Consider the following 72,089-nt stretch of genomic DNA (forward strand, 5'->3'; position numbering starts at 1 on the left):
TAGTGATTGAGATGTATAATACTATAAGGATGTTATGACGCAATTACATACAGGGAACAGTCGAATTGCGTAGTGGAATAGACAGTTTTATTGAGGATGTACTAGTCCCATTTCTCAAAAAAACAAATGAAACAGCTACTATAAGTAACAAAGAAAAAGGAAATCGAAACTGCAGTGGAAAAGGCAATAGTCGCAAACTGCAACAATTTAATAAGAGATTAAATAAGAACAATAGGAGTCATAAGAAACGCTTTTCGTATGTTATATGCCAGAATATGTTCAAGAAATATCCCAAAAAGCTGGCAGATATCGCGGTAAAGGGTGATCTTAACTTACTACAACTACCAAAAACGTCTCCGTCAGGACACGAGATAAAGAATCTCTACGAAGCGCTCTGGGGTACACTTGGTCCAAACCTAGAAATAGAAAATGATAATCAGATTAACGAAATAAGTACCAGTAGAATACTTACCCCGGTTACCCCTGAAGAGGTTCGTACTAAAATAAATAAGATATTACAGAAATCAGCTGCTGGCCTGGACGGTCTGCGAAAGGAACACTTGCAACAAAAAGGATTAGAGGTAGTCTTGGCCATATTATACAATATAATTCTGGTTACAAGTTATTACCCGAAACTATGGAAATTAAATTGCGCGACGTTAATTCCTAAGTATGGGCTGAATTTAGCTAATGTGAAGAATTGGCGCCCAATAATAGTTAGCTCACTACTCAGTCGCATCTTTTCGGCATTAGTGGATATTCGTTTAAGGAAGATCACCGAACAATATATCAGACAGAAAGATTTTACTTCGGAGAATGACTATAAAAGCAATGTTATGCTCTTAAATAAGGCTATTAAATTGTCCAAAGTTCTTGATGGTGGAATAGTATCAATTTTGGATATTTCGGAAACTTTTGACACTATTTCGCATACAGCTATAAAGAGAAGTGTTTGTTCGTCCAGTCGCGGGGAGACGAGTCTCCGTTAGGAGCGTCAACGGGAGTCGTAAATTCCCGTTACGATCGAATGATCGACACCGCGAGCAGGGCGATCCCCTGATTTCAGTTACGACAATAGGGGTGGTTAATTGAAATAACTGTAGTCTCCAGTTATCTATTTTTATTTATTTTGCCACTTTTCACAACACTTGGAACGTATATATAAATATGTTGAGATGGATATCGGTTAACGCGATGAATCCCGATATCGTATGAAATTATTAAACTAGCTTGCCGAATGATTGCAAGAACCGTCGAAGTATGTTGACGCGAAGAATCGAATGTCTCGTTCGCGTGAATTGAAGTACTGCCTCGGTGGCTATAATTGTACTTGAATGACTTGCCGATTGATGAGCAGAGACTTGACTGTCTGCTTGAATGATGAGCAGTGACTTGACTGACTGCTTAATGGAAGAGCAGAGACTTGACTGTCTGCTTGAATGATGAGCAGTGACTTGACTGACTGCTTAATTGTCTTCTTGATAGAAGAGCACCGAGTGACTGATTTCAGAACAGTGACTTGACTGTTTGAGGACCTGTAGAACAGTCCCGAGTGACTGATTGTAGAACAGTGAACTTGACTGTTTGAGGAGTAGAAGAGCCCCGAGTGACTGATTGTAGAACAGTGACTGACCCATCTCGTCTTGTTTAGGAGGAAAGCTCGGTGTGGGTGTACCCTTGCTGAACTAAGGACGCGGATTCGTTGTTCACACCTTTAGGTAGAATAGTGAGGGTAACGATCCGCGATGCCCATTGGTTTTTAGCCAATATTAATACATATAATGCAAGGAGAAAGTCTCCTGCATATTTGGCTCATGGGTGTCCTTGTTCTTGGGAAAAACCCGCCATTTAACGGACACATCTGTTTTTTGGGAAAAACCCGCCATTTAACGGGACACATCTGCTTTCCCCGTAATTAACAAGAGAGTGCAATAAACCTAATGACTGTTCGAATGACCATCCATAAACCGAATAATATTTGTATGAATCGAAAGTAAGTTGAAAAGATTCGGTTTATGGTGGTTCCTTAGGTTACTGCAGGTCAGTTTGATGAGAGATAGGCGTCGGCGGTCAGACCGAAAGGTACGTCGCACTGACCGTCTAGCGCGCCGTAACAAGAAGTATGGCCAAAAAAGGCATCCCTGTCGGAATCTGTGACTTAATAGAAAATATGTACACCGATATTGTGATATATATTAAAGCATCGAATAGACAAGTTGAAATACACGTAAAACATGGCCTTAAACAAGGCGATCTTTTATCGCCATTATTATTCAATTTTTGCATCGGACTACTATCAGAGGATTTACAAAAGAAAACTCTAGGCTTGAAGGTTAATGCCGAAAGTAACAGTAGAATAGAATAAACAGTAGAATAAAAAGTAACTATCTATTTTCTAGCGAAACCACTGGCAAGGAAACGGTTTTCGAAATTTTAGCGGGAGAAGAAGAACCCGTATAGCTTGACTCTAGCCTGGTATCGTAAGGCGACGTGGGAAGCGTAGCATAGGCGGGAGATGGTAACACATCGCCGATAAAATACAATTACTTTCATCATTTATTTACCTACTGGATTCGGCGGAGCACGTGTGCTGGTGTTTCGAATCGCTTGTCATAATACCCTAGAGCCAAGTGTGTCAGAGTGCTGTGCGGCATTTCGGGTCGATTGTCAAAAATACCCCGGATATTTTGCAACAAAAATAGTTGATTAAACATTAAACACGCCTACTCATGAAAAACCGACTAACAGAATTTTTCAGTCCCTCTTGTGGAGCGGGGTGTGCCGCTCTTAGTCGAGAAGATTGTTTTTTGAAACCAATTGAAGTTGATCTGATTGACGCGAGATGAACAGGAAACAGTATTGAAACCTCCATCGTGGATCAGAACTCGGTCCCGTGTTTTAGTCTCCCGCGGATCTCCCTTGCTGCGAGGCCTAGAAAGGTCGATTTGGGTCTCTTCTTATCGTTAAAATATATTTTTTGCATAGCTTACTGTAATCTAATGTATCATATTCTGTATCAAAAATAGATATTAAATAATTTTATACCTTCAGAAGCATGAAACGGAAAGAAAAACATATTCATTGTGTCTTTTTTCTTTTAAATTTCTAATATGCTAAAATAATCATTTTATATTATTCTATCCAGTATTATGTTATTGATGTCGTTCCTATTACTTATTATTTAGACATGTTACAGATAAAATTACTCATAATTTTATATATATTGATAATCATAATTTTGTTAAACAGATATTTAAGTACCTTCTTATTAATATCAAATGTTTTATCATTAATGTTTGATGCTAAGCTGTTAATCCTTGTATTCATATATTTCATGATATTGTTAATAGAATATTAAAATATTTTAGATTTATCATTCTACTTGTGGTATTTTAATTTATCCATAGTTCCTTATTATAGTTTGGCACTTTTACCACTTCTTCATCCTGTGCTACTAGTTACATACATAGTACGAGTAATTCAGAGTGACCGCGAATGTCAGTACGTGTACATAGAATAATGATTAATATATACTAAATATATGCATCGTGTTACTTATTATTTATCATTGGTATCTGCCCATAGTGGAGTTCTACTTTTAGTATTTATAAGTTTCAATTGCATTCTTTATTCGTTTTTCTGTTATTTTCAGCACACGATGTATAAGTGCGATTTATCTTAAATATGAATATCTATTTTGAGTGCGTCAAAACTCATGAGTATGCCATATAAAATGAAAATTTTTAACTTGTGTCAGTACTGCTGCCTATTAGGCTGTATTACAGCTTTGATCCTATTAGCACGAGTTAGATTACTTAACCACATGCATACTAGGTTACTTTTCATATATTATTAGTCTATTACGTTAAATTTCCTTAAGGTATTTGTTAATTAATAAAATTTATCTGGATTTTTAGTTGTATGGGAATTTGCTTGGTAATTTCTGCATATCGTATACACGTAATGAGATAACATAACTTAGAATGCCAGTTATGTAATTTTAACATGTCTTTATATTATCTTCATATTCATTGCTATGTATTTATGTTATAATACTTTATTGCTTTGGTATAGGCCACGTCATGATATGATAATTAAGCAATATAGCCTGTAATTGAATTTACAAGATGACCACCGTTATAAGATTATGTGAGCTTCTATGCAATACATCTCGGACTACTCTGCTAATTTTTTGAGGACATTTATAATTTAGTTTAAACTTATTTCTACCATAATTAAGTAAGTAAGATCTTTTATGTGGTTATTGTACTCGTTATGTTTATGTGTTTAACCGTTGGAGTCCCAAGCAGCGCGATCGCTGTTTAGATTTTGTGTCGGATAGTCCCAGTACATTTGAACGCTACGGACGACTGACGGTATCTCGTATTTCATTGTTATATTCTCAATAATATTTATTGAACAAAACTTGAAATATTTATCAATAGAGTTAAATCAGTGTTTTATGTCAGGATATTTTAAGCATCTGTGTAAAGACTACAAATTTCAAAGAAATTCTGCACAAAATTGCAGTTTAACAGTTTTGCGCCTACCATCATGTGAAATTTGACGTACGCAGCATTCGGTGTCCATAGACTTAAACCAGCTGTTTGTGTCAGAATACTGCAAACATGAATGAAAAGCACCAGATTTACACGAAATTGTGCAAAAAAATTAAATCTAACTGTTCTGCGCGTACATCACTCATAATTTGACTTACGCTGCTTTCGGTGTCAATAGAATTAAAGCAGTGTTTTGTGTGAGGATATCTCAAACACGAGAGAAAAGCAGCGGATTTACCTGAAATTGTACTAAAAATTACATTTAAATGTTCCGCGCGTACATTTCGTTGAATCTGACGTACGTTGCATTCGGTATCAATAGAGTGAAACCAGTTTTTTGTGTTTTGGTCTATCGAGTCAGCAATAATTAGAACGTCATCCAGGTAAACAACAACGTACGAATAGGCAAGGTCGCCCAAGGTCTTTAGAATAGCTCTCTGCAAAACGGACGGACTGAACAAAATTTTTCAATTCAAATGAATGGGGATTTGATGGAACCCACTGGCCATGGCCAGGCTAATAAAGTACCTCGCTTTTTGCAATCTCGCGATTTGATCCGCAATAAGAGGTAGAGGATACCGCAATCCGCGACCGTAATTTTATTTAGTTCTCGAAAATCTACACATAATCTATCTGAGCCATCTTTCTTCTTCACGAGTAACATAGGGTTCGCGAACGGTGAATTACTAGGCCTTCTGATTCTTGTTCTAATTAATTCGCTTATTCTCTCACGTACTATTCTGCGCTCTTCCTCGCTAAATCTATAAGGGCTTCTTTGTACAGTGATGTTTGGGTCAATTAATCGTATTTCTAACTGGCCTGTATTTACGCGAGTACGTAGGAAACCCGTAACGAATGAATCTTTTAATTTTTTGAAAAGAGAAATCAATCGACTTTTATCATTACCATGTACATCAGTGTCAACTTCATTAATATCGATCTCGTTTTCAGCGGTATTATTATCGACATTAATTATTTTGGTTTTACATATAGCGAGGCTATTTTGTGCAATATTAAGTCAAAACCTTGTCTCAAAATTTCACGACTAATCATGATATCATATTTTAAGTAACTGTCAGCGAGAATATGGAAAATTATCTCCAATGTAAAACCATTAATACATACAATGGACAAGATTTGAGACGTACATTTAATGCAAGTGTTTCCTATTCCTCGCATTACTACTACATCAGTCATTCTTTTGCCGGAAAATTTAAAGGCTATGGACTTATTAGTGAACATTCAACTCCAGAATCGAAATAAAATGGGAACGACTCACCTAGATGACTTAATCTACCATTTGGGGCTTGCAATACACAGGAGTCGACTCGCCGTTGCTCAAGAGCATGATTTAAAGCAGAAAATAACGCGCTGTTTTGTAAAGGGTTGTCCTTCATAAGCAGATTAACAGCTGCGCATTCTGCGACTGGATCGGCACCCGCGACTTCTGGGTTAAAACGTGGTACCGACAATTTTTTTGATTCCATACTCGGTTTTTGCGTTAGCGACTGATTTAAGTCACGCATGACGGCATTATGGTCTCATAATGTTATAACCGGCACTGATCCCACTTGTGATATTGGGTCGTCGTTATAGTTAGGATTAGGGTTAGGGGCGTGTAATGAATCTTCACTAGAACTATCCATTTTTGTTATAATATCTAGGTATTATTTATTAGCACAAGTGTAGATATTACGTGATTGACAAATAATCGCGGTGATTAAGCACTAATGACAATGATCTTAGGTTCGATAACGAATCCGCAGTTAACGGGATAGTAAATACACTTTCCTCCAAGGTCTAAGTCTGAATCTCGGTTAAAATAAAAGCGTAAAGTATTAACTGATCGTGGAAAACGTTGTTTTCTCGTTGATGAGATCATACGAGAGAATGTGTTTTCCGTTGAGGTGATGCTGCAGAGGAAAACTATGATGAGGTGTGCCGAAAGTCACGAGATCATAGGATTCGTCGAGGAAAACCTTCGCTCGGAAAGTATGGTAAATGGACGTTACTGTTAATTGGTTAATTTCTGTGTTGGTGGTACTCTATTTCTATGTTGGTGGTAGAGAAAGATGCTAGCCGCCCTTGAGAGAAAGTTACTAGCGTCGTTCGTGAGGGAAGCGTCGTTCGTGAGAACAACAGATTTTCGACCTTCGTTCTTGCTCACGGCATTTCACACCCGCACGTTGACCACGTCTTCTCAAACTGTTTGGTTTATATCGCTTACATTGCTTCCTCTTCTTGCGCTAGAAGAAGACACAAGAAAATGGATGGAGAGAAATAAATACCAACTAAAGAACGAGCGAGAAATAAATTCAGAATGTAAAATCACATACCTTTACAACAGGATCAGATGCCAAAGACGTAGAAGCCTCCGTGTTCATGATTGAAGGAAACCGGAACGCGTATCAAAAAAACGAACGGAAACTGTTATCGTGGAAAGCGAAACCACCCGAATTAATTAAATGCAAGGCAAAATACTGAAAGCGGTAGCCACATGGAAATACTGATCTAAATTCCCGTAATGACAAGTATGAATAATTCAAGGAAAAGCGCAAAGACATGCGTATCTCAATTGGTAATATTCACGATTATAACATTTCACATAACTGGAACGAAGGAAATGCGCACAAGGAGAATAAACGAAGATTGCGAAGCAATCTAGCGCACCTCAATCGATAAACCCTATGATGAGCAGAACAAGCAGAACAATGAAAAACAACACACTATGATCAGTAAATCCACTTCGCACTACCTTCCACAAAACAGTAAATGAAGCTCACGACAAACACACGAATGCTCGAAAGAAGAAAACTTTATTGAAGAGCGCGAAACAACACGTGCTGCACGACCGAGAGTCGGTGGAACAATGAGACAGCCGCTGGCGTGCACCGCTCTGCACGCGCAACCGCCCCACCACGATTCCCCGGCCACGATATTCTGCGCGACAATCAGGCGACATTTTCTCACGTAGTGTCGATGGGAAACTAAGAGATCAAGACGCAGCGTCAATAAGATAGCCGGACAGACGAAACTTCAGCAAAGATACACATACCAGAGGTATCTTGAACGTTCCCACTAGCATCAGCATGGACCTTCCAGAAGCATCGCAGACGAAACTTCAGCAAAAGCGTCAATATGAAGCTGAGAAATTAAGACACGGGGTAAACAGGACAACCAAGCAGACGAAGCAACAGCGAAAGATAAGCGATTACAGTATGCACATCCTGTCACGTACCGTCGATGGGAAACTAAGACTGCAGCGTTGCGATTCCCATGGGAGTAATCTGTCACGTGACAATTATCCCATGGTAGACTTAGATATAAATAAGCGTAGCATCATAGGGCAAGTTTCAGTCCGAAATGTCCAGAATAGTCAGTTAGAAAAATCTAGAATAGTTTCAGTTTGTAAAGTTCAGTTAGAATAGCTCAGAAAAGTCAGAAAAGTTTAGAATAGCTCAGAAAAAGTTCAGTTATTAGTTCAGTAAAGTTCAGTTTCAGTACAATTCAGTTACCAATAATTTATCATTCGTCGCCATGCCGTCAGTCTATTGTCACGTCAAGTGTCTAACATTGTATAAATAAAAGTCAAAAACAGTCTAACTCTTGGAGTTACCATTTGTCAACCGAAAGATTATATCCGTCATTCGGTTAATCAACTGTCAACAACTAATCAACTCTTTTTTTCTTTTTTTTTCGTGGAGGAAACCTTCATAGGCGCCCCGCGCCCTCCGTGGAGAGGGCGCCGGGTAGTGCCGGTTTCGTACTGGCTAAAACCTCCACGGTGGTCATCCCGACGTTTGGTAAAGGTGCCCCGGGTTCTCTTGCGAATTACTACCGGGCGGCACCCCTCGTCGTCTTCTCTCTGTAGGTTGAGAGAGGCATTCTGTCTGAATGGGTCCGCTAGGGGGGCGATTACACCCCCTATGTCACGTCGCTTCTAGGGGGGTGGCGGTGCCGCTCCCCTGCGGCGTATATAGTCTCTTCGTCGCGGCGCTCTCACTGGATCGCGCGTTTTCACCCTGTTTCTCTCCGCTCGCTCCTTCGCCAGCATCACTTGCTCGCAGTAGGTGCGGACGGTGGTGCATTCCTGACGCCCTCTGAGCATGGCCTCAACGACCGCCTCGGGGGCTACACTCTCGCCGATGTCGAGCAGTAAGACACGCCGCGAATCCGCCCACGCCGCATAAAAATCCAACGTGTGCTGCGCCGTGTCCCCCTCTTCCTCGCAGTGGTGACAGATGGAGGTTATCTCCCGTTGAATCCTTAGCAGGTACTCGCCGAATATTCCGAGGCCGGTGAGTATCTGTGTCATCCTGAAGGTTAGCGGGATCCCGCCTTTGTCCCTCCAGGTCTCCTAGTTGGGAAGCACGGCGCGAACGGCCCGGTGTGGCCGCGCAGCGTCCTCTTCGACCAGCTGAGAGCGCCATCGCTCCCAGATCTGCAGTTATGCCTCTTCTAGGATGTTCGGTGCCGACCAGCAGTCGGGCGGCGGCGTCGTCGCACGCCCGTCCAAGCGCAGGGCCCTCTGATGTTCGTACACCTGTCGGAGTGCGGTGGCCTGCAGCTCGTAAGGGGGGGGGGACGCGGCTAGCACTGTCGCCGATGCGTAAGACACGGTCCTGTATCCCCTCGCTATGCGGATGACGGTCGTCCTCTGTAACCTCCTCAGCAAGACCAGGCTGCGGCAGCTCGCCATCAGGTCTTCGGCCCATATGGGAGCCCCGTAGAGGACTCGGGACCGGACCACTCCCTCGTAGAGTCGGCGAACGCCCACTTCTGCTCCGCCGATGTTCCGTAATGGGCCGCATAATGCGTTGGCTGCGGCAGTCACCTTTGGGACCAGGAGCTTGAAATGTGGATCGAATGTCCATTGGCTGTTGATGGTGAGGCCCAGGTATCTCATCTGGCGTCTCACCGGTACCTCTTCCCGTTGATGGTGAAGGCCAACCCAGAAGGAGGGGTTCTTTTGCGGCGGTGGTCGTAGAACCACATGGCCTCTGATTTGGCAGGCGACACGCTCAGGCCGAGCCTCTGGATGGCGCGTACCGTGCATGCTACGGCGTCGTCCATGCCGTTGATGGTCTGACAACTAATCAACTGTCAACAACTAATCAACTTTCAACAACTAATTAACTAGTTAGTCTTAACTGAAATTTAGTTAGTTACAAAGTTGTCATTCTTAATTGCACTAACTGTCAAATCCAAACATGTTTATAAAGTGCGACCTACCGACCATTGTTTATTCACATCTGTAAATAATTAAGGATGCAAGAGAAATAAGTGCGGGAAGATAAAAAAAGACAGTAATTTAAGCTATTTAACGTTAAGCAAGGTGCTGTGGGTCAAAATAATACAATGTCAAAATATTTAACAGTACAAAGATAGCAATTTAAATTAAAATCCAAACTAAGATTAAGTTTAAAAACAGTTAAGAATCTAAAAAACCTTTGGAAAGACAATGTCTCATCGGGAAAAAGTTCGTTGTCATCGCATTAAATATCAACATCAAGCGTAAATACAAATGAAAGTTCGAAATTAAAAAGAAGCGTTCCGAATTAAATAGTAATATTATGTAATTATTAAAAGGTAAAATTCAATGTTAGTGATTAATACAACATTGTACTGATTAGTAAACACATACCTACGTATCATGTTGTGGAACAATTTGGAAATAATGACGGAAGGTCCATATTTGTTGATGAGTCGCTTATGGCTGCATACCTAGAAAACTAATTAATAAATCAATCATTAGTTGTACGGAATAATTAGTAGCATGATAATTATATCACATAAATGATAGAAGATGTGTACATTGCATAAAACAAAGAGATCGATGAATAGAATTAAGTTAGTAACCAAATAAATTAATAGTAGGAAATAATTATTATAATTGTCGACCATTATTTATTCCCAGCTGTAAATAATAAATGGTCCAGGAGTAATAAGTGTGGGAAGATAAAAAAAGACAGTAATTTAAGCTATTTAACGTTAAGCAAGGTGCTGTGGGTCAAAATAATACAATGTCAAACTATTTAACAGTAGAAAGATAGCAATTTAAATTAAAATCCAAACTAAGATTAAGTTTGAAAACAGTTAAGAATCTAAAAAAACCTTTGGAAAGACAATGTCTCATCAGGAAAAGTTCGTTGTCATCGCATTAAATATCAACATCAAGCGTAAATGCAAATGAAAGTTCGAAATTAAAAAGAAGCTTTCCGAATTAAATAGTAATATTATGTAATTATTAAAAGTTAAAATTCAATGTTAGTGACTAATACAACATTGTGCTGATTAGTAAACACATACGTACGTATCATGCTGTAAAATAATTTGGAAATAATGACAGAAGGTCCATATTTGTTCATGAGTCGTTTATGGCTGCATACCTAGAAAACTAATTAATAAATCAATCATTAGTTGTACGGAATAATTAGCAGCATGATAATTATATCATATAAATGATAGAAGATGTGTACATTGCATAAAATAAAGAGATCGATGAATAGAATTAAGTTGGTAACCAAATAAATTAATAATAGGAAACAATTATTATAATTGTCGACCATTATTTATTCACATCTGTAAATAATTAAGGGTGCAAGAGAAATAAGTGTGGGAAGATAAAAAAAGGCATTAATTTAAGCTATTTAACGTTAAGCAAGGTTCTGTGGGTCAAAATAATACAATGTCAAACTATTTAACAGTACAAAGATAGCAATTTAAATTGAAATCCAAACTCAGATTAAGTTTAAAAACAGTTAAGAAACTAAAAAAAACCTTTGGAAAGACAATGTCTCATCAGAAAATTCGTTGTCATCGCATTAAATATCAACATCAAGCCTAAATACAAATGAAAGTTTGAAATTGAAAAGAAGCTTTCCGAATTAAATAATAATATTATGTAATTATTAAAAGTTAAAATTCAATGTTAGTGATTAATACAACATTGTACTGATTAGTAAACACATACGTACGTATCATGTTGGAAAACAATTTGGAAATAGTGACGGAAGGTCCATATTTGTTGATGAGTCGTTTGTGGCTGCATAGCTAGAAAATTAATTAATTGTCAGTTGTCATAAGGTCATAAAATGGTAATGGAATGGCGCTGTGTTCTGAACGTCCTGCAGGACCACAGCTATCGATACTATAGTAAGGTAGTGTCCTAGGCCCGGAAGATAATAACAAGATAGTCACCTGTAACTGGCGCCTGTCATGTAAACTTGAGACTTAGATGATAACAACAAAAAGGTTGAGCCGTAACACAACTATTAACTTTATTTTTAGCAAACTTTATTATGAATTCAATAATCAAAATTGAATGTGCATTGAATTGATACGTATAAATCACAGTTCATTCCAACAACTTTATATAGAACCTAGTTACACTGGTGCGTATGTATAAATTAAGTATGCGATTGGTCTAAGGGTAGAAACTCGGTAAAGAGATATTGACTATTCTAAAGATAGAGAATAAGTAAGTTTAGTGACGATGTTGTGGCAGAGGAAAGCTAGTGATTGGTGTGTCTAAAGACACAAGGTAAGCTGATTCGTTGAGCACAATTTTGGTTAGGAAAGTGAGGGCGATAGACATTGCTTTTGATTGGGTAATAAAAAGGTTGGTGGAGTTGGTAACGGAAGATACCAAACGTGAGAAAAACCAAGTTCCCCGTATCTTCCCGTGGTAAACAATAAATGTAAGGGACACTTGAAATAAAAGATCCTTGTTTGGTCTGAAGGACCTTAACTATGAAAATACCCAGATTTATGGTGGGTTCCTAAAACTATTGAGAGTTCCCAGTGAGTATGTATAGACATCCAGCTGCCATCTTGCCCGCAGTATGTGGTCTGGTCTCTGATGTGGATTGAGATGTGGTTTATGTCACACGCCTGGCGACAACCCCTTCAGAGGGCACAAACCCTTACTCTGTTGGATTCGTACAATAAATTTTACCATGATATTTAATATACCATAATATTTACCATAATTTTACCAGAATATTTAATTATACTTACGAAACGTTCGAACTATGACGCGAGGAAATCGCCGGTGATCTGTTCATTTCGTCATTTCTTGTGTCTCCTACGTGACACAGTCAGAGTCGCCCGGTGTATCACATTCTATTTCGCTGTTCATAGTAGCTTTGTTATTATTTTTTTCGATAAGGCTGCTCGCCAAACCTAACGTAATTTTTAAGGGTGAACGGGTCAGTTTCCTCTCTCATCCTCTTCTTTAGGTATGATAATATTTTGCCCCCTTTTATCTTAATGTCCGACTTTATTTTCGATTTAATATTCCCTCTCGTTCCCCTTATTGGGTTCCCATTCTCTTCACCAGTGTCATTATCACTTCGTCATCTATTTTTCAAGTCGCCATTTCCGATCGAGAGGGTACCTTGGGACCAACCTCCCCTTCATCGTTACTGTCACGTAATTTCAAATGATAACAAATTAGTTCAGTAGATGACAGGCTTTATTAACAACACAGTTATGTTTTTACTACAAAAAGATCACATGAACTGTCGCGGACCCGTCTCGTACCATCAAGGAAGAAAGCTCGGTGTGGATGTGCCCTTTTGAACTAAGAACGCGGATTCGTCGTTCACACTTTTCGGTAGAAAAGTGAGGGTAACGATCCGCGATGCTCATTGATTAATAAATGAAACTATGAAAACAAAGAAAACCAGATGTGGCTCATGAGCATCCTTGTTCAGGGGAAAACCCTGCTATTTCGCTAGGCACCCGCTTTCTTCGTAATTGGTAAGAGCGTGCAAAAACATAAGGTCAGTGTAACAATGAGTGGGTCCTGGCGGCCAGACCGCGAGGAACCTCGCAAGGACCATCGCATTTGGCGCAACACGTGGCAACCAGAACTCGACCCGTGACATTACCCCAGTCGTGGGATGACCGTCGGGTCGAGCCTGGTAGATTACTCGATTCACCGACGAGGTCTGAGGGCTCTGAAACCTCCTGAGCCGTAATTTTGTTCGTCCTTTTCGCCTTATCCATATTGTTATTATTTTTAAGTTTAAGTCCAAGGAAATAACTGAGCTCGTCCTAAGTCGTAGTTTCTTTATCATTACCTAAAAACATAGCCGTGATCGTCATAATATATTTTCCTTTCTCATGTACTTATAGTATTCCATATCGTCTTAATTTGAGCCGCCTGATTATAATATTAGGTTGTCCGAAAAGTTTCTTTCGTTTTATAAGATGATAATAGATGAACAACAATTTTTGTTTTATATTATTTTATTGAATTAGGTATGATCCATTTTGTTCTATTCCTATTATTATTTTCGTGCATAATTCAATAAACTAATATAAAACAAAAGACATTGTGCGTCTATTATTTCCTTATAAAATGAAAGAAACTTTTAGACCAATCTAATATAAACTAAATATTAATTCTATTTATTCCTTGTGCAGAATAATCAACATAAAAATCCGCATATGAGCAGATATTACGTAATTTTATGTTATTAACCTTTGTTGTTTAAATAATACATAGTGCTGTGTTATATTTCGCAGGTCAGTATACATACTGTATCTCCGTTATCTTGTCATTTATGGAAAAGCTATAGCCACGATGTGTTGGACGTGTGACAAGCAACTACTTAACCCAACTCGTATTCATCCTGCAAATATCGCATTTTATATTTAATAACTGTAGTACGTCTATATACTGGCTTATCATTAGGCTAATTAATCATTGCGTCTACTTTCCATTTTGTGGAGTTTATAAATTGTACACTTATTGCTCGCAAGTATGAGGTTATATATAAATTGTGTAATTATGTTTTATTTTCCTGTATTCGGTGGTAGCAATTATTATTTTTTTTAATATTTAATATTTATTTATTCTATAAGTTCTAATTGTTAATGTTTCAATGTATACATTATTGAATTTGACCATTATGTACTACAATTTTACTACTATGATACTTTTAATTATTGTGTATATATAATATATATTTTATTTCAAATTTTATTATAATTTATTTACTTATGTTACATATTCATTTAATTATTTGAGTATTAGATTCACATATTATGTTTATTATTTTATATTAGATTTATAATGTTGTTTTGGTTGTTCGGTTTTTTGGTGCGCTTAATCATTCATATACATAATTATAGATGATAATTGATAATTTTTAATGTTAATTTCTGATTGTGGATAGTGGATAGCCCCCTAGTTATCATCTACTTTAGGTCAATCAGTGAAACTATTCTGTGATTTATACTTTTTTGCTACCATATAGATTTAAATTGCGTCTGTTGTCTTTTCTTTAGATTTAAAACACTACTATTGTATATTCATATCGTATTGCTATTATTAATGTTTTCTTTATTTATTCACTAATCTATTATGCAATAGTTTCTTAATAGCCAGCCTATCCGAATTGAGAACTAAATTATAGACTAACTAGTTATTTCTCTAAGCAAACGATGGCGCTGATAGCCAATGTTTAAAGTTACTTTGGTAAACCAATTCAAATTAATCACATTTATTAATGCACTGATATTTTATTAGATGGCGCTCTTGTGGCCCGTCTGACTAATTTCACCGGAGGGAGTCACGAAAGGCAATATGGCAACGGTCTAAATTCTTTCCGCGAGTCGTCCATAACATTGTACTTATATTGCATTTCAATTACTTGTAAAATATTTTCGCGTGTATTACTTATATACTGATAGGACAGTTTCTCAACTTTAGGTGCTCCATCATGATGTCTGCCGATGGTGTATTTGGTGGATGATTTTATTACATGTTGTATTTTATTTTATGTATTATTAGTTGATTGCAGTTTTAGTTTTAATTTTTGTTATCTTTTTCGTTTCTGTTTCACTGCGGCGCTCTGCGCTTTACGTTCTATATAGTGATTTTAACTCCTACATAATTCGTCTAAACTCTCCAAATACAAACAAAACCTCTAACAAATTTTAATGTATTTTCATTATTTGGCAGGTCAGTGTATATATATCTCAATCATCTTGGTATTTAAAGGATTGTCGCAGTAAGGTAGAAGCAAGCCAACCACGATGCCTCTCATATGTATTTAGTAAGTTATGATTATTTGTATTAATGTTCTATGCTCAAATATCTAATCCTTTGTGTAAATAGACCTCTGCATATGTTCTAATGATGCGTGTCAATCATGATGTCTCTTGTATTGTAACTATTTATTAATTTATGCAAGTGACGTTTCGTAGTTATGAATCTCTACCAATCCATTTTATTAGGGTAAGTCATCCGCTAATTATTACTTTTCTATTGTACTATTTCAATATCTATATTGCAGATTATACTTCATTAATTTTTAGTTTGTATACTATTGAGGTTGACTGATAGAGGAACGAGTGGATGAATGTACAATAGAAGAATATATTGAAATAAGTATAGGTATAAGTATAAGTACAGGTATAACCTATATGGATCCAAATGCTGACTCTTACATTGTTACAATACAATAGAGAATCATCATAGGGATCGCGTTCACATATTTATATCAAAGGACGTTACCAAAAAGTTCACCTTGATGTGTATCTCTATCTGAAGGCTACAAGAAACAGTAATAGAAATCTACTTATAGCTCTTTTGTTTCTAGACATTGCAACCCAAAACGAAATTGATATTCAAAGGCACAATAATATGGACCCTTTCTTATTTTCATTAAATTCTACTATCTTCATAACAGCGGTCTCTGGGTCACGGACATACAAAAGAAAAGATGTTTAATGTTAATAGCTTACATAATTTCATTTTATAATATTCCCATACCCATTTCTGTTACGGCCTTAATTATTTGCAACTGTGAATAAATAATAATTGACAATTATAATAATTATTTCCTATTATTAATCTATTTGGTTACTAATTTAATTATATTCATCGATCTCTTTATTTTATGCAATGTACACATCTTCTATCATTTATATTATATTATTATCGTGCTACTATTTATTCCATACAACTAATGATTAATTAATTAATTTTCTAGGTATGCAGCCACAAACGTCTCCTCAACAAATATGGACCTTCCATCATTATTTCCAAATTATTTTACAGCATGATACGTACGTATGTGTTTACTAATCAGCACAATGTTGTATTAATCACTAACATTCGATTTGAACCTTTAATAATCACATAATATTATTATTTAATTCGGAAAGCTTCTTTTCAATTTCAAACTTTCATTTGTATTTACGCTTGATGTTGATATTTAATGCGATGACAACGAACTTTTCCTGATGAGACATTGTCTTTCCAAAGGTTTTTTTAGATTCTTAACTGTTTTCAAACTTAATCTGAGTTTGGATTTTAATTTAATTTGCTATCTTTGTAACTTTAAATAGTTTGACATTGTATTATTTTGACCCACAGAACCTTGCTTAACGTTAAATAGCTAAAATTACTGTCTTTTTTTATCTTCTCACACTTATTTCTGTTCCACCCTTAATTATTTACAGATGTGAATAAATAATAACTGACAATTATAATAATTATTTTCTATTGTTAATTTATTTGGATACTAACTTAATTATATTCATCGAACTGTTTATTTTATGCAATGTACACATCTTCTATCATTTATATTATATTATTATCATGCTACTAATTATTCCATACATAATGATTAATTAATTAATTTTCTAGGTATGCAGCCACAAACGACTCCTCAACAAATATGGACCTACCATCATTATTTCCAAATTATTTTACAGCATGATACGTACGTATGTGTTTACTAATCAGCACAATGTTGTATTAATCACTAACATTCGATTTGAACTTTTAATAATTACATAATATTACTATTTAATTCGCAAAGCTTCTTTTTAATTTCGAACTTTCATTTGTATTTATGCTTTATGTTAATATTTAATACGATGCCAACGAACTTTACCTGATAAGACATTGTCTTTCCAAGGGTTTTTTAGATTCTTAATTGTTTTTAAACTTAATCTTAATTTGGATTTTAATTTAAATTGCTATCTTTGTACTGTTAAATAGTTTGACATTGTATTATTTTGACCCACAGCACCTTGTTTAGCGTTAATATCTTAAACTACTTTCTTTTGTTATCTTCCCACACTAATTTCTGCTGCTCCCATAATTATTGCGGTTGTGAATAAATAATAATTGACAATTATAATAATTATTTCCTATTATTAATCTATTTGGTTACTAATTTAATTATATTCATCGATCTCTTTATTTTATGCAATGTACACATCTTCTATCATTTATATTATATTATTATCGTGCTACTATTTATTCCATACAACTAATGATTAATTAATTAATTTTCTAGGTATGCAGCCACAAACGTCTCCTCAACAAATATGGACCTTCCATCATTATTTCCAAATTATTTTACAGCATGATACGTACGTATGTGTTTACTAATCAGCACAATGTTGTATTAATCACTAACATTCGATTTGAACCTTTAATAATCACATAATATTATTATTTAATTCGGAAAGCTTCTTTTCAATTTCAAACTTTCATTTGTATTTACGCTTGATGTTGATATTTAATGCGATGACAACGAACTTTTCCTGATGAGACATTGTCTTTCCAAAGGTTTTTTTAGATTCTTAACTGTTTTCAAACTTAATCTGAGTTTGGATTTTAATTTAATTTGCTATCTTTGTAACTTTAAATAGTTTGACATTGTATTATTTTGACCCACAGAACCTTGCTTAACGTTAAATAGCTTAAATTACTGTCTTTTTTTATCTTCCCGCAGTTATTTCTCTTGCACCCTTAATTATTTACAGCTGCAAATAAATAATATTCGACAATTATAATAATTATTTCCTACTATTAATTTATTTGGTTACTAACTTAATTCTATTCATCGATCTCTTTATTTTATGCAATGTACACATCTTCTATCATTTATATGATATAATTATCATGCTACTAATTATTCCGTACAACTAATGACTGATTTATTAATTATTTTTTTAGGTATGCAGCCATAAACGACTCATGAACAAATATGGACCTTCCGTCATTATTTCCAAATTATTTTACAACATGATACGTACGTATGTGTTTACTAATCAGTACAATGTTGTATTAATCACTAACATTCGATTTGAACTTTTAATAATTATATAATATTACTATTTAATTCGCAAAGCTTCTTTTTAATTTCGAACTTTCATTTGTATTTATGCTTTATGTTAATATTTAATACGATGCCAACGAACTTTACCTGATGAGACATTGTCTTTCCAAAGGTTTTTTAGATTCTTAACTGTTTTTAAACTTAATCTTAGTTTGGATTTTAATTTAAATTGCTATCTTTTTTACTGTTTAATAGTTTGACATTATATTATTTTGACCCACATCACCTTGCTTAACGTTAATAGCTTAAACTACTTTCTTTTATTATCTTCTCACACTAATTTCTGTTGCTCCCATAATTATTGCGGTTGTGAATAAATAATAATTGACAATTATAATAATTATTTCCTATTATTAATCTATTTGGTTACTAATTTAATTATATTCATCGATCTCTTTATTTTATGCAATGTACAGATCTCTTATCATTTATATCATATAATTATCATGCTGCTAATTATTCCGTACAACTAATGATTAACTATTTAATTTTCTAGGTATGCAGCCGTAAACGACTCATCAACAAATATGGACCTTCCGTCATTATTTTCAAATTGTTCCACAACGTGATACGTAGGTATGTGTTTACTAATCAGTACAATGTTGTATTAATCACTAACATTGAATTTTAACTTTTAATAATTACATAATATTACTATTTAATTCGGAAGCTTCTTTTTAATTTCGAACTTGCATTTGTATTTATGCTTGATGTTGATATTTAATGCGATGACAACGAACTTTACCTGCTGAGACATTGTCTTTCCAAAGGTTTTTTAGATTCTTAACTGTTTTTAAACTTAATCTTAATTTGGATTTTAATTTAAATTGCTATCTTTGTAACTTTAAATAGTTTGACATTGTATTATTTTGACCCACAGCACCTTGCTTAACGTTAATAGCTTAAACTACTTTCTTTTATTATCTTCTCACACTAATTTCTGTTGCTCCCATAATTATTGCGGTTGTGAATAAATAATAATTGACAATTATAATAATTATTTCCTATTATTAATCTATTTGGTTACTAATTTAATTATATTCGTCGATCTCTTTATTTTATGCAATGTACACATCTCTTATCATTTATATCATATAATTATCATGCTGCTAATTATTCCGTACAACTAATGATTAACTATTTAATTTTCTAGGTATGCAGCCGTAAACGACTCATCAACAAATATGGACCTTCCGTCATTATTTCCAAATTGTTCCACAACGTGATACGTAGGTATGTGTTTACTAATCAGTACAATGTTGTATTAATCACTAACATTGAATTTTAACTTTTAATAATCACATAATATTACTATTTAATTCGGAAGCTTCTTTTTAATTTCGAACTTGCATTTGTATTTATGCTTGATGTTGATATTTAATGCGATGACAACGAACTTTACCTGCTGAGACATTGTCTTTCCAAAGGTTTTTTAGATTCTTAACTGTTTTTAAACTTAATCTTAATTTGGATTTTAATTTAAATTGCTATCTTTGTACTGTTAAATAGTTTGACATTGTATTATTTTGACCCACAGAACCTTGCTTAACGTTAAATAGCTTAAATTACTGTCTTTTTTTATCTTCCCACATTTATTTCTCTTGCACCCTTAATTATTTACACCTGTGAATAAATAATAATCGACATTTGGTCTTGGCAGAACTGTTCTGTATGGCTTCAACAGTCGGAAGACTGCTAGCCGATGTGGACACTGACACCTCAAATTGAAATATCGTAACAGAACCGTCTGCGCTGCTCCCGCCGACTATAGTTTGTGGCCTTCGTTGGAAACAGAAACAAAACCGAGCGACCCCCTTAACCATAAATTAATTGAATATGACGCGCAACAAAATTATAAAATTATTACAAAACAGCCATTTCTCCGAAGAAATTGGCACTCTCCGTAAGAATCGATACGTGGTGATAAAAGGAAAGCTCACGCGACTCAATCCATTTATCGATATGGAAGGAATATTGCGAGTTGGGGGCCGACTGGGTCACTCGCCTATGCCTTTCGCCCAAAGACATCCGATCATATTTCTTAAATCATCCGGAACACAGGCCACGTTATACGCAGTAAGACAACGGTACTGGTCCATCGACGGCCGAGGTCAAGTCTGGCGTACGGTAAAGGGTTGCGTCCGTTCCTGTCGCGCCAATCCAGCGCCGATGATAGGTAATCTGCCGGTGGCGCGAGTAACAGAAACTCGCTCATTCACCAACGTAGGCGTCGATTATTGTGGATCATTTTACACCAGGGAGAATCGCCACAGCTTCAAGGTTTACGTGACCGTTTTCGTATGCATATCAGTCAAGGCAGTGCATATCGACCTCTTTAGCGACCTCACGAGCGAAGCCTTCACTGTCGCACTTCGAAAATTCATTGTGCGACGAGGGTTTTGCTCGACCATCTATTCCGACAGCGGCACAAATTTCGTTGAAGCCAATAACGAACTGCGAGGACTTCGTAGCCTGCTACAATCGGACGATCATAAAGAAAGTGTACAAGCATTCTTATCCGATCGGCAAATTGAATGACGTTTCATTCCCCCTCACTCCACGCATCTCGGCAGATTATGGGAAGCTGCGGTGAAGTCGTTCAAACGTCACCTCAGACGCATCGTCGGCAACGAGTTACATTCGAACATTTCAACACCCTTATCATCGAAATTGAATCCAATCTTAATTCAGGACCGCTAACACCAATCTCCACTGACCCCAGTGACTTCCTGGTTCTCATTCCCTGCCACTTCCTCATTGGCAATTCATTAATGAGTTTGCGGGAGCGAGATTTCAAGGACACCCCATCCAACCGGCTCTCCAGATGGCGATATTCAGCAATTAAAACAACATTCTTGGAACCGCTGGCACCGGAAATATCTACATTCATAGTATCCAGGAAGGTAAGATTGTCATCCTCAGAGAGGACAACGCGCCCTGAATGCAGTGGCCTTTATGCCGAATCGTCAAGGTCCATCTAGGCGTCGATATTATTCGAACAGCTACGATTCAGACGGCAAAGAGTATCTTGGATCTGGGCGTCAAAAGGTTTGTTCCACTCCCAATTCAACCCGATCTCAAGAAACTCCGCTTTACGTGCATGGTGTATGGATGATATGTTCCGTCAGATATATCCCGAGAAACATTTCCTTGACGTTCCTTGTTTCGATTTTGATTTTATTTAATAACGTATATTAGCGTATTTTTTATATATATGTGTGGGTGTGTGCGTTTATTTATATGTATATATATGATTGTTAGTCCATTAAGTATGTAGTATGTTGCTTTTGTTGTACCGTTGATTTTCTTTAATCGTCGTTATTCTTGATTAGTTTTCCAAGTCGCGAGTCACACTACTCGCGTATTCTATCTTTTGTCTCGCGTTACGGCCCGTGCGGAGCACGGGTCACGACATCCCCCTCCCCCTCCCCCGCTCTTGGGTTTAAAATTTCCAGAGGAATCGTTTCCCTTAGTTCACATAGAATGGATGTTTCGGCGTTGGGTTGTCGGACCACCGCAGTGGTTGATATTATTGATATTCCTTGAGGTTGTGTTGTTTGGTCGTCGGTGGCGCGTCTTCTTTGCATGTATAGTAGTAAATGGGTAACTGAGCTATATATCGCTCTAAGTAGCGCGATTCCGCAACCGTAATTCTCGCGCAAGTGGTATCAGTATATAATTATATCCACTGCTATTTTGGTTAATTTTAATATTATGAAAATCCCAATTATCGCGTCTTTTTCATTGTGGTTGAAGCGTTTTCGTCCATGATTCCCAAGATGGGTACAGTTCCTGATACGATTGTTTTCCCTGTCTCCACTTTCTATCGTATTCAATACCGCAGTTTTCTCCGCCGGAAACATAACGTCGTCCCTAAATGCATCTAAGTCTTTCTGGGTGTATATTCCACTCCTAGCTAGCGACAATGGCGCTGAGTAGTGCTATGCTTGGCGTGCTTCTGGGTGAAGCTCTTGCGATGCGATCGTTTCCATTGGTTTCGATACGAACTGGTGCCAAAGTCCATCGATATTATATAATGTAGGCAGCATTTTCCGCAGGGAGGGCTCACTTATGTGAGTCTATGGGGGCTGGCAAATCCACGTTCCCGCAGCGAGGACTGTTGGGACAAGCGTCCCGTTTACGTGAGTCCTCTATGTACACCGCAGGGAAGATCGCCAGGAGTGTAATGCATTTGACCACGGTTATACTTTCTGTATGTGACCTTGGGTAGTAGCGCAGCCATAATCCTGATTCCAAGGGTGGGACCGTCGAGATAAGTTCCGGGGACAAAAGTACTTTCAGGCCTCCACTTATGTGAGTCCCATCTGGGTCTGCCGAGCAAAGCTAGCAGGTCGCCGAGCCACCAGTGACGTGGCCGTACATCCACGCCGATAGTCCCACCAATGACTAAAGTTGGGACCGCGGGGGTCGTTTAAAGTCCGGAGAGAGTTGCGACGCCTCAGCTCGGCCAATTTGGGTTGAACTCATGGGTGTAGTGCTTGAAGGCCAAATGCTGGCCAAACGGCCGATAAGGGATACTTGCCTCCCCCGATGGCCGGCCGTAGGTGAGCAGCGTCCCAACTGCTCCGGAACTATCCTGGAGAAATCGCAGGACTGGGAAACAAGCCTAACTAGTACAGGCAGCAAGGTCTGGTTACCGAGTGCGCTGGTTGGGCGTGATCCCAAAGCTAGCTGTTATTTCCCTCTTTGTGATATTTTAACATTTGAACCCTCTTTTGACCTCATTATACACGCCAAATGGAGCGCACGTTTGTTTTAGTGGCCAAACGAGCCCAGCACCGCGCAAAATGCAATCTTTTGAATACTTTGCCTGAGATTTGTTATTATTTCCTTCCTGTTTGAGATATTTTGACGTTTGAGAGCTGTTTTCCGTCCATTTTACACGCCGCATATGGCGTGCGTCTGTTTTAATCCTTTCGTTTCGAGCGTCGCTTATAGGCGGCACCCGCGAGATGACCTATGGGTACGAGTGCCGCTTATAGGCGACATCCACGAGGTGACCTGTAAGTACGATTACCGCATATAGGCGGCGACCATGCGACGAATCCTAAGTCCGGCACTCCATATATCCGGCATCCAAATGATACATACACAAATGCTATCTGTAGTCAATGATATATTTTTTCGTTATCGCAGAACGTTTGAAGTGGCAGAACATTTTCTGTTGATTTTATTGACATATTGGATTAATCACTTCTTAAAGTTACTCATTGTTGAAACAACATCAAATCGTTTCACATAATATATTTCAAACATCCAAACGATCGTATACTGTTTCATACTAAAAAATCTATTAAATTCATTGACAGTGAAACGATATTTCATATACGGTTCTTATAAGAATTATTGTTATTTAAGACTTAGGAAAACGTATATACAGCAACCACGTACACTGTGCGTATTTCATTCAGTGACAGTACTGCAGCGGTATGGACTACCGAAGCGAAAGGGTTAACTTCAAAACCTGTCCAGCACCGCGCAAAATACAAACATTTTGCAGATTTTGAGTAAGATTTGCTGTTATTTCTGTCCTGTTTGTGATATTTTGATGTTAGAATGCTGTTTTCACTCCATGCTACACGCCCAGTATAGCGCGCGTCTGTTTTAACGTTCAAACCAGCCTAGTATCGCGCAAAATGCAAACATTTTGTAGATTTTGAATGAGATTTGCTGTTATTTCGCTCTTGTTTGAGATATTTTGGCGTTTGAACACTGTTTTCACTCCGTATTTATCCCTTAGTGACACCTGCGTAGCCACAGTTATTTTCTGTCGTGTCCCTGTGTTTTCCTTGCAATATTTTTCCAACCAGTGTTTAATGCTTTTTAACTGCTTACCACTATCTGCATTTAGTATTCCTTGTGTTGGATCTCTTGTAGTTGAGATTTTCAGTTTCTTTGTAGTTCTTGCCGTATTTAGCATTACGGCTTCCAGCATTTTCATCAAGCCCTTGAACTCCATAGGACATATTGTTTCCTTGTCTTTTTCTTCCGAGGAGGAGGATATTTCCTCCGCGTACTCTTCTGATGTCCCGCTATCGTCCCTTCATTTTTGGCTAGGATCTCACTTTTTGTTGATATCTTTGTTGTTTGATATTTTTTGTTGCTTTCCGTGTATGGAGTATGGTATTTACTTTGATCCGTTAGCTCAGCCGGTGAGTCAACTTCCGTTTCACTTTTTGGTCAGTTCCCTTTCGACTGCGGAAGAGTGCAGACGTGCCGGGTGCCCGGAGAGGTCTCTCCGTTGAAACCGGACGTGGAAAAAAGTGGCCCCGAAAGTGCGGAAAGCGGGGAAAACAAAGCAATGCAACGAGTGCCACCGTTCAGGATATCAAACAACGGCGAAACATATGCCATACACAAAAACATGGAAATCCAAGAACGCACAGAAACCGAAATGAATATCACTCAAATGAGTGACGAGAGAAACACCACCAACAACGATCTAACACAACAAGACGAAAGCTGGAAGGTCGTAACTCCCAGCAAAAGAAGAAAATTAATAACAAACGCAAATACTAGGAGGGCTGCAGAAACAGAAAGGAAGCAATGGCTCCAGGAAATTCCTCTACAAAACCCCTTCAGCGCACTGCCACAAGAGAAGGAACCAGACACAACGGAAAAACCAACACACAACACCAAACCACCACCAATTTACATCGACGCGCAGATAATAGACCCCCTCCTCGAACTGCTAAACAACACGGCAAGCAAAGAAAATTACAACATCAAACAACTAAAATTAGATCAAATAAAAGTGCAAACGAACACCCCAGAAACCTATAGAAAAGTGATAAAGCTGCTAAAGGAAAAGAACGCTGGATACCACACCTACCAATTGAAATCGGATAAAAGCTACAAAGTAGTAATCAGAGGATTACACCCAAGGACAAACACAAGCAACATATGTGAGGAACTAGCCAAAATCGGACACCAGGTAAGGGTAATAAATAACATAACCAGATTTGATACCAAACAACCACTATCGCTATTCCTAATAGAACTAGAACCGAACAAAAATAACAAGGAAATCTATGATATAAAACAAATCCTGAACACAATAATCACAGTTGAAACACCCAGACACAAAAAAGACATACCGCAATGCATGCGGTGTCAACAATATGGACACACAAAAAACTACTGCAACAGAAACCCGGTGTGTGTCAAATGCGCAGAAAAGCATTTCACAACGTACTGCCCATACATGGGAAAAATGAACGAGGTAAAGTGCTACAACTGCAACGGAAACCACCCAGCCAGCTACAAAGGCTGCCCAGCCAGAAAAATACTCCAACGTAAATTGTTTCCGCCGCCTAGAAGCAGGACATATAACTACCACCACACACAACAAGACAGGACAGAAGCTGAGACACCAATAAAAGTACATCACGTAATGAACAACAACCACAACAATACCAACACCACTGGCAGTCGAAGCTACGCGCAAGCAACCAAGGAAGTAACACCCGTAGCCAACCAAAACCACAACAATAACACCAACGACGCTACAGAAATAAAAGAACTATTAAAACAATCCATCAAAAGCACCGACATGTTAACAAGAACGATAAGCGAACTAAACGAAGCATTCAAACAGCAATCATTACAAATCACAGCTATGATACAACTGATAACAACCATGCTAAGCAAAAAGTAAAAACGGACATACTAAAAATAGCTGCCTGGAACTCTAACGGCCTACAACAAAGGGCCATTGAAACCAAAGCATTCCTATACCACAACAACATAGACATACTACTCGTATCAGAAACGCATTTCACAATAAAAAGCTACACAAAAATACCGCACTATACCATATACGATACCAAGCACCCCTCAGGAAAAGCACACGGAGGGACCGCAGTGATAATAAGAAACGACATTAAACACCACCTACACAGCCAAGTTAGTAAAGAACACATACAAGCAACTACCGTTACCGTACAAACTAGCAGCAACCGTCTACAGCTGTCAGCAGTATATGCACCACCGCGACACAAAATCACAGCACAAATGTGGGAAGAATACTTCCAACAACTAGGCGACAAGTTTATCGCAGCAGGTGACTACAACTCAAAGCACACAACATGGGGATCAAGAATCACTACACCTCGAGGCAGAACCCTGGAAAAACACATCAGGAAAAACAATCTCAATATATTATCCACAGGAAGACCGACATACTGACCGACAGACCTGAGCAAAATCCCTGACCTACTCGACTTTGCAGTCACAAAGGGATTAAATGGAAATAAAATAAATATAGCATCCAGCCTCGAGCTTAGCTCCGACCATACACCCATAATAATAACATACAGAAACAAGCCAATATTCTACAACAACTCAGAGACGCTATGCAACAAATCCACTAATTGGCAAACCTTCAAAGAAATAATTGAAAGCAAAATCAACTGCAACATCCCATTGAAAACGCCCGAACATATCGAAAAAGCTGTAACAACACTTACAGAAACTATACAAGAGGCAGCACGGGCAACCACAAAACCAGCAACTACCACTAGACAAACAAAACAAATCCCATCAGACATCCTCGAAAAAATTAGAGATAAAAGAAAAGCGAAAGCAAAATGGCAAAAACATAGAACAAAAGAAAACAAAAAACACCTAAACAAACTCGCAAAGGAAATAAAAAACGAAATAAAAGAGCACAACAACAACGAATTCACAAAGTTCATAGAGTCACTATCTGCACACGAGAACTACAACTACTCACTATGGAAAGCCACAAAAAAAAATAAAGAAGGCGATAAAACCAGCCCCAGCAATCAGAAAAGCAGCCAACACATGGGCACGAAGCAACGAAGAGCAAGCCGAAGAATTTTCCATCCACCTATGCAACACATTTACACCACACAACATCAATAACAGCAACCACAATAGCCATACGGACGACGACGCGATAGCCACTAGCACTGCAATCGACAAGCAATACACCATACCTAAAACAACAGCACAAGAAATTAGAAACATAATCGAAAAAACAAAAAACAACAAAGCACCAGGAATCGATCTAATCAATGGCAAAATATTGAAAAACCTCCCTCCAAAAGCGATACGACTAATCACTATAATATTCAATGCAATACCAAGAATACAATATTATCCTACATTATGGAAACAGGCACAGATCATAATGTTACCCAAACCAGGCAAAGACCCACATGAAGCAACATCCTACAGACCAATATCACTACTCCCCGTGCTCTCCAAAATACTAGAAAAAGTAATATACGCCCGACTAAAACCAATAATAGAGAAGGAAAAACTAATACCAGACCATCAATTTGGATTCAGAAATAAACACTCCACCATAAAACAAATGCACAGGCTTGTCAACGAAATAATACACACAATAGAAAACAAACAATATTGTACAGCCCTATTCATGGACATAGAGAAAGCATTCGACAAAATAAACCACGAAAGCCTAATACAAACAATCAAGAAACAATTCCCGGAAAAAATATACTAAATAATAAAATCATACATAAGCAACAGAACCTTCACAGTAAAAATCAAGGACGCACACTCCGAAGCAAAAGACATCAAAGCAGGTGTTCCACAAGGAAGCGTACTAGGACCCATACTATACACATTATACACGGCCAACATCCCAACAACTATCAATAGTAAAATACTGACATTCGCAGACGACACAGCCGTGCTAGTCAGGCACACTAACCCTGTAACAGCAGCCACAATACTACAAGAGCATATCACAAAAATAGAAATGTGGCTACAGGACAAACAAATCAAAGCTAACCCTAACAAATGCAACCACATCACATTCACACTGAGAAAACAGATAACACCAAACATCTTCCTGTACGGCACGCAAATAACACAAACAAGGCATGTCCAATACCTTGGACTTCGCATAGATACACGCTTCACATGGAAACAGCATATCAAATCAATAATAGACAAAATACAGACAGCAAGGAGACAAATGCACTGGTTAACAAGCCGAAAATCCAAACTAATCACAGAAAACAAACTGAAAATATACAAAATAATCATAAAGCCAATCTGGTCATATGGAATTCCACTATGAGGAACAGCAGCAATGAGCCATATAAACAAAATAGAAACAATCCAAGCCAAAATCCTTAGAACAATGGTAAACGCCCCGTGGTACGTTTGAAACGAGGACATACGGAAAGACCTCGGAATACCAACGGTCAAGGAGGAGATTACCAGATTCGCAACAAAATGCAGAATAAGAACAGAAACACACCCGAACCAGCTGGCAGCTGAAACCTGCAACACAACAAATATCGCAAGAAGACTAAAAAGGAAACACCCAATAGACCTCATAAAAGATATAACTTAGAAAAAAAAACGAAGCTGGCACCCCGCTGGGGATAGCCGCCCACATGCATGCTATATTATTTTTTTTTTTTATTTATATTTTTTTTTTTTCTTCACCAACAAGATATAACACTTTACCAAATGTCCGCAAGGACAAATTGTAAAATAACCAAAATAAAATAAAAAAAAAAAAACTTATTTGAAATACAGCTCCCACCGACTTCTCTCGGGCTTATGATACTGGTGACGCACAATGATTTTAAAGAGAATCTTGTAAATATGATATTCTGAGTCCATTATTGAGTTCAGATCGCTTATAACCAGTTTATAAAATAAAATACAAGATCTAAATCTGATGATGAATCAATATTATGAGAAGAATTAATAACGTTAGGACCATCAATGTTATCAAAATAATCTTGAGATATTTGACTCGTATTTTAATCTATATAATTATTTTAATTTAAATATTTTTTTGATAAAAGGAGGTTTTTCTTTAGTCATTAAATAATCGGCAATTATATTGTATTATTATAAAATATTATAAAATATAATACAAAGTAGGTCCACCAGTGGTCGAAAGAAAATTGATATCCAACAACGTCAATAGCAAAATAGCAAAAGTATTAGCGAGAGCCAAATTGTTACGTATTATTACAAATCAAAGAATAATATCTATACAATAGATGAGATTGCAAAATTAAAAAATATTACTGTCCTTAGATTCCCATCATAACACTGTAAATTGAATTCGATAGAAATGATATAGTCCCAAGTAAAGAATTGTATGGCCACAAGAAATGTAGCATTCAAATTTGGTGATGTAGGAAATATATCTTATATAAAGCTGAAAATTCTGGGATTTAGACAATGTTATAGAAAGAAACCTTTTATAATAAATGTAAATGACAGTTACAGTAACGTAGAGTTTAGTGCTGCTTCAAATTCTGAATAAAATACATTGTTTAAAACTCACATTATTTATTGTTTCATTTATATTAACATTCACAATATATCTACTAACCATCTATATTCATCCATACTCATTTCAAGAATCCCACTCGGAAAGTGCAGTATATGAAGAATAGGGATATGCCCCTGACCCGACCACGTGCGTTTAGTTACATCTATTGAATCGAATTATTGAACGGAGTATAGTTATACAGCGAACGAAATCATTCTTTATCAATAGATACTAAAAAACGTTTATTTTTTATGTTCGGTTCTAAAGAACTATCTTCAAAAATTTTTTTAATTTTTTGAAAAATTGCATAATTTTTGTAAACTGTTGTGACTTTATGTGCATTTACCTGCACCGCACAAAGCACTGGGTCCAGGCTCTCCTTCCAATAACACAGTGCAATGGGAGGGAGCACAAAATGTGCTAATTATAAATTACTTTGTAATTTATATCAGCTACAGCTGACGATGCAATAGAAAAGAATGTCTATAATAATGACAGATATAATTCTGACAACATAACTAGAACATACCACGTCAGATGAGAATCGAATAAAGTACACAAACATTAACAGACATTGACAGATATTCATACTGAAAACGATATTTTCAATTCGATTTATCGTAAAGGTGTGTGTGTGTGTGTGTCTTCGCTTATTTTCTGTTACTATCTGATACGATCAAATACGATCAATTATATAAAATATAAAGTATACAATTTTATATTTGCTATAAATACATTACACGTTTCTGAATATTAAATTTCGCTCTTTATTTTGGATCATCCAATATCCATGACTTGACATGTATTCGAAAAAGAATCCGAAATAATTATGATTTATTACGATTAAAATAATATAAATTAACAATGACAATAAACTAAGAAACACTATAATATATAGAAATGGAATATTACATTTTAACCAATGTTATCAAAATCTATTGTATAATTGTTTCATGATTGAATTATTACAAATTCAGTTTTGCCCTTTACATTCAAAAACATGCGTGCGTGTATACTGTATCTTACACGAAGGAAAAAATAAGTCGGTCAATGTTTTACTACATTATTGTTATTAATCCTATTATTTCTAAAAAATGGCCGTTAATCATTGCTGCAGTTTTATTTATTTAGAAAAATGTTTGCGGCTGTTTATGTTTTTATTTTTATAGGATAGCGGTGATATTGAAATTATATGGTGTTTGTGTAGAGCAATGTATATATTGACTAAGACAGTGAGTGGAGTAGATGGAAAGAAATTAATTTTCGAAGGTTATGATTTAATACTTACAGCACTTGAAATAAAAGAGGATAATTGGGCCGCACACAAATGGGCATCGATTCTTCTTAATTCTAAGTCTCTCTATGAAGGAGTAAAAGCACAAATAAAAGAGTCATATAATATTAAGAAACATATGCTGGTATATTTCATGATAATATATTAATATTTCGTCCCTTACACGATGTCAAGCAATTGTATCGAATATGTTTAATATCGGAGAGGGCAATGGAACTAAATCCAAAAGAACCAACACTTATGTACATGCTTGGTACTTGGTGCTATCAAGTTGCTGATTTAACATGGTAATGAGGAAAAATTGCATCTGTAATATTTGAAGAACCACCATCTTCATCTTTTGAGGAAGCTCTAAAATATTTTGAAACCGCAGAGGAAATTGATCCCAATTTCCATAGTCACAATTTATTAATATTGGGCAAAACCTACTTAAAATTAAATCAAATAGAGCTAGCTATGAAATATTTAAAAATGGCCCTTGAATATCCTGCAAAGAACGAAGATGATCGAGATGCTAAACAGGATGCACAGAAGTTTTTAATGAAATTTTAACAAACTTAGCAGAAATTATAATCTATTATATGATAAATGGATATTATTATAGGATATGGAATTGAAGGGATAAAGTAAATTTAGAATCTACCTTTTAAGTAGAAGTATAAAATTTATTTACTGCAAAGTACAGTACAACTTATGTGTGATGAGCTTTTTATACACAACATCTAAGATATTAATCATTGTTTGAAGATTTAAGACTACTACATACATGTATATTTTATAAAGTGTTTTATTTTAAAATGTAATATGTTGCAAATTGTAAATAGTTAGTAGCAGTTGAAGAAAATTCGTATATACAATATGTCATTAAACTCTCTTTCTCGCAAGAAGTAGTTAAAGAAATATATTGTAACGGAATTAAAGTGTGAAAATGTTAATGCCAAAAGTGTCACAAATACCACGATTTAATAAAGTAGTTTCCAAGTCGAATTATCGGTCAGGAGATTCTTCATCTTCCTCTTCCTCTCTGCGAGCCCCGATAATTGCATCTGCTTGCAAAGTAGAGAGCAAATGAAGATATTGGCGTGTTCGAGGGCCGATTATCGCCCTTGGCATTCTTCCCATCAGATGGTATACAAGGAAACGATGCAGGCCAAACTGCGTGGTGTATTCACCACACGGGGAAGTATATTCCACCACAACGTAATCCGGTGGTAGATTTTCCGGAAATAATGATATGGTGTGCAAGCCGTTAAATCCAAGTCGACATTTCGCCATCGTTTCGTTATAAGGTACAATCTAGAAAAATAAAACAAACTAAAAAAAAATTAAATTTACGAAATGTTTTAAAAATCAGTGGAGGAAACGATTGAAAGGAAATAAAATACTTACTGCCCCAAATGTGACGAAGATGTAAAAGGACGCTTCCAATCGTTAAGCACTTCCAAATGTTTTTTTTTTTTTTTTTTTTTTTTATTTTTTTTTTTTTTATTTTATTTTGGTTATTTTACAATTTGTCCTTGCGGACATTTGGTAGTGTTATATCTTGTTGGTGAAGAAAAAAAAAAATATAAATAAAAAATAAATATAGCATGTGGGCGGCTACCCCCAGCGGGGTGCCAGCTTTGTTTTTTTTTCTAAGTTATATCTTTTATGAGGTCTATTGGGTGTTTCCTTTTTAGTCTTCTTACGATGTTTGTTGTGTTGCACGTTTCAGCTGCCAGATGGTTCGGGTGTGTTTCTATTCTTGTTCTGTATCTTGTTGCGAATCTGGTAATCTCCTCCTTGACCGTTGGTATTCCGAGGTCTTTCCTTATGTCCTCGTTTCTAACGTACCACGGGGCGTTTACCATTGTTCTAAGGATTTTGGCTTGGATTGTTTCTATTTTGTTTATATGGCTCATTGCTGCTGTTCCTCATAGTGGAATTCCGTATGTCCAGATTGGCTTTATGATTATTTTGTATATTTTCAGTTTGTTTTCTGTGCTTAGTTTGGATTTTCGGCTTGTTAGCCAGTACATTTGTCTCCTTGCTGTCTGTATTTTGTCTATTATTGATTTGATATGCTGTTTCCATGTGAAGTGTGTATCTATGTGAAGTCCAAGGTATTTGACTTGCCTTGTTTGTGTTATTTGCGAGCCGTTCAGGAAGATGTTTGGTGTTATCTGTTTTCTCAATGTGAATGTGATGTGGTTGCATTTGTTAGGGTTAGCTTTGATTTGTTTGTCCTGTAGCCACTTTTCTATTTTTGTGATATGCTCTTGTAGTATTGTGGCTGCTGTTACAGGGTTAGTGTGCCTGACTAGCACGGCTGTGTCGTCCGCGAATGTCAGTATTTTACTATTGGTAGTTGTTGGGATGTTGGCCGTGTATAATGTGTATAGTATGGGTCCTAGTACGCTTCCTTGTGGAACACCTGCTTTGATGTCTTTTGCTTCGGAGTGTGCGTCCTTGATTTTTACTGTGAAGGTTCTGTTGCTTATGTATGATTTTATTATTTGGTATATTTTTTCCGGGAATTGTTTCTTGATTGTTTGTATTAGGCTTTCGTGGTTTATTTTGTCGAATGCTTTCTCTATGTCCATGAATAGGGCTGTACAATATTGTTTGTTTTCTATTGTGTGTATTATTTCGTTGACAAGCCTGTGCATTTGTTCTATGGTGGAGTGTTTATTTCTGAATCCAAACTGATGGTCTGGTATTAGTTTTTCCTTCTCTATTATTGGTTTTAGTCGGGCGTATATTACTTTTTCTAGTATTTTGGAGAGCACGGGGAGTGGTGATATTGGTCTGTAGGATGTTGCTTCATGTGGGTCTTTGCCTGGTTTGGGTAACATTATGATTTGTGCCTGTTTCCATAATGTAGGATAATATTGTATTCTTGGTATTGCATTGAATATTATAGTGATTAGTCGTATCGCTTTTGGAGGGAGGTTTTTCATTATATTTTGCCATTGATTAGATCGATTCCTGGTTGTTTCCTTTGTTGTTTTTTGTTTTTTCGATTATATTTCTAATTTCTTGTGCTATTGTTTTGGGTATGGTGTATTGCTTGTCGGTTGCAGTGCTAGTGGCTAGCGCATCGTCGTCCGTATGGCTACTGTGGTTGGTCTAGTCCAAATGAAGATTCCTTACAGGCAGCTAATCATAATGTTAACCAGACACATATATATCTGCTTTCTAAACAAGAAAAATATATCTGTGTGAGGTACATTTATTTAGAGTATAATCATAACTCATGCTATATAAATATTTAATATAATAATGTAATGTAATGACATTACATATCCCTACAATTATTTTATTCTTCTAATAAAATGTTTTTTAGGTTTAATTATTTTCTGTTTTTTATGTTACAAATATTTCAATTTATATTTTGTAGACCTACCATCTTTTCCAGTTGGCAACCAACTCCCTTGATTTATAACGAACGATGGATTTTAAGCCGGTATTATTGCCGAGAACTAGTATTGGTTCGTGTTGACTTCCGTTTGCTATAAACAAGGAAACAACTGTGCCCAAAATAGATCTTCTATTTCTTGGAATGTCTTAGATCCGAAAAATTCGTGAGTCCAACCTGGACCAAAAAGCGCGACAGAAAGTCCTTAGTGTCGTATTTTTGGTAAAGCCTGTAGATTATAATGGTTTAATGAAATATTAAATGACTATATGCTACAATAAAATAAGTAATATTGTAATTACATATGTTGAATTAAATCCACCACCACCAGGACAACATCTTCCCCAAATATCAAGTCCTACATAAATATCATGAATATCTCTGCTGTGATTTTTTGCAAGTGCCAAACCGTTTTCCAATTTTGATTTCGTCCAGTTATAATTCAAGTAAATGCCATCGCAGTTTAAAAAGAAATCTCTGAAACATTGTATTCAGAACATTAAATAAAATTTACAAACAGAAACAATTGTAATTAAGCTCATTTTGCCAATTGAATTTTCCTTCATTGGTTACGCCGTCGTACCATATAATTTCAGAATTTCTAATTGCTTCATGAATATTTTCTGTTAGATATTTTACAAAATAAATTAAATTATTAACTTGCTCACTTTTAATGGTATTTTCAATATTTAACAACCAGACTTATAAAATCGAATTTATAAAATTTTGCAACAAGTATTAGTGCATCTGCAAATCTTCTTACTTCTTCCTGAGATTCAAGTATTACATCCCAGGTACCTTCTCTTTCCGTAATTACAGTACCAAGAACTTTTACACCATGATTATGTGCTACATTAATCCACCCAAAAGGTGGCGCAGTTATGAAACGATGACTAAAATACACAAACGTGCCAATAACACTCCAGTGATAAAATAGGTAAGAATCATAAGATTCTGATCGATATATAAATCTGAAAAATCACGGGTATATTATGTATAATATATGAATTGATAAATATAGCGATTTCTATTACCTGTCTTCTAGGCAGCCACCTTTCATATCATGACGAAGCAACGTTTTAGGATGTACTTCTCTATCCAATTTTTCTAACTGCGTTCTTTCTGCGCTTATTTCTAAACCACTGTACACATAATCAGTTGAATCTCGTAGTTATTCAATTTCCGGTCATGGTTTCAAATTACCCACGTTATCGAATAATTCTTTTAAGTTTTCGAAAGGTTGTGACTATGTAACTTCGGTTGTCATCTCTCTGATTTATACTGTTCTACAGACCACTTTCAAATAGTTTTTAATTCATTAACTCAAACAAAGGTTTCTCTTCTTATTTGCTTCACTGGAAAGTTGTATACATGCATGATAGTGTTCCCATCTAAGGGAACTAGCATATCAAATTACGTCACATGATTTAACATCATTATCTACCAACTGCTAATGAGCAAAAAAATGTTCATTTCTCTATCTGAAACAAAGTATATAAAATAAAATTATGAATTTATAATGCACGTACATCAATGTTTATATGATTGTTTCGACTTTGAAAGTAATATTCTTATTTACGTAAGTATATATTGTTTAATATTTTGCAAAAATTATATCGAAACAAACAATTTGGAATAAACATAACTAAGTAAATACTTTAACTTCTTTTTATATTTAATTAAATATTTTATTTGATTTGAGTAGAATTTAACACCTAACCTTCACGTTTAAAATATTACTCTTTCTCATTCTATCTTTCAATTTTATTTCTTCTGCTTCCGTTTTATGATATTTATGACATTTCTTAGTTCAGATATAAGTAACTTTTTCGTAATTTATAAAAAATGACACTCTTTTTAATTATCGTACACTATTAACCCATTACATGTCTTGTTGTAATTTAACTTTTAGCAACTTAAGATACGTGCACGTACAGAGTAATTTTCTTCCTAAGAATAATCATTTAATATTACGATAATACTAGAAACTTAAATTAATTACTGTTGCTAATTAATTTGCAAATAACGTAATGCACAGCCATACACAAGTCATACAAGTTATACTTATGTCCTTTAAGTCACCAGAAATGAATTTTAAATTTTATATCATATATTAATATATATTATAGGGAGAAGCACTATACAAAATGATAATGTTAAAGGCATACATGTAATTTATTAGTATAGATACTTACTATATACAAAGCGTTCTCTTCAAAGATAATATGTCGACTACCAAACGATCGACGGCAACCGAACGCATTTCTGGTACTGATAATAATAGTATAGTCGCAAGATAGTTGTGTATCCATGTCCAATTATAAAATTTGAAAATCGGCGCTTGGTCTCGCGGCATGTCGCATGTCTCATGGGACATACAATGTATCGCCTACGGTCTACGATGTGAATATATTAATAAACAACAAATTTGTTATTATTTTCTCTAGGTAATTTTTCTCCCTCAAGATTCTGAGGAAAGTACTGAACTGTTGACTCGTTATCAGTATTGTCAAAAGTTCATCATTTATCACCTTTCCCACTTCATAGTCAGGTTTTTCAAACTAAGAGCGGTATATATTGGAACATCTGTATTGTACGTGCGAGAGGGAGGTAACGTATAGCACAACCACACACAAGTATGTATCCCCTTCGTAGTATGTATGCGAGCGTCGTACGATGGCCTAGGACTCCGTTGAGAGAAAAGAGAGAAGCGCAGTGTGAAAATCTTATGCCCTAGATCTCTGGCGAGTATCACACGTGGCGAGCAATTACGTGAATATTAGAATAAAGTTCCTTATAATACCTCTCCAAGTCCTCTCCATATTTTAATAGCCGTAAATTGGCGCAGCAGCGCCAAAATTTGAAAGAATAAGGAAACACATATGTACGTATCTTTCTTTTGTGAGACAGAACAGCTTTATTTTTCTGGTCTTCCAACGTTGCCGTCTGAAGCGTGCTTTCCATTTGCGACTAGCCACGCGATTATAAAATCCATTGTCGAATATGGCACAATTTTTATTCGTACTACCGCGATTAAGGATCGCGCGCGACTCTAAAGTTGCGACTTACCTCGACAAGTCAGTCGCCCGCAACTACAAAGTATACGGAACATGTACGTGCTATTATATCCATCGTCAGAAGAATCGCGCGGGACCGAACGTCATTTTGCTGCTAGAAGTGTGGGGACTCCTCACTAAGGACGTCTTAATATATAACACTATTAACTTAAAGCACTATATAATATTATGTAGTTGTAAATTATAATATTATATACTATTATAGTATATACTATTATAATACCCTCAATACAAATAATTAATATTATAGTGATAAAAAACGACAAAAACCTAAAATTTAATTATTTTATTTATATTATTCAGCTTTTCCAAAGGTTTTTCGTTCAGTACTAATGGTTTCTCGACATAAAAGGTCACTATCCTTTTATGAGAAATGCAGATTGATTAACAGATTGATTAACGTGTTAAAAAATGGATGGTTCTATTAAAAAGAATATAGCTGATCTTTGTTATCGGTGTCGGCGCGTGATACTAGCCAGAAATGAAAAGAAGCTGAAAGACGTCCTTATTCCTTATCATTGTACATGCGTCGTGCAGCATCATCAAGTTTTGCTGTATGCGATGGTGCATTATCGTGGAGCAAAATTACTTTGTGTTGCCTTTTTTCATATTCTGGTCGTTTTTCACGCAAAGCTTGATTCAAATCGATCGTTTGTTGTCGGTAGCGCTCAGTATTAACGGTTTCGCCAGGTTTTAACAGCTCATAATAGATCACATCCTTCTGATCCCACCAAACACAGAGCATCGTTTTCCGTCCACAGCGATTTGTTCTTGTAGCCGATGTCGGTGGTTCGCCTGGAGCTACCCATGATCTTTTACGCTCGGGATTCTCAAAATATATCCACTTTTCATCGACAGTCACAATTCCGGTTTTATACTTACACACCTGATATTTATTATATTCTATATATTACATATATTTATCAGATCTAAAGAAAATTATCTAATAAAAAAATTACGTAATTTTGCAAAATACTGTTTGACAAACAGTTTTTTTAATTAGACGTCAAAAATGTGTCAATTACAGATATCTTTCTGTAACAATATTTCTGGGTAATAGAAACAGTGTGATTTCGAGCAAGGAAAAAAGATATTATTTCCATGAAAAGTAGACGAAGGTATTCATCGAGAATTTACCCCATTTTATTCATATCTTGACATTTCGAAAATATTTTTTACATCACAAAAAAAAAAAAAAAAAAAAAAAAAAAAAGAAAGAAATCGTAAAGCTACCCAGAAAAATAACAAAATATTATCGAATGTGCCGCTTAATGATACGCTAATTTTATAATGAAAGCACAACACCTTTAAAATTTTCTTAAATTTCGTTGTAAACTTTCAAAGCTGCCTAATAAAATACTTCTTATGATATTTAATACGCGAAACAGTTCTCTGCCTACGTTTCGTTTTCTTAATTATATTCATAAAAATATGAATTTGTATAAATATCAACAGCCTGTACATGATCATTTCCGCTTTTTTTCTATGTGGTTTTCTTTGATGTTTACTCGAATTTTCTCTCTCCCCTTTCTCTTTCTACTTTTTTTAGAAGCGTTCTTTTACTCGTCGATGTCATATCAAGCCTTGACATTGTTAATTAATGTAAGACCTAGGGAACGACTTCCAATGAACTTCGAGTGGCAATGCCGCCGTCGCGACGGATTCACGTTTCTTCGTTAGGTACGAACCGTGTATAGTAATTAATGACATGTTCCGCCGACTCATCGCGTTCTTTTTATTCGTTCTTTCTGCGACCTTTTTCTACCGTCGAGTGTACACAGAAGATATGAGCCGTTTCGTTAAGCTCTGTATGTGCATTCGTTTCCATAGATTTTCAAATGTTTTATGCTTTTTCAAATTCAAAAGTGTCGTGGGAATTAAGGGAAATCCTCCAATGCTATTCGGAAATATTGATTTTCTCATTTAATTTATGCGTTTTTCTTTCTTAATGAGAAAAGTTGGTGATATCCTCAAACCTTTATATCTGTATCTTGGTCCGATTAGCAATCAAATAAGGTTCGCAATGTTTCAAGAAAATGTTTAACGTTAAATTGAAACGGGAAATCGTGCGTGTTAGTAAGAACTTTTTTTATATGTTTCTTAATCTTGATATGTTTGTTAACGTTAGAAAAATGCGATTGAGTAAAAAATGGTTGAAAAAGTTCAGTTGCTTTGATTATATAATTATTATAAGGTATTGATTATTGGAATTTACAGCGGTCATAAAATGTATTGGCACGTCATTGTATTTATTATAACATTTGATATACTAATTAATTAAATCCAAGTATATTAAATATCATTTAGCAGTGCTTTCATATGAGTATAAATATTTTATATTATGAAAATGGAATATATAACTAGTGTAGCCATTGTAACGTGTCTCGTATGCTTTTCAAATCATATTTAAGTATATTAAAACAGAAAACAATTCATTTCCAATTTTTTTATTTATTCTTGCGTAAAATAAATCACTTATTTACTAGATGCTTGTATCTATAATTCATTTTATTGGAATTGTACGAAGCAGATTTGCAGGATTGAGGTTAATTAATAATACATTACGAATAAGCTTCTAGCAGATGTAAAACAAGACCTTGTTAAATCTTAACAAGCACATTCGAATAAGATCTTCAACGAAGCACTAAAACACATACATATATCTTCCAATGTGGATGAAAATAAATTGAATAAATACATATATATTGTTATATTCCTTGAAATGAAGAAAAATTCCATTCGCAATTAAAATACGGGCAGGAAAACCTAAAATTTCATAGGTAGTCCAGTTTTTATTTGTTATATATTTGATTAATCGCACCATACATTTCATTAATTTTGAAAAAAGGAGGAAGAAATATATAATGAACAACATGCGTAAAATTTTGTCTGGAAAAAGAGGCAATTATTACATTTCTGAAATATAAATTAGACTAAAATCATAAAAGTTATACAAGTATTATTATATATCGGATTTAGGGTTTTATTCATTAATTCCTTCTGCCTCTTATCTAATTAATTTCTTTCAGTCCCTTTCACGAAGCTATTTTACATTTCGTATACTGTAATAATCTTTTTACTATGCTGCGATCATGCTAATTCTGAACCGAACTTTTAATAATTAAAACGTGAATGATGTCAAAATTTCATGCTTTGAGAATTTATGTTATTTCATTTCATTGATTTATGTATGCACACATATTTCAATATTGAACAAATTTTTTTATAAAAATTTATGAACAAATTTATCAAAATGTATTGTACAATCTACAGTTACCAATTTTTTTGTTTTTCGGAAACTGTTTATCATGCGACAAAAAATAGTAGAATGTAAAAGATGCGTCGTGTCTAAATCTACAACTTTTTGCTATAATCAATACTAAAAGGATAATAAGATTAGCAGATAATCGAATACAATCGAGTATATATCGATTATATAATTATTTAAGTAATAATTTTAATATTTAAGAACCCAAGGGTACCATTTCCTCCTATCCAATCGAGTTCAAAAGTTGCGTAGATTAATTTTGTATTAGCTGAAACTATTCGGGGAAGAAGGTGGCGCGAAACAAACCTTAAAAAAGATTGTCAGATGTAAATAAGAGAATATTAGATTTTTATTCGGTAAAATATTAAAAGAATGCTGTATCATTCTAAAGTATTCATAAAACTCTTGTTCGTAATTTATTAGTTGCTTATAAATATGAAATTCTCCTTTTTCTTTGCGGTTTTGTCATAACGGATGTACACCACAATCTTTCCTCCTTTTGTTGGTACACTTCTTCCTCTTGTTCGTCCAGAAGTACCGCTCTTATAGGTAATATAATAATATAATAATAATTAATAATATAATAATGTATCGTGTATAACTTCAACCTGACTGGCACATTCATCTCGGATACATCCAATCGGATACAACAAATAATAACGCATGAACGTCCGAACACGGCACGGTCACTGTACGTTTTCGTATAAATGGATCTCAAGTGGATCTATATTGCGAAGTTCTTACGGTAAAAAAAAAAAAAAAAATAGAAGAAGAAGAAAACAAATGAACTGTGGATGAAATATTGATATATTATATCGACAAATGTACATATGTTTGCTATTTCTGTAAATGAGTGTTACGTATCCAATATCCAGTGAATCCAGACGCTCACAGTGTTGATTGTTGTCGCGAACGATTATACTCGCCTGTAATATATATCTGTAAATTCTATAGAATTTAGGACACCAACCGACGGTTTGACTTTGCCTGTGTTTACTGGGAGTCGGTCGAACGATATAAATAGAGAAGGACAGGGACTTAGGAAGGAGAATAAAACAGGATTTCGAGAAGCGAAGATAGAGAACAACGAAAATGAAAAGCAAGTTAAGAGTTAGAAGGAGAAGGAGAAAGAGAAGAGGGATTAGAAGCGGAGATTTTAGGAGATACGGAAGAAGACTTTAGAAAATCGATTCTTGAGTTTTCACGACTCGATCGCCTGATTTCTAAAAATATCACAACATTACATATATATATATATCTAAAATCTTGTTTGCGTTAGGCAATTTTTGGACGAACGATTAAGTCGATGAACCTTAATTAGGTTGTTCGAATTCGCACATGTAAATACAGTTTCAAACAAGTTGGCTTTTAGTCGTTCAACCAAAAATGGTCCTAAATGACACGGCGGAGCGTGTCGCGTAATTTCTGAATAATTACACAACTGTTGATTTGTGGAATAGTCTTTATTCTTTAGACTTAGTGTTTTATTACAAAGGTCAATATTGTGACTGAATTGGAATTAGAAATGGAACTGTTTGAACGGTCTCGTACCATCAAAGAAGAAAGCTCGGTGTGGGTGTTCCCTTTGGAACTCAGAACGCGGATTCGTTGTCCACACTTTTTGGTGGAAAAGTGAGGGTAACGATCCGCGATGCCCATTGGTAAATGAATTAGGTAGTAAAGACAAGGAGAGCTAGATATGGCTCGTGGGCATCCTTGTTTATGGGAAAAGTCTTATCTTGCCAGGCACCCGCTTTCTCCGTATTAGGTAAGAGTCGAGTGCAACAAACATAAACCGAAAATGTTTAAGTGAAGAAAACTGAAACTGAACAAATTCGGTTTATGTCGTCTTCTTAGGCCTGCTGCGAGCTATTAAAACAATAGATAGGTCTTGGCGTCCGGACTACGGGGAATCTCGCAAGGACCGTCACATCTGGCGTACCACATGGCAAAAAGGAAAGTTGATTCGTGACAAGCGCGACGTTTTGTGACGAGTGACTATAGTCGCGTATAGTACGTACATATATGAATAGCATTTAATAGAGAGCCACTATAGTCGTTCGTCGTAACGGAAGGAAATAGTACAACAAATTGAATACATTCAATACATTTTGACCATTGTAACAGAATCAATACGTTTTGACCTTATATGTCGAAACAATGCTAATCCTTGTTTAACAATATTTTGATGCATTTTTAATGTTTGCATTACCCAATCTAATTTTTTCACATCTTGGCAGTAAACTTTTCAACGGTTTAAGGACCCGCTATAAATTTTAGGATTTATTTAGCTAAGATTCTGCAAAATATTACAAACAACTTTTATCACGTTGCTTCAAAATCTAAAGTTTTCTGAAAAAGAACAGACAGAAATTTGACGTTGATTTATGCTTTGCTTCAGTGCATAATACATATCTTTGTAATAAAAAAAAAAAAAAAAAAAAAAAAACTGACAAAACATGGATCACGTTGCGTTCGCTTAACTTCAAATTTTAAATCGAAATCTAATAAATATTTAACAGAATTTTTTCTCACTATATTTTGAACAATATTACACATTTCTGAAATCAATTATTTCATATAGAAGGACGTAGCAATATCAAAGTTTAAATTACTATAATCCTACTAAAATATCTCGTTACTGTAACTTCTTCAACATCCCCGTAAAATAGCTGAAAATGAAAAAGATATATCTGCCTGTAACAACGTATATTCGTACTAACTACCTTATCCAACTGTCGTGGCATCGTTTCGCACAAGAATATAACATGGCATACAATCATACGAGACTAAACGTATGAATTTTCTCTTTCCGTTCCAGATCGTAGACCATTACCCTGATGTATGCATGATCCGTGTAAGCGGATATAAATATCGGCGCGAGAACAACAACGAGGTCCACCGACCTCCGGTCCTCGAAATATTTTATTCTCCGCTGCCCGAAGGAAGTATGATCGTATTGGATTTTGAACAAACAGCAAACGGTGGAGTAGTGGCCGCTCCGGCCACAGTTAGGACTCATAACAGAAGGGGTCCTTCGGCTTTACATTTTTCTGTTATCTCATTTTCAAACAACTTATAGGTAGGCCAAATATAAAATACTGTGTCCGGACGGACACGATATTCTGATTACAGGTATGCAAAACCACGGACCAGAGCGACTCATATGACAAAGGCGAAGAAGTTCCCCATATTAGTACTAAATGTTTTAGATGTAGATGTTTTAGATGTAGACGTTGTAGATAGATGTTTTGTGTGTTAAAATAAAATTTTTTTTTTTTATATTGGTTATTTTACAATTTGTCCTTGTGGACATTTGGTAAAGTGTCATATCTTGTAGGTGAAGAAAAAAAGATATGACCTACAAGATATGACACTTTACCAAATGTCCACAAGGACAAATTGTAAAATAACCAAAATAAAAAAAAAAAAATTTTATTTTATTTTATTTTGGCGGCTGCCAATTAAAATAAAATATAATAAAATGTCGTGTCAGTGTTGTAACCGTAGGATTTGATGTTTGCCTGTAAATTACTGTATAGTTACGCAAAATAAAAGAAACTCCTACGGTATGTCGATTTTCTTTCGATTTTCCCTTTATCCTTATATTATCTATATTATATATGTTTGACTGATATGTTTGACCTATATTATATATTGTCTGAAATCTCGTTTTCGAGAAAGTCGAATTTGAAAATTTGTTAAATACACATATACCAGGCTAATCTTTTATTCAATATGTTCAAATCGTATTTTCTCAAAAACGAAAACTTAAATGAAAAAGTGTTATTCTACATTTTTTCACTTTTGACTTATTTTTGTATAGAATAATTTCTCGTATTATACATCTATTTGCCTAAATACACTAGGCAAGTTTTCTGACTCGATAATTCTAAAAAACACCTCCGATGTAATAGTTATTCTATTATTATTTTGATAGTTATTATTATTATTTTGGTTATTATTAATATTATTATGTACTATTAGCATTATTTTGGTATGTGGTAGAATAAGTCATAGAATCTTCTTAACTTCATTCCTTTTTTTTTTTTTTTCGTGGAGGAAATTCGCACGGACACCCGTCGCTTCTACGAGGAAGAGCGGCGTGGTAGTGTCGGACTCCAACCGACCAAAACCTTCACGATTACCGTCCCTATTGCGACTGAGGGGTGCCCGGGAACCGCTGTGGCGACACACCGCGCCCTCCGCGCACAAAATTCTGTCCATATTACGTCTCGCACTCTCCCAGGGGCCGTCCGGATCACCAACCGGACTGCTTGGTGCCTCCCGGGTGCTGGAAGGTCCAGCGCCTAACTTCAATCCCCTTCGGAGGTCGCTGCGGCTCTCGCGCGTCTCCTGTAGGCGCGTCCACCGGCACCGCCGCGCCCTCGACGGCCAAACCTCTCGGGATGGGACGCCCGCTACCTCTGCCGCTCTGCCACCTCCACCAACCGAGTACCCTCAGCCACGGCGCATCTTCTGTCGAGCAGCTCCCGCCGAGACCGCGCCTCGGCGACCACGACCGTCGCTCCAACTTCGCCCAACAGACCTCCATTGCGGAGATAGATCTCGCGATACCTCAGGGTCTGCAGCTCGAACGCGGAAAGCCCATCGAGCCCCGCCGCTGCCGCCGCCGAAATGATGCGAAAACTCCATGTAATTCTGATGGCCACCGACCTGTGCAGTCTGCTGGTCGCTCAGGGACTACGGCTGCTGGCACTCAGGTCCCCTGCCCAGATCGATTGCTCGCTCCACGCCGGCGTACTGCCTACGCACTCCTACACAGGGCACCGCCGCACCCTCGTCGGCCAATCCTCACGGGATGGGAAGCCCGCTCCCTCTGCCGCTCTGCCACCTCCTCCATCCGAGTACCCTCAGCCACGGCGCGCCTTCTGTCGAGCAGCTTCCTCCGAGACCGCGCCTCGGCGACCGCGACCGTCGCTCCAATTTCGCCCAGCAGACCTCGATTGCGGAGATAGATCTCGCGACACCTCAGGGTCTGCAGCTCGAACGCGGAAAGCCCATCGAGCCCCGCCGCTGCCGCCGCCGAAATGATGCGAAAACCCCACGTAATTCTGATGGCCACCGACCTGTGCAGTCTGCTGGTCGCTCAGGGACTACGGCTGCTGGCACTCAGGTCCCCTGCCCAGATCGATTGCTCGCACCACGCCGGCGTACTGCCTACGCACTCCGACACCGGGCACGCCCAGCGATCGATTGCTCGCACCACGCCGGCGTACTGCCTACGCACTCCGACACCGGGCACGTCCAGCCGAGGCAGCTGTCACGTAAAAATTAAGATAAAAACAAGAAACTTGTTTTTTTCCTAACAGGAGATCGAGTTCTTTATTTTTTTTTTTCTCAATTTGTATAATACTGTTTTCGTTTCGCCATGATACAATTTTTTGGTACTTGAGTTAGTTAAGAAATTTTTTTTTAGACTGACTGGATGATTTGGAACGAAGCATTTATATTCTTTTATTCGTTGGAGTGGGAGCAGTCTTTGGTCGTACATATATGCCGTCCAGGCGCCTGAGAACGGATGCTGGTTTATCATATAGCTGCTTGATTTGCACCTGTGACATTCCCCCCTTCCTAGATTGAACTTGGTCCCTCAAGTTGTCTTCAGAAGACTTTCGTTGAATCGGACTTGACGTGGCTTGAAAATTACAGCTGATTCCTCCTCTTCCTCAAGAGGAATTATGTATCGGTTGGAATATGGATGTTGGGTCTCGAGGCCAGGGTGCTTGGTACTGGCGGGGCTGTCGCATTGTGGCTGATGATTACGGTTTCATTTCGGCAGCGCAATAGATTGATACATAATTTGTTCGGTATACATTTCCTGATGCATTCGAATACCCCTATTTTGTTTAATCCATATATACCTAGTATGCCTAATGCTATGTACCCTAATGTCTGGTTAGTCCCCAATACTGTATATCTTTGATTCTGTGTTCGAAATTAAGGGTTTCTATCTCGTCGCCTATTTTATCGATCGTGGTTTTATAGCCTTGTAAATTGTCTATTACCTTTGGTGCTCGCTCGAGTTTATCTAACAGATGAGTGAAACTATCGTTTGTTTTGAGCGCTAGGGTTTTTGTTTTGATTTCGTATTTGACTTCGTTTTTTGTTTCGCCTATACGCATGTGTTCGTCTTTGTACAGTATATCGCAAGATGTTAGAAGGCTTGTCAATTTTTTGCAAAGTGTGTTTCGTTTGGCAAATTGTGTCTATTTCTATCGGATTTGCCGGTATCGCAATGTAACAGTTGCTAGTTTTGAGTGGTATAAAGCTAATGTCTTCGATCTTAAGTACAGTTATTTGGCAATGTTCAATGTGAGGTTTGAAGTTTATTATTTAGCTGCGACAATCGGTTTTCGAGTTTCTGTCATGAATTGGTAGTGTTTGTTTGCGTATAGTGGTTCCGGCTTGATTCTTACAAAGTTTGTTGAGGTATTCGATATCAGTGTTTATAAATGATAGACCTGAGGTTAAATATATCTGATGTTCGACTACTGGAGCCAAAAATACTCCATTTCTCTTACTCGGGATAGGATATATCTGTAATATGTTCCATTCTGTGTTAGAGACTAAAGGTAAAGACTAATTATTCCTTGTTTGCCTAATATCATGACGTTAAGTATTTCATCTAATTGGAAGTGTAAAGTTTGCATCGCGGTGTCGAGTTTCATGATCATCTTAAGTATAAATCTATCGATATTTGCCTGCCATTGTTGTTTTAATATATCGCTATGTGATTTTTCTAAGTGGTTTAGATTTTCTGACTTTACAATTTTTCTATCAAGTGCTGTTTGATTCGCTATTATCGTCTTGATTTTATTATTGTCATCGAATAGTTTGTCCATATTCTCGTTTATGAGCGTAAGATCGGTATCGTCGAGAGTTCCGAACAAACTTTTCGATACGGAACCTATGATGTTGAGTAAACCTCGTTTGCTTCGGGTATGTGTTAACGCTTTTAAGTGTTTTGCGAGTTGTTTTAGATTATTGATACGATTTTGTAATCCGTCTAACTGTTCAGCGTATTCTTTGCTGGTTGCACGTGAGTCTATTGTTAATTTATATGATTCTATTGTGCTTATCTGCTCGTATATGTCGCTAGTGTCTAATCCTACTATAACATTGGCAATATCGCTGTACAAATATCCTTTTCCTATGTTTCCTACGAATACAGAGTTTCTTTCCAATGGGGTAATATTTATTTGCGCGGATACTATTCCGGCAAAGAGGAGCGTCGACCTGGAAAGTAAGGTTTTAAACGATTACCGTGTATTTTTTTGTTTTGAATCAAACAGTATGGAGTACATACTTTATCAATCGTGTACGGTCCTAACCATTCCACGTCAAGTTTATGCCTTTTATGATCGTTATGTATTAAGACGGAGTCTTCTTCTTTGAAAACTGATTGAGGTTTTATAATTTTACGTTTTTGATCGCGCTGATATCGCTGTTTACTTTTGATCAACGTTCCGCGAGCGTGTTGGAGTCTAGAGTCCCATTCTTTTTTGCGGAACGTGACTTCGTCTGCGTATGTGCGTTGCGGATTCTTGGATATCGTGGAGGGAAGATTGGCTTGGTGTCCGAATGTGAGTTCGAACGTCGTGTAACCAGTGGAGTCGTGTATCATTGTGTTATATGCAAGGCATACAAAGTTAAGTTGATCGTCCCATTCTTCGTCCGAATTTCGCTGTATCGATTTTAACATGTCTGTTACTACTGCGCGTGTTCGCTCTAACGATCCGTTACTTGGTGGGTGGAAGGATGTCGTTTTGATATGTTTGATTTTGAACGCGTCTTCGTACTGTTGCATCAAACTAGATATAAAATTTTGTCCGCGGTCGGTTAGTATCTTTTTTGGAGCGGAAAAGATGTAAATGTAGTGATTCAAGAGTGCGTTCCAAATTGTTTCCGTTTGCTGAGTTTTTAGTAGCACGAGTATTAAGTATTTTGTCAGTTCGTCATGTATGGATAGTCTCATTTTATAGATAATTTTATTATCTACAATATTCTACTGACACTTTTTCACGTATGGTAAATAATTTTTAAGATATAGAGGAAATGTAAGAAAAACTCCCGTTTTTTTTATTTAATCGATATGATGTTTATAAAGTTATAAAGTTGCTTGTCTTGTAGATTAGATTATATAGATTATATAGTAACATGATCTAATCTATATCGTTCCGAATCATATGATACAAAAACGTTTCTACCAAGAATTTGTTTCTAATACAATCAGATTATATTCGATTATATTATACAATCAGAATACATATCAGTTTATTTCAAACAGAATATTCGTAGGAGGGCCGTTCCTCTCGTTTTGTATCGAGTCAGAGACTGGCTGAGCATCTTAGGAGTAACGATAGTGAAATGCAATTCAAATTGTATAATTGAGAAATATTACAAACCGTTGTAAAACGTATATTACTTACAGATTATCCAAAGTGAAAAGGTGTAAATTTGGCTGCATGTTATAGTTTCGGTTCACGATAAGGATCCCGATATTCTTCTTATTGATTCTTAGGAAACATGCACGTGTGACGATAACTCGACTTGATGATGCTGCACGACGCATGTACAATGATAAGGAATAAGGACGTCTTTCAGCTTCTTTTCATTTCTGGCTAGTATCACGCGCCGACACCGATAACAAAGATCAGCTATATTCTTTTTAATAGAACCATCCATTTTTTAACACGTTAATCAATCTGTTAATCAATCTGCATTTCTCATAAAAGGATAGTGACCTTTTATGTCGAGAAACCATTAGTACTGAACGAAAAACCTTTGGAAAAGCTGAATAATATAAATAAAATAATTAAATTTTAGGTTTTTGTCGTTTTTTATCACTATAATATTAATTATTTGTATTGAGGGTATTATAATAGTATATACTATAATAGTATATAATATTATAATTTACAACTACATAATATTATATAGTGCTTTAAGTTAATAGTGTTATATATTAAGACGTCCTTAGTGAGGAGTCCCCACACTTCTAGCAGCAAAATGACGTTCGGTCCCGCGCGATTCTTCTGACGATGGATATAATAGCACGTACATGTTCCGTATACTTTGTAGTTGCGGGCGACTGACTTGTCGAGGTAAGTCGCAACTTTAGAGTCGCGCGCGATCCTTAATCGCGGTAGTACGAATAAAAATTGTGCCATATTCGACAATGGATTTTATAATCGCGTGGCTAGTCGCAAATGGAAAGCACGCTTCAGACGGCAACGTTGGAAGACCAGAAAAATAAAGCTGTTCTGTCTCACAAAAGAAAGATACGTACATATGTGTTTCCTTATTCTTTCAAATTTTGGCGCTGCTGCGCCAATTTACGGCTATTAAAATATGGAGAGGACTTGGAGAGGTATTATAAGGAACTTTATTCTAATATTCACGTAATTGCTCGCCACGTGTGATACTCGCCAGAGATCTAGGGCATAAGATTTTCACACTGCGCTTCTCTCTTTTCTCTCAACGGAGTCCTAGGCCATCGTACGACGCTCGCATACATACTACGAAGGGGATACATACTTGTGTGTGGTTGTGCTATACGTTACCTCCCTCTCGCACGTACAATACAGATGTTCCAATATATACCGCTCTTAGTTTGAAAAACCTGACTATGAAGTGGGAAAGGTGATAAATGATGAACTTTTGACAATACTGATAACGAGTCAACAGTTCAGTACTTTCCTCAGAATCTTGAGGGAGAAAAATTACCTAGAGAAAATAATAACAAATTTGTTGTTTATTAATATATTCACATCGTAGACCGTAGGCGATACATTGTATGTCCCATGAGACATGCGACATGCCGCGAGACCAAGCGCCGATTTTCAAATTTTATAGTTGGACATGGATACACAACTATCTTGCGACTATACTATTATTATCAGTACCAGAAATGCGTTCGGTTGCCGTCGATCGTTTGGTAGTCGACATATTATCTTTGAAGAGAACGCTTTGTATATAGTAAGTATCTATACTAATAAATTACATGTATGCCTTTAACATTATCATTTTGTATAGTGCTTCTCCCTATAATATATATTAATATATGATATAAAATTTAAAATTCATTTCTGGTGACTTAAAGGACATAAGTATAACTTGTATGACTTGTGTATGGCTGTGCATTACGTTATTTGCAAATTAATTAGCAACAGTAATTAATTTAAGTTTCTAGTATTATCGTAATATTAAATGATTATTCTTAGGAAGAAAATTACTCTGTACGTGCACGTATCTTAAGTTGCTAAAAGTTAAATTACAACAAGACATGTAATGGGTTAATAGTGTACGATAATTAAAAAGAGTGTCATTTTTTATAAATTACGAAAAAGTTAATTATATCTGAACTAAGAAATGTCATAAATATCATAAAACGGAAGCAGAAGAAATAAAATTGAAAGATAGAATGAGAAAGAGTAATATTTTAAACGTGAAGGTTAGGTGTTAAATTCTACTCAAATCAAATAAAATATTTAATTAAATATAAAAAGAAGTTAAAGTATTTACTTGGTTATGTTTATTCCAAATTGTTTGTTTCGATATAATTTTTGCAAAATATTAAACAATATATACTTACGTAAATAAGAATATTACTTTCAAAGTCGAAACAATCATATAAACATTGATGTACGTGCATTATAAATTCATAATTTTATTTTATATACTTTGTTTCAGATAGAGAAATGAACATTTTTTTGCTCATTAGCAGTTGGTAGATAATGATGTTAAATCATGTGACGTAATTTGATATGCTAGTTCCCTTAGATGGGAACACTATCATGCATGTATACAACTTTCCAGTGAAGCAAATAAGAAGAGAAACCTTTGTTTGAGTTAATGAATTAAAAACTATTTGAAAGTGGTCTGTAGAACAGTATAAATCAGAGAGATGACAACCGAAGTTACATAGTCACAACCTTTCGAAAACTTAAAAGAATTATTCGATAACGTGGGTAATTTGAAACCATGACCGGAAATTGAATAACTACGAGATTCAACTGATTATGTGTACAGTGGTTTAGAAATAAGCGCAGAAAGAACGCAGTTAGAAAAATTGGATAGAGAAGTACATCCTAAAACGTTGCTTCGTCATGATATGAAAGGTGGCTGCCTAGAAGACAGGTAATAGAAATCGCTATATTTATCAATTCATATATTATACATAATATACCCGTGATTTTTCAGATTTATATATCGATCAGAATCTTATGATTCTTACCTATTTTATCACTGGAGTGTTATTGGCACGTTTGTGTATTTTAGTCATCGTTTCATAACTGCGCCACCTTTTGGGTGGATTAATGTAGCACATAATCATGGTGTAAAAGTTCTTGGTACTGTAATTACGGAAAGAGAAGGTACCTGGGATGTAATACTTGAATCTCAGGAAGAAGTAAGAAGATTTGCAGATGCACTAATACTTGTTGCAAAATTTTATAAATTCGATTTTATAAGTCTGGTTGTTAAATATTGAAAATACCATTAAAAGTGAGCAAGTTAATAATTTAATTTATTTTGTAAAATATCTAACAGAAAATATTCATGAAGCAATTAGAAATTCTGAAATTATATGGTACGACGGCGTAACCAATGAAGGAAAATTCAATTGGCAAAATGAGCTTAATTACAATTGTTTCTGTTTGTAAATTTTATTTAATGTTCTGAATACAATGTTTCAGAGATTTCTTTTTAAACTGCGATGGCATTTACTTGAATTATAACTGGACGAAATCAAAATTGGAAAACGGTTTGGCACTTGCAAAAAATCACAGCAGAGATATTCATGATATTTATGTAGGACTTGATATTTGGGGAAGATGTTGTCCTGGTGGTGGTGGATTTAATTCAACATATGTAATTACAATATTACTTATTTTATTGTAGCATATAGTCATTTAATATTTCATTAAACCATTATAATCTACAGGCTTTACCAAAAATACGACACTAAGGACTTTCTGTCGCGCTTTTTGGTCCAGGTTGGACTCACGAATTTTTCGGATCTAAGACATTCCAAGAAATAGAAGATCTATTTTGGGCACAGTTGTTTCCTTGTTTATAGCAAACGGAAGTCAACACGAACCAATACTAGTTCTCGGCAATAATACCGGCTTAAAATCCATCGTTCGTTATAAATCAAGGGAGTTGGTTGCCAACTGGAAAAGATGGTAGGTCTACAAAATATAAATTGAAATATTTGTAACATAAAAAACAGAAAATAATTAAACCTAAAAAACATTTTATTAGAAGAATAAAATAATTGTAGGGATATGTAATGTCATTACATTACATTATTATATTAAATATTTATATAGCATGAGTTATGATTATACTCTAAATAAATGTACCTCACACAGATATATTTTTCTTGTTTAGAAAGCAGATATATATGTGTCTGGTTAACATTATGATTAGCTGCCTGTAAGGAATCTTCATTTGGACTAGACCAACCACAGTAGCCATACGGACGACGATGCGCTAGCCACTAGCACTGCAACCGACAAGCAATACACCATACCCAAAACAATAGCACAAGAAATTAGAAATATAATCGAAAAAACAAAAAACAACAAAGGAAACAACCAGGAATCGATCTAATCAATGGCAAAATATAATGAAAAACCTCCCTCCAAAAGCGATACGACTAATCACTATAATATTCAATGCAATACCAAGAATACAATATTATCCTACATTATGGAAACAGGCACAAATCATAATGTTACCCAAACCAGGCAAAGACCCACATGAAGCAACATCCTACAGACCAATATCACCACTCCCCGTGCTCTCCAAAATACTAGAAAAAGTAATATACGCCCGACTAAAACCAATAATAGAGAAGGAAAAACTAATACCAGACCATCAGTTTGGATTCAGAAATAAACACTCCACCATAGAACAAATGCACAGGCTTGTCAACGAAATAATACACACAATAGAAAACAAACAATATTGTACAGCCCTATTCATGGACATAGAGAAAGCATTCGACAAAATAAACCACGAAAGCCTAATACAAACAATCAAGAAACAATTCCCGGAAAAAATATACCAAATAATAAAATCATACATAAGCAACAGAACCTTCACAGTAAAAATCAAGGACGCACACTCCGAAGCAAAAGACATCAAAGCAGGTGTTCCACAAGGAAGCGTACTAGGACCCATACTATACACATTATACACGGCCAACATCCCAACAACTACCAATAGTAAAATACTGACATTCGCGGACGACACAGCCGTGCTAGTCAGGCACACTAACCCTGTAACAGCAGCCACAATACTACAAGAGCATATCACAAAAATAGAAAAGTGGCTACAGGACAAACAAATCAAAGCTAACCCTAACAAATGCAACCACATCACATTCACATTGAGAAAACAGATAACACCAAACATCTTCCTGAACGGCTCGCAAATAACACAAACAAGGCAAGTCAAATACCTTGGACTTCACATAGATACACACTTCACATGGAAACAGCATATCAAATCAATAATAGACAAAATACAGACAGCAAGGAGACAAATGTACTGGCTAACAAGCCGAAAATCCAAACTAAGCACAGAAAACAAACTGAAAATATACAAAATAATCATAAAGCCAATCTGGACATACGGAATTCCACTATGAGGAACAGCAGCAATGAGCCATATAAACAAAATAGAAACAATCCAAGCCAAAATCCTTAGAACAATGGTAAACGCCCCGTGGTACGTTAGAAACGAGGACATAAGGAAAGACCTCGGAATACCAACGGTCAAGGAGGAGATTACCAGATTCGCAACAAGATACAGAACAAGAATAGAAACACACCCGAACCATCTGGCAGCTGAAACGTGCAACACAACAAACATCGTAAGAAGACTAAAAAGGAAACACCCAATAGACCTCATAAAAGATATAACTTAGAAAAAAAAACAAAGCTGGCACCCCGCTGGGGGTAGCCGCCCACATGCTATATTTATTTTTTATTTATATTTTTTTTTTTCTTCACCAACAAGATATAACACTACCAAATGTCCGCAAGGACAAATTGTAAAATAACCAAAATAAAATAAAAAAAAAAAAAATAAAAAAAAAAAAAAAAGAAAAAAACATTTGGAAGTGCTTAACGATTGGAAGCGTCCTTTTACATCTTCGTCACATTTGGGGCAGTAAGTATTTTATTTCCTTTCAATCGTTTCCTCCACTGATTTTTAAAACATTTCGTAAATTTAATTTTTTTTTAGTTTGTTTTATTTTTCTAGATTGTACCTTATAACGAAACGATGGCGAAATGTCGACTTGGATTTAACGGCTTGCACACCATATCATTATTTCCGGAAAATCTACCACCGGATTACGTTGTGGTGGAATATACTTCCCCGTGTGGTGAATACACCACGCAGTTTGGCCTGCATCGTTTCCTTGTATACCATCTGATGGGAAGAATGCCAAGGGCGATAATCGGCCCTCGAACACGCCAATATCTTCATTTGCTCTCTACTTTGCAAGCAGATGCAATTATCGGGGCTCGCAGAGAGGAAGAGGAAGATGAAGAATCTCCTGACCGATAATTCGACTTGGAAACTACTTTATTAAATCGTGGTATTTGTGACACTTTTGGCATTAACATTTTCACACTTTAATTCCGTTACAATATATTTCTTTAACTACTTCTTGCGAGAAAGAGAGTTTAATGACATATTGTATATACGAATTTTCTTCAACTGCTACTAACTATTTACAATTTGCAACATATTACATTTTAAAATAAAACACTTTATAAAATATACATGTATGTAGTAGTCTTAAATCTTCAAACAATGATTAATATCTTAGATGTTGTGTATAAAAAGCTCATCACACATAAGTTGTACTGTACTTTGCAGTAAATAAATTTTATACTTCTACTTAAAAGGTAGATTCTAAATTTACTTTATCCCTTCAATTCCATATCCTATAATAATATCCATTTATCATATAATAGATTATAATTTCTGCTAAGTTTGTTAAAATTTCATTAAAAACTTCTGTGCATCCTGTTTAGCATCTCGATCATCTTCGTTCTTTGCAGGATATTCAAGGGCCATTTTTAAATATTTCATAGCTAGCTCTATTTGATTTAATTTTAAGTAGGTTTTGCCCAATATTAATAAATTGTGACTATGGAAATTGGGATCAATTTCCTCTGCGGTTTCAAAATATTTTAGAGCTTCCTCAAAAGATGAAGATGGTGGTTCTTCAAATATTACAGATGCAATTTTTCCTCATTACCATGTTAAATCAGCAACTTGATAGCACCAAGTACCAAGCATGTACATAAGTGTTGGTTCTTTTGGATTTAGTTCCATTGCCCTCTCCGATATTAAACATATTCGATACAATTGCTTGACATCGTGTAAGGGACGAAATATTAATATATTATCATGAAATATACCAGCATATGTTTCTTAATATTATATGACTCTTTTATTTGTGCTTTTACTCCTTCATAGAGAGACTTAGAATTAAGAAGAATCGATGCCCATTTGTGTGCGGCCCAATTATCCTCTTTTATTTCAAGTGCTGTAAGTATTAAATCATAACCTTCGAAAATTAATTTCTTTCCATCTACTCCACTCACTGTCTTAGTCAATATATACATTGCTCTACACAAACACCATATAATTTCAATATCACCGCTATCCTATAAAAATAAAAACATAAACAGCCGCAAACATTTTTCTAAATAAATAAAACTGCAGCAATGATTAACGGCCATTTTTTAGAAATAATAGGATTAATAACAATAATGTAGTAAAACATTGACCGACTTATTTTTTCCTTCGTGTAAGATACAGTATACACGCACGCATGTTTTTGAATGTAAAGGGCAAAACTGAATTTGTAATAATTCAATCATGAAACAATTATACAATAGATTTTGATAACATTGGTTAAAATGTAATATTCCATTTCTATATATTATAGTGTTTCTTAGTTTATTGTCATTGTTAATTTATATTATTTTAATCGTAATAAATCATAATTATTTCGGATTCTTTTTCGAATACATGTCAAGTCATGGATATTGGATGATCCAAAATAAAGAGCGAAATTTAATATTCAGAAACGTGTAATGTATTTATAGCAAATATAAAATTGTATACTTTATATTTTATATAATTGATCGTATTTGATCGTATCAGATAGTAACAGAAAATAAGCGAAGACACACACACACACACACCTTTACGATAAATCGAATTGAAAATATCGTTTTCAGTATGAATATCTGTCAATGTCTGTTAATGTTTGTGTACTTTATTCGATTCTCATCTGACGTGGTATGTTCTAGTTATGTTGTCAGAATTATATCTGTCATTATTATAGACATTCTTTTCTATTGCATCGTCAGCTGTAGCTGATATAAATTACAAAGTAATTTATAATTAGCACATTTTGTGCTCCCTCCCATTGCACTGTGTTATTGGAAGGAGAGCCTGGACCCAGTGCTTTGTGCGGTGCAGGTAAATGCACATAAAGTCACAACAGTTTACAAAAATTATGCAATTTTTCAAAAAATTAAAAAAATTTTTGAAGATAGTTCTTTAGAACCGAACATAAAAAATAAACGTTTTTTAGTATCTATTGATAAAGAATGATTTCGTTCGCTGTATAACTATACTCCGTTCAATAATTCGATTCAATAGATGTAACTAAACGCACGTGGTCGGGTCAGGGGCATATCCCTATTCTTCATATACTGCACTTTCCGAGTGGGATTCTTGAAATGAGTATGGATGAATATAGATGGTTAGTAGATATATTGTGAATGTTAATATAAATGAAACAATAAATAATGTGAGTTTTAAACAATGTATTTTATTCAGAATTTGAAGCAGCACTAAACTCTACGTTACTGTAACTGTCATTTACATTTATTATAAAAGATTTCTTTCTATAACATTGTCTAAATCCCAGAATTTTCAGCTTTATATAAGATATATTTCCTACATCACCAAATTTGAATGCTACATTTCTTGTGGCCATACAATTCTTTACTTGGGACTATATCATTTCTATCGAATTCAATTTACAGTGTTATGATGGGAATCTAAGGACAGTAATATTTTTTAATTTTGCAATCTCATCTATTGTATAGATATTATTCTTTGATTTGTAATAATACGTAACAATTTGGCTCTCGCTAATACTTTTGCTATTTTGCTATTGACGTTGTTGGATATCAATTTTCTTTCGACCACTGGTGGACCTACTTTGTATTATATTTTATAATATTTTATAATAATACAATATAATTGCCGATTATTTAATGACTAAAGAAAAACCTCCTTTTATCAAAAAAATATTTAAATTAAAATAATTATATAGATTAAAATACGAGTCAAATATCTCAAGATTATTTTGATAACATTGATGGTCCTAACGTTATTAATTCTTCTCATAATATTGATTCATCATCAGATTTAGATCTTGTATTTTATTTTATAAACTGGTTATAAGCGATCTGAACTCAATAATGGACTCAGAATATCATATTTACAAGATTCTCTTTAAAATCATTGTGCGTCACCAGTATCATAAGCCCGAGAGAAGTCGGTGGGAGCTGTATTTCAAATAAGTTTTTTTTTTTTTATTTTATTTTGGTTATTTTACAATTTGTCCTTGCGGACATTTGGTAAAGTGTTATATCTTGTTGGTGAAGAATAAAAAAAAAAAATATAAATAAAAAAAAAAAATAATATAGCATGCATGTGGGCGGCTATCCCCAGCGGGGTGCCAGCTTCGTTTTTTTTTCTAAGTTATATCTTTTATGAGGTCTATTGGGTGTTTCCTTTTTAGTCTTCTTGCGATATTTGTTGTGTTGCAGGTTTCAGCTGCCAGCTGGTTCGGGTGTGTTTCTGTTCTTATTCTGCATTTTGTTGCGAATCTGGTAATCTCCTCCTTGACCGTTGGTATTCCGAGGTCTTTCCGTATGTCCTCGTTTCAAACGTACCACGGGGCGTTTACCATTGTTCTAAGGATTTTGGCTTGGATTGTTTCTATTTTGTTTATATGGCTCATTGCTGCTGTTCCTCATAGTGGAATTCCATATGACCAGATTGGCTTTATGATTATTTTGTATATTTTCAGTTTGTTTTCTGTGATTAGTTTGGATTTTCGGCTTGTTAACCAGTGCATTTGTCTCCTTGCTGTCTGTATTTTGTCTATTATTGATTTGATATGCTGTTTCCATGTGAAGCGTGTATCTATGCGAAGTCCAAGGTATTGGACATGCCTTGTTTGTGTTATTTGCGTGCCGTACAGGAAGATGTTTGGTGTTATCTGTTTTCTCAGTGTGAATGTGATGTGGTTGCATTTGTTAGGGTTAGCTTTGATTTGTTTGTCCTGTAGCCACATTTCTATTTTTGTGATATGCTCTTGTAGTATTGTGGCTGCTGTTACAGGGTTAGTGTGCCTGACTAGCACGGCTGTGTCGTCTGCGAATGTCAGTATTTTACTATTGATAGTTGTTGGGATGTTGGCCGTGTATAATGTGTATAGTATGGGTCCTAGTACGCTTCCTTGTGGAACACCTGCTTTGATGTCTTTTGCTTCGGAGTGTGCGTCCTTGATTTTTACTGTGAAGGTTCTGTTGCTTATGTATGATTTTATTATTTAGTATATTTTTTCCGGGAATTGTTTCTTGATTGTTTGTATTAGGCTTTCGTGGTTTATTTTGTCGAATGCTTTCTCTATGTCCATGAATAGGGCTGTACAATATTGTTTGTTTTCTATTGTGTGTATTATTTCGTTGACAAGCCTGTGCATTTGTTCTATGGTGGAGTGTTTATTTCTGAATCCAAATTGATGGTCTGGTATTAGTTTTTCCTTCTCTATTATTGGTTTTAGTCGGGCGTATATTACTTTTTCTAGTATTTTGGAGAGCACGGGGAGTAGTGATATTGGTCTGTAGGATGTTGCTTCATGTGGGTCTTTGCCTGGTTTGGGTAACATTATGATCTGTGCCTGTTTCCATAATGTAGGATAATATTGTATTCTTGGTATTGCATTGAATATTATAGTGATTAGTCGTATCGCTTTTGGAGGGAGGTTTTTCAATATTTTGCCATTGATTAGATCGATTCCTGGTGCTTTGTTGTTTTTTGTTTTTTCGATTATGTTTCTAATTTCTTGTGCTGTTGTTTTAGGTATGGTGTATTGCTTGTCGATTGCAGTGCTAGTGGCTATCGCGTCGTCGTCCGTATGGCTATTGTGGTTGCTGTTATTGATGTTGAGTGGTGTAAATGTGTTGCATAGGTGGATGGAAAATTCTTCGGCTTGCTCTTCGTTGCTTCGTGCCCATGTGTTGGCTGCTTTTCTGATTGCTGGGGCTGGTTTTATCGCCTTCTTTATTTTTTTTTGTGGCTTTCCATAGTGAGTAGTTGTAGTTCTCGTGTGCAGATAGTGACTCTATGAACTTTGTGAATTCGTTGTTGTTGTGCTCTTTTATTTCGTTTTTTATTTCCTTTGCGAGTTTGTTTAGGTGTTTTTTGTTTTCTTTTGTTCTATGTTTTTGCCATTTTGCTTTCGCTTTTCTTTTATCTCTAATTTTTTCGAGGATGTCTGATGGGATTTGTTTTGTTTGTCTAGTGGTAGTTGCTGGTTTTGTGGTTGCCCGTGCTGCCTCTTGTATAGTTTCTGTAAGTGTTGTTACAGCTTTTTCGATATGTTCGTGCGTTTTCAATGGGATGTTGCAGTTGATTTTGCTTTCAATTATTTCTTTGAAGGTTTGCCAATTAGTGGATTTGTTGCATAGCGTCTCTGAGTTGTTGTAGAATATTGGCTTGTTTCTGTATGTTATTATTATGGGTGTATGGTCGGAGCTAAGCTCGAGGCTGGATGCTATATTTATTTTATTTCCATTTAATCCCTTTGTGACTGCAAAGTCGAGTAGGTCAGGGATTTTGCTCAGGTCTGTCGGTCAGTATGTCGGTCTTCCTGTGGATAATATATTGAGATTGTTTTTCCTGATGTGTTTTTCCAGGGTTCTGCCTCGAGGTGTAGTGATTCTTGATCCCCATGTTGTGTGCTTTGAGTTGTAGTCACCTGCTGCGATAAACTTGTCGCCTAGTTGTTGGAAGTATTCTTCCCACATTTGTGCTGTGATTTTGTGTCGCGGTGGTGCATATACTGCTGACAGCTGTAGACGGTTGCTGCTAGTTTGTACGGTAACGGTAGTTGCTTGTATGTGTTCTTTACTAACTTGGCTGTGTAGGTGGTGTTTAATGTCGTTTCTTATTATCACTGCGGTCCCTCCGTGTGCTTTTCCTGAGGGGTGCTTGGTATCGTATATGGTATAGTGCGGTATTTTTGTGTAGCTTTTTATTGTGAAATGCGTTTCTGATACGAGTAGTATGTCTATGTTGTTGTGGTATAGGAATGCTTTGGTTTCAATGGCCCTTTGTTGTAGGCCGTTAGAGTTCCAGGCAGCTATTTTTAGTATGTCCGTTTTTACTTTTTGCTTAGCATGGTTGTTATCAGTTGTATCATAGCTGTGATTTGTAATGATTGCTGTTTGAATGCTTCGTTTAGTTCGCTTATCGTTCTTGTTAACATGTCGGTGCTTTTGATGGATTGTTTTAATAGTTCTTTTATTTCTGTAGCGTCGTTGGTGTTATTGTTGTGGTTTTGGTTGGCTACGGGTGTTACTTCCTTGGTTGCTTGCGCGTAGCTTCGACTGCCAGTGGTGTTGGTATTGTTGTGGTTGTTGTTCATTACGTGATGTACTTTTATTGGTGTCTCAGCTTCTGTCCTGTCTTGTTGTGTGTGGTGGTAGTTATATGTCCTGCTTCTAGGCGGCGGAAACAATTTACGTTGGAGTATTTTTCTGGCTGGGCAGCCTTTGTAGCTGGCTGGGTGGTTTCCGTTGCAGTTGTAGCACTTTACCTCGTTCATTTTTCCCATGTATGGGCAGTACGTTGTGAAATGCTTTTCTGCGCATTTGACACACACCGGGTTTCTGTTGCAGTAGTTTTTTGTGTGTCCATATTGTTGACACCGCATGCATTGCGGTATGTCTTTTTTGTGTCTGGGTGTTTCAACTGTGATTATTGTGTTCAGGATTTGTTTTATATCATAGATTTCCTTGTTATTTTTGTTCGGTTCTAGTTCTATTAGGAATAGCGATAGTGGTTGTTTGGTATCAAATCTGGTTATGTTATTTATTACCCTTACCTGGTGTCCGATTTTGGCTAGTTCCTCACATATGTTGCTTGTGTTTGTCCTTGGGTGTAATCCTCTGATTACTACTTTGTAGCTTTTATCCGATTTCAATTGGTAGGTGTGGTATCCAGCGTTCTTTTCCTTTAGCAGCTTTATCACTTTTCTATAGGTTTCTGGGGTGTTCGTTTGCACTTTTATTTGATCTAATTTTAGTTGTTTGATGTTGTAATTTTCTTTGCTTGCCGTGTTGTTTAGCAGTTCGAGGAGGGGGTCTATTATCTGCGCGTCGATGTAAATTGGTGGTGGTTTGGTGTTGTGTGTTGGTTTTTCCGTTGTGTCTGGTTCCTTCTCTTGTGGCAGTGCGCTGAAGGGGTTTTGTAGAGGAATTTCCTGGAGCCATTGCTTCCTTTCTGTTTCTGCAGCCCTCCTAGTATTTGCGTTTGTTATTAATTTTCTTCTTTTGCTGGGAGTTACGACCTTCCAGCTTTCGTCTTGTTGTGTTAGATCGTTGTTGGTGGTGTTTCTCTCGTCACTCATTTGAGTGATATTCATTTCGGTTTCTGTGCGTTCTTGGATTTCCATGTTTTTGTGTATGGCATATGTTTCGCCGTTGTTTGATATCCTGAACGGTGGCACTCGTTGCATTGCTTTGTTTTCCCCGCTTTCCGCACTTTCGGGGCCACTTTTTTCCACGTCCGGTTTCAACGGAGAGACCTCTCCGGGCACCCGGCACGTCTGCACTCTTCCGCAGTCGAAAGGGAACTGACCAAAAAGTGAAACGGAAGTTGACTCACCGGCTGAGCTAACGGATCAAAGTAAATACCATACTCCATACACGGAAAGCAACAAAAAATATCAAACAACAAAGATATCAACAAAAAGTGAGATCCTAGCCAAAAATGAAGGGACGATAGCGGGACATCAGAAGAGTACGCGGAGGAAATATCCTCCTCCTCGGAAGAAAAAGACAAGGAAACAATATGTCCTATGGAGTTCAAGGGCTTGATGAAAATGCTGGAAGCCGTAATGCTAAATACGGCAAGAACTACAAAGAAACTGAAAATCTCAACTACAAGAGATCCAACACAAGGAATACTAAATGCAGATAGTGGTAAGCAGTTAAAAAGCATTAAACACTGGTTGGAAAAATATTGCAAGGAAAACACAGGGACACGACAGAAAATAACTGTGGCTACGCAGGTGTCACTAAGGGATAAATACGGAGTGAAAACAGTGTTCAAACGCCAAAATATCTCAAACAAGAGCGAAATAACAGCAAATCTCATTCAAAATCTACAAAATGTTTGCATTTTGCGCGATACTAGGCTGGTTTGAACGTTAAAACAGACGCGCGCTATACTGGGCGTGTAGCATGGAGTGAAAACAGCATTCTAACATCAAAATATCACAAACAGGACAGAAATAACAGCAAATCTTACTCAAAATCTGCAAAATGTTTGTATTTTGCGCGGTGCTGGACAGGTTTTGAAGTTAACCCTTTCGCTTCGGTAGTCCATACCGCTGCAGTACTGTCACTGAATGAAATACGCACAGTGTACGTGGTTGCTGTATATACGTTTTCCTAAGTCTTAAATAACAATAATTCTTATAAGAACCGTATATGAAATATCGTTTCACTGTCAATGAATTTAATAGATTTTTTAGTATGAAACAGTATACGATCGTTTGGATGTTTGAAATATATTATGTGAAACGATTTGATGTTGTTTCAACAATGAGTAACTTTAAGAAGTGATTAATCCAATATGTCAATAAAATCAACAGAAAATGTTCTGCCACTTCAAACGTTCTGCGATAACGAAAAAATATATCATTGACTACAGATAGCATTTGTGTATGTATCATTTGGATGCCGGATATATGGAGTGCCGGACTTAGGATTCGTCGCATGGTCGCCGCCTATATGCGGTAATCGTACTTACAGGTCACCTCGTGGATGTCGCCTATAAGCGGCACTCGTACCCATAGGTCATCTCGCGGGTGCCGCCTATAAGCGACGCTCGAAACGAAAGGATTAAAACAGACGCACGCCATATGCGGCGTGTAAAATGGACGGAAAACAGCTCTCAAACGTCAAAATATCTCAAACAGGAAGGAAATAATAACAAATCTCAGGCAAAGTATTCAAAAGATTGCATTTTGCGCGGTGCTGGGCTCGTTTGGCCACTAAAACAAACGTGCGCTCCATTTGGCGTGTATAATGAGGTCAAAAGAGGGTTCAAATGTTAAAATATCACAAAGAGGGAAATAACAGCTAGCTTTGGGATCACGCCCAACCAGCGCACTCGGTAACCAGACCTTGCTGCCTGTACTAGTTAGGCTTGTTTCCCAGTCCTGCGATTTCTCCAGGATAGTTCCGGAGCAGTTGGGACGCTGCTCACCTACGGCCGGCCATCGGGGGAGGCAAGTATCCCTTATCGGCCGTTTGGCCAGCATTTGGCCTTCAAGCACTACACCCATGAGTTCAACCCAAATTGGCCGAGCTGAGGCGTCGCAACTCTCTCCGGACTTTAAACGACCCCCGCGGTCCCAACTTTAGTCATTGGTGGGACTATCGGCGTGGATGTACGGCCACGTCACTGGTGGCTCGGCGACCTGCTAGCTTTGCTCGGCAGACCCAGATGGGACTCACATAAGTGGAGGCCTGAAAGTACTTTTGTCCCCGGAACTTATCTCGACGGTCCCACCCTTGGAATCAGGATTATGGCTGCGCTACTACCCAAGGTCACATACAGAAAGTATAACCGTGGTCAAATGCATTACACTCCTGGCGATCTTCCCTGCGGTGTACATAGAGGACTCACGTAAACGGGACGCTTGTCCCAACAGTCCTCGCTGCGGGAACGTGGATTTGCCAGCCCCCATAGACTCACATAAGTGAGCCCTCCCTGCGGAAAATGCTGCCTACATTATATAATATCGATGGACTTTGGCACCAGTTCGTATCGAAACCAATGGAAACGATCGCATCGCAAGAGCTTCACCCAGAAGCACGCCAAGCATAGCACTACTCAGCGCCATTGTCGCTAGCTAGGAGTGGAATATACACCCAGAAAGACTTAGATGCATTTAGGGACGACGTTATGTTTCCGGCGGAGAAAACTGCGGTATTGAATACGATAGAAAGTGGAGACAGGGAAAACAATCGTATCAGGAACTGTACCCATCTTGGGAATCATGGACGAAAACGCTTCAACCACAATGAAAAAGACGCGATAATTGGGATTTTCATAATATTAAAATTAACCAAAATAGCAGTGGATATAATTATATACTGATACCACTTGCGCGAGAATTACGGTTGCGGAATCGCGCTACTTAGAGCGATATATAGCTCAGTTACCCATTTACTACTATACATGCAAAGAAGACGCGCCACCGACGACCAAACAACACAACCTCAAGGAATATCAATAATATCAACCACTGCGGTGGTCCGACAACCCAACGCCGAAACATCCATTCTATGTGAACTAAGGGAAACGATTCCTCTGGAAATTTTAAACCCAAGAGCGGGGGAGGGGGAGGGGGATGTCGTGACCCGTGCTCCGCACGGGCCGTAACGCGAGACAAAAGATAGAATACGCGAGTAGTGTGACTCGCGACTTGGAAAACTAATCAAGAATAACGACGATTAAAGAAAATCAACGGTACAACAAAAGCAACATACTACATACTTAATGGACTAACAATCATATATATACATATAAATAAACGCACACACCCACACATATATATAAAAAATACGCTAATATACGTTATTAAATAAAATCAAAATCGAAACAAGGAACGTCAAGGAAATGTTTCTCGGGATATATCTGACGGAACATATCATCCATACACCATGCACGTAAAGCGGAGTTTCTTGAGATCGGGTTGAATTGGGAGTGGAACAAACCTTTTGACGCCCAGATCCAAGATACTCTTTGCCGTCTGAATCGTAGCTGTTCGAATAATATCGACGCCTAGATGGACCTTGACGATTCGGCATAAAGGCCACTGCATTCAGGGCGCGTTGTCCTCTCTGAGGATGACAATCTTACCTTCCTGGATACTATGAATGTAGATATTTCCGGTGCCAGCGGTTCCAAGAATGTTGTTTTAATTGCTGAATATCGCCATCTGGAGAGCCGGTTGGATGGGGTGTCCTTGAAATCTCGCTCCCGCAAACTCATTAATGAATTGCCAATGAGGAAGTGGCAGGGAATGAGAACCAGGAAGTCACTGGGGTCAGTGGAGATTGGTGTTAGCGGTCCTGAATTAAGATTGGATTCAATTTCGATGATAAGGGTGTTGAAATGTTCGAATGTAACTCGTTGCCGACGATGCGTCTGAGGTGACGTTTGAACGACTTCACCGCAGCTTCCCATAATCTGCCGAGATGCGTGGAGTGAGGGGGAATGAAACGTCATTCAATTTGCCGATCGGATAAGAATGCTTGTACACTTTCTTTATGATCGTCCGATTGTAGCAGGCTACGAAGTCCTCGCAGTTCGTTATTGGCTTCAACGAAATTTGTGCCGCTGTCGGAATAGATGGTCGAGCAAAACCCTCGTCGCACAATGAATTTTCGAAGTGCGACAGTGAAGGCTTCGCTCGTGAGGTCGCTAAAGAGGTCGATATGCACTGCCTTGACTGATATGCATACGAAAACGGTCACGTAAACCTTGAAGCTGTGGCGATTCTCCCTGGTGTAAAATGATCCACAATAATCGACGCCTACGTTGGTGAATGAGCGAGTTTCTGTTACTCGCGCCACCGGCAGATTACCTATCATCGGCGCTGGATTGGCGCGACAGGAACGGACGCAACCCTTTACCGTACGCCAGACTTGACCTCGGCCGTCGATGGACCAGTACCGTTGTCTTACTGCGTATAACGTGGCCTGTGTTCCGGATGATTTAAGAAATATGATCGGATGTCTTTGGGCGAAAGGCATAGGCGAGTGACCCAGTCGGCCCCCAACTCGCAATATTCCTTCCATATCGATAAATGGATTGAGTCGCGTGAGCTTTCCTTTTATCACCACGTATCGATTCTTACGGAGAGTGCCAATTTCTTCGGAGAAATGGCTGTTTTGTAATAATTTTATAATTTTGTTGCGCGTCATATTCAATTAATTTATGGTTAAGGGGGTCGCTCGGTTTTGTTTCTGTTTCCAACGAAGGCCACAAACTATAGTCGGCGGGAGCAGCGCAGACGGTTCTGTTACGATATTTCAATTTGAGGTGTCAGTGTCCACATCGGCTAGCAGTCTTCCGACTGTTGAAGCCATACAGAACAGTTCTGCCAAGACCAAATGTCGATTATTATTTATTCACAGGTGTAAATAATTAAGGGTGCAAGAGAAATAAATGTGGGAAGATAAAAAAAGACAGTAATTTAAGCTATTTAACGTTAAGCAAGGTTCTGTGGGTCAAAATAATACAATGTCAAACTATTTAACAGTACAAAGATAGCAATTTAAATTAAAATCCAAATTAAGATTAAGTTTAAAAACAGTTAAGAATCTAAAAAACCTTTGGAAAGACAATGTCTCAGCAGGTAAAGTTCGTTGTCATCGCATTAAATATCAACATCAAGCATAAATACAAATGCAAGTTCGAAATTAAAAAGAAGCTTCCGAATTAAATAGTAATATTATGTGATTATTAAAAGTTAAAATTCAATGTTAGTGATTAATACAACATTGTACTGATTAGTAAACACATACCTACGTATCACGTTGTGGAACAATTTGGAAATAATGACGGAAGGTCCATATTTGTTGATGAGTCGTTTACGGCTGCATACCTAGAAAATTAAATAGTTAATCATTAGTTGTACGGAATAATTAGCAGCATGATAATTATATGATATAAATGATAAGAGATGTGTACATTGCATAAAATAAAGAGATCGATGAATATAATTAAATTAGTAACCAAATAGATTAATAATAGGAAATAATTATTATAATAGTCAATTATTATTTATTCACAACCGCAATAATTATGGGAGCAACAGAAATTAGTGTGAGAAGATAATAAAAGAAAGTAGTTTAAGCTATTAACGTTAAGCAAGGCGATGTGGGTCAAAATAATATAATGTCAAACTATTAAACAGTCAAAAAGATAGCAATTTAAATTAAAATCCAAATTAAGATTAAGTTTAAAAACAGTTAGGAATCCAAAAAAACCTTTGGAAAGACAATGTCTCATCAGGAAAAAGTTCGTTGTCATCGCATTAAATATCAACATCAAGCGTAAATACAAATGAAAGTTTGAAATTGAAAAGAAGCTTTCCGAATTAAATAATAATATTATGTGATTATTAAAGGTTCAAATCGAATGTTAGTGATTAATACAACATTGTGCTGATAAGTAAACACATACCTACGTATCATGTTGTGGAACAATTTGGAAATAATGACGGAAGGTCCATATTTGTTGATGAGTCGCTTATGGCTGCATACCTAGAAAACTAATTAATAAATCAATCATTTGTTGTACGGAATAATTAGTAGCATGATAATTATATCACATAAATGATAGAAGATGTGTACATTGCATAAAATAAAGAGATCGATGAATAGAATTAAGTTAGTAACCAAATAAATTAATAGTAGGAAATAATTATTATAATTGTCGACCATTATTTATTCCCAGCTGTAAATAATAAATGGTCCAGGAGAAATAAGTGTGGGAAGATAAAAAAAGACAGTAATTTAAGCTATTTAACGTTAAGCAAGGTGCTGTGGGTCAAAATAATACAATGTCAAACTATTTAACAGTACAAAGGTAGCAAATTAAATTAAAATCCAAACTCAGATTAAGTTTGAAAACAGTTAAGAATCTAAAAAACCTTTGGAAAGACAATGTCTCATCAGGTAAAGTTCGTTGGCATCGTATTAAATATTAACATAAAGCATAAATACAAATGAAAGTTCGAAATTAAAAAGAAGCTTTGCGAATTAAATAGTAATATTATATAATTATTAAAAGTTCAAATCGAATGTTAGTGATTAATACAACATTGTACTGATTAGTAAACACATACGTACGTATCATGTTGTAAAATAATTTGGAAATAATGACGGAAGGTCCATATTTGTTCATGAGTCGTTTATGGCTGCATACCTAAAAAGATAATTAATAAATCAGTCATTAGTTGTACGGAATAATTAGTAGCATGATAATTATATCAGATAAATGATAGAAGATGTGTACATTGCATAAAATAAAGAGATCGATGAATAGAATTAAGTTAGTAACCAAATAAATTAATAGTAGGAAATAATTATTATAATTGTCGACCATTATTTATTCCCAGCTGTAAATAATAAATGGTCCAGGAGAAATAAGTGTGGGAAGATAAAAAAAGACAGTAATTTAAGCTATTTAACGTTAAGCAAGGTGCTGTGGGTCAAAATAATACAATGTCAAACTATTTAACAGTACAAAGGTAGCAAATTAAATTAAAATCCAAACTCAGATTAAGTTTGAAAACAGTTAAGAATCTAAAAAAACCTTTGGAAAGACAATGTCTCATCAGGAAAAGTTCGTTGTCATCGCATTAAATATCAACATCAAGCGTAAATACAAATGAAAGTTCGAAATTAAAAAGAAGCTTTCCGAATTAAATAGTAATATTATGTAATTATTAAAAGGTAAAATTCAATGTTAGTGATTAATACAACATTGTACTGATTAGTAAACACATACCTACGTATCATGATGTGGAACAATTTGGAAATAATGACGGAAGGTCCATATTTGTTGATGAGTCGCTTATGGCTGCATACCTAGAAAACTAATTAATAAATCAATCATTTGTTGTACGGAATAATTAGTAGCATGATAATTATATCACATAAATGATAGAAGATGTGTACATTGCATAAAATAAAGAGATCGATGAATAGAATTAAGTTAGTAACCAAATAAATTAATAGTAGGAAATAATTATTATAATTGTTGACCATTATTTATTCCCAGCTGTAAATAATAAATGGTCCAGGAGAAATAAGTGTGGGAAGATAAAAAAAGACAGTAATTTTAGCTATTTAACGTTAAGCAAGGTTCTGTGGGTCAAAATAATACAATGTCAAACTATTTAAAGTTAAAAAGATAGCAATTTCAATTAAAATCCAAATTAAGATTAAGTTTAAAAACAGTTAGGAATCCAAAAAAACCTTTGGAAAGACAATGTCTCATCAGGAAAAAGTTCGTTGTCATCGCATTAAATATCAACATCAAGCGTAAATACAAATGAAAGTTTGAAATTGAAAAGAAGCTTTCCGAATTAAATAATAATATTATGTGATTATTAAAGGTTCAAATCGAATGTTAGTGATTAATACAACATTGTGCTGATAAGTAAACACATACCTACGTATCATGTTGTGGAACAATTTGGAAATAATGACGGAAGGTCCATATTTGTTGATGAGTCGTTTATGGCTCCATACCTAGAAAACTAATTAATAAATCAATCATTAGTTGTACTGAATAATTAGCAGCATGATAATTATATCATATAAATGATAGAAGATGTGTACATTGCATAAAATAAAGAGATCGATGAATAGAATTAAGTTGGTAACCAAATAAATTAATAATAGGAAACAATTATTATAATTGTCAATTATTATTTAATCACATCTGTAAATAATTAAGGGTGCAAGAGAAATAATTGTAGGAAGATAAAAAAAGACAGTAATTTAAGCTATTTAACGCTAAACAAGGTGCTGGGGGGCAAAATAATACAATGTCAAACTATTTAACAGTAGAAAGATAGCAATTTAAATTAAAATCCAAACTAAGATTAAGTTTGAAAACAGTTAAGAATCTAAAAAAACCTTTGGAAAGACAATGACTCATCAGGAAAAAGTTCGTTGTCATCGCATTAAATATCAACATCAAGCGTAAATACAAATGAAAGTTCGAAATTAAAAAGAAGCCACCCGAATTAAATAGTAATATTATGTAATTATTAAAAGTTAAAATTGAATGTTAGTAGGTTAATACAACATTGTACTGATTAGCAAACACATACCTACGTATCATGTTGTGGAACAATTTGGAAATAATGACGGAAGGTCCATATTTGTTGATGAGTCGTTGATGGCTGCATACCTAGAAAACTAATTAATAAATCAATCATTAGTTGTGCGGAATAATTAGCAGCATGACAATTACATCATATAAATGATAGAAGATGTGTACATTGCATAAAATAAAGAGATCGATGAATAGAATTAAGTTAGTAACCAAATAAATTAATAATAGGAAACAATTATTATAATTGTCGACCATTATTTATTCACATCTGTAAATAATTAAGGGTGCAAGAGAAATAAGTGTGGGAAGATAAAAAAAAGGCAGTAATTTAAGCTATTTAACGTTAAGCAAGGTGCTGTGGGTCAAAATAATACAATGTCAAACTATTTAACAGTACAAAGGTAGCAAATTAAATTAAAATCCAAACTCAGATTAAGTTTGAAAACAGTTAAGAATCTAAAAAAACCTTTGGAAAGACAATGACTCATCAGGAAAAAGTTCGTTGTCATCGCATTAAATATCAACATCAAGCGTAAATACAAATGAAAGTTCGAAATTAAAAAGAAGCCTTCCGAATTAAATAATAATATTATGTGATTATTAAAGGTTCAAATCGAATGTTAGTGATTAATACAACATTGTGCTGATTAGTAAACACATACGTACGTATCATGCTGTAAAATAATTTGGAAATAATGATGGAAGGTCCATATTTGTTGAG

General features: G+C 36.2%; 1 long non-coding RNA gene and 2 pseudogenes across 1 annotated transcript; 1 reads left to right on the top strand and 2 right to left on the bottom strand.

Moving 5' to 3' along the window:
- Positions 1 to 10,927: 10,927 nt before the first annotated feature.
- LOC132915749 (uncharacterized) lies at positions 10,928 to 12,193 on the bottom strand. The gene is made up of 3 exons (XR_009659951.1): positions 11,760 to 12,193; positions 11,537 to 11,612; positions 10,928 to 10,956 (listed from the first exon to the last, which is right to left on the bottom strand). It is a non-coding gene; the product is annotated as an uncharacterized LOC132915749 (long non-coding RNA).
- An 18,930-nt stretch (positions 12,194 to 31,123) lies between these two features.
- Positions 31,124 to 32,084, top strand: LOC132915745 (regulator of microtubule dynamics protein 1-like; annotated as a pseudogene).
- Positions 32,085 to 55,898: 23,814 nt separating this feature from the next.
- Positions 55,899 to 56,859, bottom strand: LOC132915746 (regulator of microtubule dynamics protein 1-like; annotated as a pseudogene).
- Positions 56,860 to 72,089: the final 15,230 nt, after the last annotated feature.

Source organism: Bombus pascuorum, unplaced genomic scaffold (assembly GCF_905332965.1).
Source record: "Bombus pascuorum unplaced genomic scaffold, iyBomPasc1.1, whole genome shotgun sequence".
NCBI classification, from domain to species: Eukaryota; Metazoa; Arthropoda; class Insecta; order Hymenoptera; family Apidae; genus Bombus; species Bombus pascuorum.